The sequence below is a fragment of the Coptis chinensis genome, chromosome 8 (genome assembly GCF_015680905.1).
Source record: "Coptis chinensis isolate HL-2020 chromosome 8, ASM1568090v1, whole genome shotgun sequence".
Taxonomy (NCBI): domain Eukaryota; kingdom Viridiplantae; phylum Streptophyta; class Magnoliopsida; order Ranunculales; family Ranunculaceae; genus Coptis; species Coptis chinensis.
In genome coordinates this window covers 20480907-20552995 of record NC_141463.1, presented here as the reverse complement: position 1 = coordinate 20552995, position 72089 = coordinate 20480907, and the positions used below count along the sequence as shown (strand labels likewise).

The 72089-nt window shown below is 36.3% G+C and overlaps 3 protein-coding genes and 3 long non-coding RNA genes across 9 annotated transcripts; 1 reads left to right on the top strand and 5 right to left on the bottom strand.

The window, feature by feature from the left end:
- Positions 1-30460: 30460 nt before the first annotated feature.
- Positions 30461-34130, bottom strand: LOC147480455 (uncharacterized). Its single transcript, XR_015203487.1, has 3 exons — positions 33275-34130; positions 31102-33036; positions 30461-30808 (listed from the first exon to the last, which is right to left on the bottom strand). It is a non-coding gene; the product is annotated as an uncharacterized LOC147480455 (long non-coding RNA).
- An 8875-nt stretch (positions 34131-43005) lies between these two features.
- On the bottom strand, positions 43006-43778 carry LOC147480454 (uncharacterized). The gene is made up of 3 exons (XR_015204021.1): positions 43596-43778; positions 43354-43419; positions 43006-43143 (listed from the first exon to the last, which is right to left on the bottom strand). It is a non-coding gene; the product is annotated as an uncharacterized LOC147480454 (long non-coding RNA).
- Positions 43779-47089: 3311 nt separating this feature from the next.
- On the bottom strand, positions 47090-50497 carry LOC147480453 (small ribosomal subunit protein uS4y-like). Its single transcript, XM_086578070.1, has 3 exons — positions 50286-50497; positions 49230-49611; positions 47090-47523 (listed from the first exon to the last, which is right to left on the bottom strand). The coding sequence occupies exons 1-3, from the start codon at positions 50311-50313 to the stop codon at positions 47340-47342; spliced, it is 594 nt and encodes a 197-aa protein (XP_086434196.1). The 5' UTR covers positions 50314-50497; the 3' UTR covers positions 47090-47339.
- Positions 50498-51418: 921 nt separating this feature from the next.
- LOC147480452 (mucin-like protein) lies at positions 51419-57277 on the top strand. 3 transcript variants are annotated; one of them, XR_015203972.1, is made up of 5 exons: positions 51419-51966; positions 52055-52244; positions 55250-55547; positions 56662-56775; positions 56894-57277. XR_015203972.1 is itself a non-coding variant. In XM_086576387.1 (3 exons), the coding sequence occupies exons 1-3, from the start codon at positions 51446-51448 to the stop codon at positions 55457-55459; spliced, it is 921 nt and encodes a 306-aa protein (XP_086432513.1). In that variant the 5' UTR covers positions 51419-51445; the 3' UTR covers positions 55460-55651. The 3 variants fall into 3 exon arrangements, 1 of the variants encoding a protein (XP_086432513.1); XR_015203973.1 differs by lacking the exons at positions 56662-56775; positions 56894-57277 and adding an exon at positions 56107-56203; XM_086576387.1 differs by lacking the exons at positions 56662-56775; positions 56894-57277 and having other exon boundaries at positions 55250-55651.
- Positions 57278-57412: 135 nt separating this feature from the next.
- On the bottom strand, positions 57413-68701 carry LOC147480451 (proline-, glutamic acid/leucine-rich protein). 2 transcript variants are annotated; one of them, XR_015203971.1, is made up of 14 exons: positions 68266-68686; positions 68055-68171; positions 66157-66221; positions 65686-65791; positions 64983-65054; positions 63390-63449; positions 63143-63272; positions 62817-63040; positions 62519-62703; positions 61682-61809; positions 60235-60521; positions 58869-59115; positions 57820-58753; positions 57413-57545 (listed from the first exon to the last, which is right to left on the bottom strand). XR_015203971.1 is itself a non-coding variant. In XM_086576386.1 (13 exons), exons 1-13 carry the CDS (start codon positions 68566-68568, stop codon positions 57897-57899), a joined length of 2781 nt encoding a protein of 926 aa, XP_086432512.1. In that variant the 5' UTR covers positions 68569-68701; the 3' UTR covers positions 57777-57896. The 2 variants fall into 2 exon arrangements, 1 of the variants encoding a protein (XP_086432512.1); XM_086576386.1 differs by lacking the exon at positions 57413-57545 and having other exon boundaries at positions 57777-58753; positions 68266-68701.
- A 1480-nt stretch (positions 68702-70181) lies between these two features.
- LOC147480450 (uncharacterized) lies at positions 70182-70751 on the bottom strand. Its single transcript, XR_015206753.1, has 3 exons — positions 70646-70751; positions 70365-70562; positions 70182-70283 (listed from the first exon to the last, which is right to left on the bottom strand). It is a non-coding gene; the product is annotated as an uncharacterized LOC147480450 (long non-coding RNA).
- Positions 70752-72089: the final 1338 nt, after the last annotated feature.

Below are 72089 nucleotides of genomic sequence, written 5' to 3'. Positions count from 1 at the left end.
AATAGGATTGAGAGTAGAATCTTTGATAAAGCTTAATAGCAAACAGTTTTATTCTAGTTTTACTAGCGGTTAGAGTTCTCGCGCAAGCTTTATTCATTGGTAAAACTAGTGTTTTAGAGCATTATCAGTAATCATGTACTCTCATTTGCGACAATTAACACTTTATTTTTATTTTTTTGTAAAAATTCTTCATATTTCAATTATTCTATTTGTTTTCCCATCAGTTTTTTCGGTTTCAATTTCAGGGGTTTTGGTGGAATGCATTTTGCTAGATCATCCAATTAGCAGGTACTACATATTTTGATCTTAATTCTTTGATTAATATCTGTTATTAGTCGAAAAATTAAATCTGTTGTTGTTATATTAAGCCAATTGCAAAAAAAAAATTAAAAAGTTGAATTTTTCCTCAAAGATTACAAATTTAATGTTTAATTCACTATAAAAAATCAGTTGGGTTGCTCAAACAAAATTTTCAGCGATAGTAATGCATACAACTAGGATACCTTTCAACGCCCTCTTAGTTAATCCTTGGGTATACGTGGTATCATAAGCATAGCAATCCATCTTAACGAGATGTTTTAGGACTAGCTGAAACTAGTAGTGGCAAAACTGCCGCATTCGCGCTACCTATATTACAAAAGTTAGTTGAGAATCGTTACGGTGTTTACGCGTTAGTTATAACGCCTACACGTGAATTGGCATTTCAGTTAGCTTACCAGTTTAAAGCACTTGGGTCTAGTTTGAGTTTGAGGTGTAGTGTTAAGCAGGGGAAAGTGTTGATGAGTAGGCCTCATGTTATTATTACTATGACAGGGAGGATTAAGGTTTTGATTTAGCTGAATCGGATATTGAGGCTGTGTTTAAGAGGACTAAGGTATAAAATTGTTTTTGTTGATGATATGTAATTAAATTTATTAGTTATAAGTATATGAAGAAAAATGTTAAAGCAATTTGAATGGTTAAAGTATATGTGAGAAATTGAGAAATGCAATATGTTTCATATAACCATGTTGGGATAGAATTTCTTGCGATTGGCACCTTGACGTGGTGTTTTTGAGGATGTGTAGTGGATGGTTGAGTTTTGTATTTGTTTTAATTGAATGGAATAAACACTTATAATTTATGAACGTGTAGTTGTGTATGGCTAAACCATACAAATCTTAGGATACTTGGATGTAGAGACTTTAGGTGTTTAGAGTGAGACTTGAGCTGTTCATACACGTTTCACTGGAAAAAAGTCAATAGATAGCACTCAAAAAACGCTATGAAATCAGTTCGATAGCATTTATGCAAACGCTATGAATCAGCATGCTATCCTTTGTACAATAGCATTTGTGAATAAAACATTAAAACACTATAAAATCAATAGCGTTTCTAAATAGATGCTATGAAATTCAATAGCTATTTTCGTAAACACTATTGTAATTTTTATAGCATTTTTCTCTCAAATGCTATGGGGCCTCAATAGCAATTTTTTCAGCACTATTAAATTTTTATAGAATTTTAAGCTTAAAATTGGATTCGGATGGATTCAAACCACCAACCTCTCAATTAAGAGCGCTCTTACCATTTAGAGCTTATGAATCCATTAGATAATACGCATCAACAACTATAGTTTTTGCCATTAAACAAAGCTATGAGAAGAGAAAACACTTGCATGACTAAGCAAATTACTTAGACTATAAATTAAGTAAATTAAGGGACATGCAAACAAATTGGACTTGAGCAACATACACATTTAAGTTGCACCCTCATCATCATTAATAGAAAAAATGTTCCCAAGTATTCACTAATTTTACAACAAGTCAAGAGTAAAACCATAAGAAGTAACTCCCTTCAACAAAAACTACTTCCTTCTTGACAACTATAATACTAACCTGAGAATGGTAAAGTCACCAACCACAACGAATAGCTAACTACTAACCACAATGACTTTCAAACAAACTTGACCTAGCTGAGGTTAACTATGTAAAAAAATATATCAAAACATTGTATGCCTGTTGAGCGACGACCAATCCTTTGTTAGTGAACCTTTTCAAAACTTACGCACAAATCTCGTACTAAAAACGATATCTAGCAATACATTCCTCCCTAAAAATAAACCCGCATAAGAACATACAACTGTTGATATTGTTTGCTTAAAAAAATCAGTTTCAAAGCGAAGACAACTTAAGAAAAATATAGAGAAGAAGTACAGTTCAAGTACTTTTGCAAAGTCAAGTAGGCACATCATTCCCATAGAGACAATGTAGATTCACTACCATAAGAATATATATACTACAAGAAAGAGTCATGAAATTGCAAACTATTAAGTGTATTGTGCACTGTGAAGGTTAACACCAGTGGAAGAGTCACTAAGATAACAAAAAGCTTTGGGGTCATTCTCAGAAACTAGAAGACAAGCTAGGCACTACAAAAGGAAATGTCCATTTTCCTTTGATAATTCCAACATTGCTTTGATCTATCATGGGAACTTCCAATTCTAAAATGGATTTTCCTTTTGATCTTACATGGGCTAACAAACCATTTCCACCCAAAGATCAAATTCGTTGTCTGTTTCTCGGAATAAAGACGTCCAAAGTAACCTACTAACTTGCTAGCTCTATCTTCACATACTAGTTTTGAGGCCAGCCTAACTTAAAGGAGCTTTGGTGAACCCTATCCCAGTATCCATACAACTAAAATAATTAAGTTTATACTACCACCAAAATAAGAATAGTTTACACCAAAAATAAAAATCAATACCAAAAACTATGTTCTTTTAGTTATTGATTGGGAGAAAACCATACCTAAAGAGCACTAATAGACGCCACTATCAATTTCCACACCCAACAGTATATCTAACAACGTTGTGTTCCTTCCTTTTTCACGAGATCTAAGAAGGAGAAGAAATAAAACTGAGAAGCCCAGAAGTTAGAAATAGAAAAAATATTTATGACGATTATTCTAGAAGATATGACTTACAAAGAACTGATCAAATAAGCCCTTCAATATAGTCCAAAGCTTGCTAGACATTATCTTCCACCAAGGCAAACCTAAATCATAAAAAAACACATTTAGTGATCCAAACAGTACCTTTCTTCTTACATTTAGTGATCCAAACATGCACTTATAACTATTAACTAATGCATAGGTAGATGTCACCTGATTTGAGCTCCGTTAATAGAAGAGTAAGTACTTGATATCCTTGTAAGCTTTTATTATCGCCACTTTTGGCTATGTGAAACAACTATAAAAAACTGGTGCAATAAAGAGGCTCACTACTTCCCTGATTTCACTCTAGCAAGTCTGACTATAACAAGACTTAGTCGAATGAGCAAGTTTGACTAAGCAGTGTGGAAGTCAACACAAAAAATAACTACTAAATATAAGAGCACAAAAATAAGCTTAACTAAAAAGTGGTGCTTCAGATATAACATTGAATAAAGCATTCTAAAGTTTCCATTTAGCATCTATTGTATCTAAGAAAGGCAATACATAACAAAAAAAAAATTAGCTAAAGAAATGATCCTTGACTTATAACTAGCAAACCCATTGCACCTCTCTATATTCTATTACGAGAAAAACCAAGTCAACACATGCCCACAAAAGCATCTTAAGCTAGGAAACCAAGTTCATAACATACATGTTGTGCCAAAGAAAAAATCTAGTATATAGAAAAAAAAAAAAAAAAAAAAAAAAAAAAAAAAAAAAAGCAAGGTAGAGAATAACCATATGTAAGTTAGAAAGTGAATGTGCTTAGTAGGTCTAATTTACCATGTGCAATTCGTAGTATAGACCATGTGTGTAGCCCTTGCATTTGTAATGTAGTGTTATAAAATTCAGTAACTTTTGAGCTATTCTCAGTTTAAAGTTTAAATAGCAGTAGTGGTACTCTAGATAAATATGCCCCCAATAAATAAATTTAAGAAAATAACTATCACATCCTAAGAACTTAATTTCATAAAGTGGACTGTAAATGCATTGAAACTTTAGCAAATTTTGAAGCAAAAAAAGTATAATATTCAAGGTGAAACTGTTGGTATTTACAAGGGAAAGCCACTGAATCCAAATTGAAGAATTCTACTCCAGGTTCAAACAATGTAAATTGTCATGGCCATTAAAGACTTGAACAGAGAACTACCATGAACCTTGCACTCCTTCAAAGGTCATTTCTACAGAAATAGTAGCACATAAAATTTGACAAATAAACTTCGAAAATTCCATAGTTTGTGAATGGATTTCTCATCAACAAAATTTGAGACGAAAGAACTAAATCTATAAGGTATATTTACAAGGAAATTATAAACTTTTAAGATTGGGGCGTACTTCAATTTTATGGCAAATCAGAACCTCAAAATACATGAACAAATGAAGAGGAAGAGAACTTAATTATCACATGCAAGTAAATCAATCTGAAATCGAGAAGAGTTGGAAAGAGATGTTTACCTTTCTTGTAGCAGTAACCTCGATTCGCAAGTGTTTCTACTTCAAATCCCATCAAACATTAGATTCCATTCTCAAATTTTGTTTCTAGGGTTTTCTTTTTCTTTTTTCATCCAAGTTAAAGAGTTGCGGTCTCTAATGAGTCTTGTTATCCCCATATAATGAGCTCTTTTGATCATATATCGTTTTAGTGATTGATAGTATTTTGAATTATGATTGATATACCATTAAATTTTGTCTTGGTATTTAGCAGTTGCTAGCTTGAACTTGTGCTTATTGCTAATATTATATTTAGTTTTCATTCTTTTGTATAGTAGGAATGTCTTCAGTACCCCCAAACAGGGCATGGATGAAAGCACCTCAAGCTTCTACAGAATATCTTGATGGTGTCATATCGTTCCTCACATTTGCTCAAAACAAACCGGGAAACGATGGATGGTACTGCTGTCCATGTGTAGCATGTCGTAATGTTAATGGGAAAAAGACTATATATATGAAGTCAGTGACCATCTAATCCTTTTTGGTATTGATCAGACATACACAATGTGGACTTTTCATGGTGAACCATTGCCCACTAGTGGTATTAAAAAGGGGATTCCTAGTACTTCTTCAAGTGCAGCCCCTAGGATGGTTGATTTGGTTAACGATGCCTATATAGATCCCGAGTCATTAGATGATTGTATGGATGAACTTTGAGGTAGACGTGACATACAAAATGAAGAAGATATACATGGTAATGATTACTACAAAAAATTGAAGGAAGATGCAGTACAACTTTTATACCCTTCGTGTGAAGATGGATTAACGAAACTTTCCGTGATAGTTAATTTGATGAGTATGAAAGCTAGAAATAGATGGTCGGACAATAGTTTCATGGAGTTGCTCCAAATGTTAAAAGCTATTTTGCCAAAGGAGAGCACTATACCTATTGACACCTATAATGCGAAAACACTAATCAAATCTTTGGGAATGGACTATGAGGTGATCCACGCGTGTCGTAATGATTGCATTATATAGTGGAAAGAGCATGCAACTAGGGAGTTTTGTCCAGTGTGTAAGGCAAGCAGATGGAAATCAATTGTTCTTAGGAATAAAGGGAACAAACTTCCGTGGAAGGTGCTAAGGTACTTCCCATTAACACCAAGGCTGAAGAGATTATACACAATACCGTGGATTGCAGAGAAAATGAGGTGGCATGCAAATTCAGTTGGAGATGAGGATTACATGTGCCATCCTATTGATTCTTTTGCTTGGAAATGAGTTAATCGTAAGTGGCTTGAATTTTCAAGTGAGCCACGCAATGTCCGGCTAGGACTAGCTACAAACGGATTTAATCCTTTTGGAATGAATAGCAATTCTTATAGTTGCTGGCCTATCATGATGGTTCCCTATAATCTTCCTCCCTCCTATTGCATGACCCGAGAATTTACAATGTTAACATTGTTAATCCCAGGAAAAACTATCCCAGGAAATGACATTGATGTGTATTTGCAACCATTGATTGAAGAGTTGACTGAATTGTGGAGAGTTGGAAGTCTAGCATACGATGCCTATGCCAAGAAAACATTTACTATGAAAACTATTTTGCTATGGGCGATACATGATTTTTTGGTGTTGGGTCATCTCTTAGGTAGTAGAATATGTGGAAAGTATGCTTGTCCAGTTTGTAGTGTACATACCAACTCAATCAGACTATTACATGGGAAAAAGGAAGCTTACATGGCAACCAGAAGATTCTTACCAGATGATCATGTGTTTAGGAGCCAAAAAATGCAATTTAATGAAAAAGAAGAGCATAGAAAAAAGCACAATCGCTTTACTGGTTCTGAGGTATTGCAAAGGGTGGAAACATTTCCCATAGTACACGGAAAATTAAGCAAGAAAAGGAAAAGACCCGTACACGACGATGAAAATGGTTCATATGCATGGTCCAAGAAATCAAAATTATTTGACTTGCCGTATTGGGAGGTAAGTTTAAAATGTTTCACATCACAAGTGTTATATATTATAATATATATGTTAGGTATTTTAACATTTTCAGTTTTGTGTAAATGTAGGAGTTATTTATTCCACACAATGTGGACGTGATTCATATAGAAAAAAATATTGCTGAACATCTCCTTGGGACAATCATGGGAACAAAAGAGAAGAATAAGGATAGTCTTGCAACTCGCCTAAACCTTAAAGAAATGAAGATAAGGAAGAACTTGTGGCCTATTGACACTACTTCTTTTGTGTGTGAGATGAGATGGTATATGGAATATAGATAGATGATGGTCGTTGTACAAATAGAAGCGTATCAAAACCTAATTATCCCTCAATAAGTAAAGGATGAGTAGGGTATCGTTCCAGTTTTAAGTGTATGTTTATATGAAGGACAGGACTGGAATGGGGGTTTGAGGGATTAAAAACTATTATTATAGATTTTAGATTCTAATGCTAAACTAAACTAAACTAACTAAACTATTGAGAATTTATAAAAGAGGGAATTCAAAGATTAGAATCCACCAATACTTTTGATTCAATGACCTTTTGCTTCATGGTTGTTCTCACAAGTAGATTACAATTAGGCAATCGAGCGAGTTTCAATGCCCTCTTGGACGAAACATCATTAAAGAATTAACTCTACTTAAGGTTGTTCCTATGTTTATGTTACTAGTATCTTCTTTCCTTTTATGTGAGCTTGGGCAGCTATGTAATGAATTACCATCTAAGGCAAACACAAGGAATACTTCCCTTACTCTAAAACACTACACAACTAGAAGCAAAGTAGAGAATAATAGTATAATATTCAATTACAATAAATAAAACCCTAAACTAGCATGATATTCGATTGCAATAAATAAAAACCTTAATCTATACTTCCATCCCCTGGTCTGGGCAATGGAACTAATAACTAAAAACATAAAGAACTAACCTGATTAGAGAACACCATGAACCAAAATAATCAACAAACCTTAAGCACCAGCTTCATCTTCTATCTTGAAGGAGAAGATTAGTCTTTCATAAAGAAGGAAGAACACGAAGAACGAGAAGAAGAAGAGTCGAAGAACATAAGACTAGAAAGACTAATTTATTAAGACTCGGCTAGTTAAAACCGAATCTTTTATTATTAATCTCTCTCTGCCTCAAGTTCTGGAGACAAGAGTATAAGTGAATTGGCAAATTACATGAGGCACTTAGGTCCTATATTTATAGGGGTTACAATGAGCTCTAGAAGCATTCCAAACCACCATTTGTTTCTTAATACAAATCAACTTCTTTCAGAGTTTAACTTCATCTCCAAAACTGAGAAGGAATTGGCTACAATATCGTTTCATGGGTCTGGACGCACGATCCATGTGTCTCAGACATGAGCAATGTGTCTGGAAGTGCAATCCATGTGTCCTAGACGCGGAAGTCTATTTTCCCTCTTTTGCGGGCTTTGGTCCAAGCAACTAATCCTTTGGACTTGGGCTTTTAAATAGGCTTTAAAATAGGTCCAGGTCGCATCTTTAATAGCTTCAATTCTTTGGCCTTCTCCATGATTGTCCACGGGCTTCCCATGTGATCCTTAATGCTCTGAATTGCTCTGTTTTACACCTTTTTCTCTAATATTCCACAAAACTCTCTCTTTCACCTATAGAATCATAAAACATAACTTACAAACACTATTAGTCCACTAAGATGGCTAAACAAGAGGCATAATCGAGGGTTAAATTACACTTTTTGAGCACTTATCACAACTCCCAACTAGCCTTTTGCTAGTCTCTTAGCAAATAAGATAAAAAAAATAGATAAGTGATCAAAATCACATCCTAATAACAAAAATAAAATCCTAAATCACTTTCGCAGGCATTGCGATTGCATTTACCATATGCAACAAGGCTTTAAACCTTTAAGTTTCCCAAAAAGGACGAGTTATAGTCTTGTGAGGGTTTTCAGTTGATATACCCACAAAATCAATCAATAGCATGTTCAAGAATTATAGTATTTTTCAGAGAGAGAAATTCCTTACCCACTTAGTGCTTACTCTAATAGATAGTCTCCATTGCTAACTACATTGCTGCAAAGACTCATAGATTATGATGGGAGATAGTAAAAATTGACAAAATTCTCAATCAAGGCTTATGTGTGTACTTAGTTAATCTCTTATACTCTCCTATCCAAGAAACGGAATCCCTAGTTTACCTTTAGACAGATAATCTCGACTTTCAATCCTCACCGGTCATACTCTCAGAAAAGAATCTCTCAGAAAATAGTATACTATTTTACCTCATGTATGTGGGGAAAAGAATAATGAATACGAACATCCCATATACTACCTTGAAAAATGGAAATCTGAATGAAAGTAGTCTCATGGAAAGAATGTCAATCACATATGAAGTGTCGGGCCCTTCACTTTAGCATCCTCTCACCTATTCTAGACTTCGTACCATACAGTAGTGATAAGTCATGGGTTGTAACTTGGCTTAGGTATTGGTTTATGAAGGAAAGGTAAAAAGGATTCAAAGGTTGTGTCTGAAAAACACTAAGGGTTTTGCTTCATTCTTTGGAAGACTTCTTCAAATTTTGTATTGCAAAGAAAATTCTTCCTTTGTCTTAGCTTTTCCATCCATTCTGTTCAACTTTTTTTTAAAGCTCATTGGTATATCCTTGATTAGTACTGGATATGCTTGTTTTCTACTAGCTTCTTTCACTTTGAACAGAATAATGGTCATCATTGTATCTCTCTGATATTTTCTTGTAATCTTCCTTTTGTGCTCTTTCTTCCTCCTTGTTCCCTTCATATTCTCAAAAACATATGGGTATGGCTGATAAAGGTTTTTGGCTATACTCCTTGTCTAGAGTTGGGTAAAGGGTTTTATGAAAGAAAATGGCTTATTGTAAGGCTCAAAAGGGTTTAACATGATGGTCCTATCAGGTGGGATAAAGGCTGAATGGGTTTACTACTTGACTTATCAATATGATACTATGTTTCGAATAAACTACAAGACCTAATGGCTATCTCTCCCAGTTGATGTCACTTCGTGATTAACCAAATCAACAAATAATGAGACTATATTACAACGACATAAAGAACTGAAAGATGTTGAGTCACTAAGACTCGGATTTTTCGTAAGAACTCTCCAAAGAATGGGTATAAAGCTCAAGTCTCACGGGCTAAGTCTAAAAAAATCTGCTTCCAGTTTACTAGGGATTAAATCTCTCTTCTAACAAACGTACACAAAACTGACCAAGTACTATGGTGGTACCTTGATAAAGAATTTTATTAACAAGAACTATGTCTGAGCATAATAAATAGTCTAAGCGGTAATGAAATCAATAATATCAACTATCTATCAAACTCAACACTAAGCAGTATAGAATATATATCCTAGACTCATCATTAAAATTCATTTTTCTCATGCTACTGATATAGAAACAAAAATATTTTTGTTTTTGAAAACTAATTTTCGAAATTCATTTCTCAAGTACACCCTCCCCCAACTTGACATATGCATTGTCCTCAATGTATAGAAATTAAGTAAATGAAATGAATAAGAAAAAGGGAAGATGTTACCATTGATGCTGAATATCAAAATTAATCCCAAAAATAAGAACATTTCCTTTTACCAAGATTTTTTTTTTTTATTAGGTCTTTTTAAGTCAGATCCCTAAGACTATATATCATGCATTATCAATTTGGAGTGAGGAGATCAGATTTTCTTACCCAAATCTGATGAATGTTTGGAGGACGGGAGGTCTCACCTTGTGGGTTATCAAAAATACTCCTTGATATGCTAGAAAGATTGCTGGTGAAGTTGCTTCTCTACCTTGAACTATTTCAGGTCTGATGATTGTGTGATAGGCCTTGTGGTTCCTCTGTGTAGAAGATTGACAAAAATCTTTCTTTCTAACAGGACAATAGTATCTGATGTGTCCTTTACCACCATAGTAATGATAATGGATATTTAGGTGACTGCGCTCAAGGTGGGTGGTAGAATGGTTCACATACTTCTCTCGTTCAGACAATGATGGTGCAGAAGAAGCTTTAACAGTGCAATGCTTCTTATCAATATGGCCTACTTTCTGTTTCAGAAGACTCATTTCAGTTTCTAGATTTTGTTGTTTTTCCAAAACTTCTTTAAGCTGATTCTCTAGCAACTGATTTTTCTGGGCAGAAGTCTGTTGTTGATCCTGAAATGTAGAGTTTATCTTCTCAAGATATGATACTCTCTCTGTCAATTTTCCATTCTGCTCACTTAAATCCTGAATTTTCTGCAGAGATTTCAGGAACATGGCTAGCAACGCCTCTGTGGTGGGGTTCTCAGGTTCATCACAGTTTTCTGTAGATTGAACACTCTCAATTGTATCTTCGAATGGGACGAATTCTTGTATCATGCTATCAAGGAAGTACACCTCTCCATCTTCAGTGTCATCACAATCCTTATGCAACAGGTGAAAGATATTTATGTCCATGGACATCTTACCAAAGTTTGATCTTCATTTTACCGTTGTGACAATTTATCAAAGCTTTTGCAAGATGCGAGGAAAGGTCGACCTAAAATAATTGGAATTTTATCAAAGGCCTCCGGGTGTCTATCACAATGAAATCCATTGGATAGTGGAAATCGGCTACTTGAACAAGAACATCCTTAACTATGCCTCGGGAATCTTGGTAGAAGCGGTCGACTAACTTCAATTTGACTTTTGTAGGCTTTTTAGGTTCCCTGTGCCCAACGCTTGGTACACATGATATGGCAAGAGATTAACACTAGCACCAAGGTCTAAAAGAGCATTACCCGTGAATTTTTCTCCTATCTTGCATGATATTGTAGGACTTCCTAGATCTTTGAGCTTGACCGAGCTTTGCGATGGATAACAGATGTTGTTTGTCCAGCTAGAAACGCTCATTTTGGAACATGAGTACTTCTCTTTATGTTGCGTGCATTCTTCAAGAATTTGGCATATGATGGCAACTGCTTGATCGCTTTGAGAAATGGGATATTGATATTATCTTTCTTAAATGCCTCCTTCATCTCTAAAAATTGCTTGTCCATTTTGCTTTGAGCAAAAAACATAGGAAAAGGTGCCTTTAGTTAAAACACATCAGCATGTGTCTGCTCTTCTTTCTCTTTGGCATTCTTGCATATCTTGTCTTGGTTATCTTGACAAATGGGAGTTGAAAGGATTTCTCCCACTTCCTTTCTAACTTCATTTGAAATCTTAACCGATTGCTCTGTAGCAATGTCATCATGAGAAGGTAAGTCAACCTTGTTGTCTATCTTCAATCCTGATCTAAGAGTAGTAACTGAGCTAACATGATCATGGAGGTGATCAGTACTAGAAGTTGTCCCAATGTGGAATACATCTTCACTTCTCAATATTGTTCCAATAAGCTAGGTTGAGTGGCTTGTGTCTTTACAGACAAAGCAGTAGTGAGTTGGTCGACCTTGGCCTCTAGAGACTCCATTCTAGAACATTGGCTTGCCTGAGATTGTTGGAGATTGAGCTGAGACTGTGCAATAAGCTCTAAAACACTTTCAAACTTCTGATTTTTCTGTGATAGCAAAGTAATAGCATTCTTTAGGTTGGCATGTGCGGCATAATTTCTCCTAGGATCAGTCACTAACTCTCCACTTGTATTGGAATTCTATTGAGAGTATAATTGTTGTTGAAGAACCAACTGTGAAGCTTGACTTGTCTGTGGAATATAACTTTGATCTTGAGAACCTAGGGGTCCAGCGTTCTGTCTCCAATAATTTCCTTGAAAGTTATTACCACCTTGGTTGGGCCTCTGAAATGAGTTTATATTGTACTCTCCAATTGATGCATGTTGATAGTAACCAGGACATTCTAGAGTTGCATGAGAAGTGTCCGAACAGACTTCGCAGTATTAGCTAGCTTGCATGACTGGGAGAGATTTAGCTTGAGACATGTTGATCTTAGAGGGATTTCATGGAGAACTGATTGAATTTCTTACTCAAAGTTTCAATGTTGGTGGCCAGCCTGGTCAATGTAGACTTCAGTTCTTGATCTGATTGTTTATGTGCTTGGTAACCAAATTGCCTTGGCTCCCCCTCCATGCTAGCGACATCCTTGTTGCTAGTAGTCCACTGTTGTGTTTCTTCAGCTAAATTCTTGAGAAAGTTGTAAGCTTCCTCTCCATCCATCGATGTAAACTTGCCTTTGTGCATTGACTGCATCATCTGCTTGTTCATCATTGAGAGTCCTCGATAGAAAAAATGAGTAGTGTGCTCTTGTCGTATCCATGATGTGGACATGAGACTAGCAGATTGTTGAATTTCTCCCAGCTTTGATGATATTATTCAGTCACCTTCCCTTTAAAATTGCTGATAGCTTGCTGCATGGCATTTGTCTTCTAAGGTGGGTAGACCTTGTTCATAAACTTTCTCAACTTCTCCCAGTTGTCTATTGAATTGATCGGCTGTGCAGTTAACCATTTGAAGGCTTTACCTTCGAGTGAGAGTGGAAAAAGAATCAACCTAATACTCTCATATTTGATATTCTGTTTCTTGAAAGTTCTGAGGACTGATAGAAATTTGTTCATATGAACATATGGTTGAACATTATCTGAACCATTAAACTTTAGAAGCATAGAGATTACTGATGCTCCAAGTTCAAATTGGTTAGATTCTGTCTCTGGAAAAACAATACTGCAGGGTGGGTCTCCAATGATTGGCGAATAGAAATCGCTCAGCTTTTTTCTCTGTTATGCTTGCATGGGTGGGATAACTTCACTATTATTCGGTTTCGTAACACCTCCATCATTGCGTGTGACCATTATATCAATCTCGTCTAGTATTCCTGTAAGTCGGTTGTTGAACCTTGTCCACTGCTATGTTCTTACTGGACGACGATATGGACGACGGGGCATACACTAGAAAATGATATGCAAAGATGACGAAAAACTATCCTACTATGCTTGAATGCAATTAAACTAATATGCAACTATTCTAAGTTATACTAAAATGCAATTATACTAATTTTTTGGATTTTTAAAAATAAAAATAAAACTATTTTCCTTCAACTGGGTTGGGCTTTGCAGCTAGTATCTCGCCTGTTGTCTAAAGCTATCTCTTCTAGGGTTATGGTGAATCACTTGGATTGCTTAAGTACCACGGCCCACAGATGATAGTCCGTTTGTCAAGATTCAAACAAGAAACACTAGAGTTTGATGTTTCACTGTGTTGGCTTACAACTTCAATTGTTGAAAAGGTCCTAAATGCAATTATACTAGAAAGCAATAAAACTAAACTACGATGCAACTATACTAAGAATGAAATAAAAAGAATGAAGATTCGACTAACCTGGATGGTAGATCTTGTCTTCGAGATGTCCTTCAAGCTTCTTTCTTTTGTAAAAGGATGGATGATGCAGCTAAAATTACCTCAAGATCTAAAGTTCTAATCTTGAAAGAAAACGTTAAACATAAACAACTTAAAACGGTAGCGGCGCCATTTGACACTACTTCTTTTGGGTGCGAGATGAAATGGTATATGGAATGTAGATAGATGATGGTCGTTGAACAAATAGAAGCATATCAAAACCTAATTATCCCTCAACAAGTAAAGGATTAGTAGGGTATCGTTCCAGTTTTAAGTGTATGTTTATATGAAAGACAGGACTGGAAAGGGGGTTTGAGGGATTAAAAACTATTATTATAGATTTTAGATTCTAATGCTAAACTAAACTAAACTAACTAAACTATTGAGAATTTATAAGAGAGGGAATTCAAGATATTAGAATCCACCAATACTTTTGATTCAATGACCATTTGCTTCATGGTTGTTCTCACAAGTAGACTACAATTAGGCAATCGAGCGAGTGCCGATGCCCTCTTGGACGAAACATCATTAAAGAATTAACTCTACTTAAGGTTGTTCCTATGTTTATGTTATTAGTATCTTCTTTCCTTTTATGTGAGCTTGGGCAGCTATTAAATGAATCACCATCTAAGGCAAACACAAGGAATACTTCTCTTACTCTAAAACACTACACAACTAGAAGAAAAGTAGAGAATAATAGTATAACAGTCAAAAAAAGGTAATCAATACTTTACGAGCAGAGAAATCATAAAGCTCTCAGCTTGATTGATATATGAATTAGATCCATTAGAAATAGAGATAAACTTGTTAATTAGAAAACTCAGAAATCATTCTTTAGCAAATTTACCATCAAAATCCACTCTTTTACATATTAAAAACAATCTTGTACTGATCCATTGAAAATCAGCATAATAAACAACAATCGACTAATAAAATTAAATATGTTTAGCAGATAATGAAAACCCTAAACATCAACTACTCACCTCGGTTAAAGAGAATCTTTTCTTCAGTAGATCGAAAAAATAAAAATCTCGAAACCCTAGACATACAAAACCAAAACCAAAATCAAAACCTTAAATAATTTGTAGGAGGAAGAAGAGAAGGCGAAAAAGAAGGAAGACGAGGATAGAGCAACTCACCGAGTGAAGAAGAAGTCCACGGCAGCAGTGGCAGCACCACTCGTCGAAGCTTTAGTTTATTTGTTTTCCCTTTTTTTTTCTATTGTTTTTTTTAGATGAGCGCCAGAAGTGAAATACTCCCGCTTCAGTTTATCTATTTTTATTCTTTTTCTTTTTTTTTTTCTTAGTTTCTAACGTATGAGTAAACGTTGCTAAATATCTAAAGAAATGTTACGTAATAATTCAACTATTTAAGTAATGGTTGATTGCATTGCCAATGGATAGTATATGTGACTAATTTTCTAACGACTGTATAAGTGTTATGTAAAGTCCTGAATTATTATTAAGGGTATTTTTGTAAATTTCACATTAAATCTAGGGTCATTTATGTAAATTGGTCGTCGGGTTTATATTTCAACCGTACGTAACTTACTGAAACTTAACTCCGACTCATAAGTCATGTTAGGTAAGCGACCCATATGCGAAAATTTGACAAAATGCCGGATAGCGGTTTTTCAAGCGTCTTGAAAGGCACGAAGAGGGTTAACTACACGCATGAGTAGGTTATTGTTATAGCCTATGGTGAGATAGAATATAGAAGATTAAATTTAGCGGGATGGGCCGAAAAATAATCAAGACGCTAAGTCGAATTAGTGGGGGTTAGAAGTTAATTAGGACCTTAAGCCCAATTGGGTCATATTGGGCTTGGGCCTTGACCGTATCGCAAAAAAAAAAAAAAAAAAAAAAACGAAATCGCGAAAATAGAAAATCGCACCAAACAACCCCAAATCGCACCCATCTTTTCCCCAATTTCTCAATCCTTTAAACCCTAGGAGAGAGAAACTCAAATTCGGTGATTAAAACCAACAATTCTTCGCACCAATCTTAAGAAATAGTGAATTCAAGTGTGGAGATTCACAAAAATTCGGAATTTTGCCGTAACACAGCGAAAGGTGAGTTTCATTTTTGTTTCAAATAATTAGTTAGACTCGATTTAGATAGCTTGGGATTGTCTTGATGGAATTAATTGAGTTAGGGGTGATGTACTTCGGCAGTGGCAGTTTGGAGGAGCTAGAGTGGAGTGAAATAGTGGTGGAGCCGAAAATTCTTGGAGTCGCGGTTTTTTCGAAAGGTTAGTGAATTTTGCCTACAAATCGATAGTGTAAACTCGATTTCGAGTTAATTAGTGGTATTTGATGAAAGATAATTGAATGGGTTGGTTGTTATGTCGACAGCAGCTGTGGGTGGCGATAAAGTGGAGCGATTTTTGGTGGAGCAGCTAGCTAGGAGCGATTTTTGCTGCTGACCTGGTAAGAACTTGGTTATTCATTGCAAATTCGAGAGATTCATGTCGATTTATAACTGTTAATGTGAAGTTCGAGAGATTCATGTCGATTTATAACTGTTAATGTACATTTAGAGAGATTTAATATGAATCGAAAGGCGTGGGATTGGTTGTAGTTGAAATTTGGAATTTGAATTGAGATGTGAGAGGATTGGCGTTGATATGAGGGCCTGCCATGGCCCGAAATAGCCGAGAGACCGGCCGTCGAATAAAGGTCTCGAAATGGCCTGTAGCTCATTGGCTGATGAGTTATAGAAAAAAAAAAAATACCGAAAACCAACTTCTTAACGTCGAGATTTCTTCTCGGCTTACACTAGTTAAGAATTCCTCGTTGTTCGATCAATTCTAACAACCGGATATATATATATATATCTTTGTTATAGGAGTGAATTCGAGTTGATTCGGTTAAAGCGGATCTCGATTTGGTTAAGTGGGCTTGAGGAGAAGGAGCTTGCTAAGGTAGGAACCTACATACCAATATATAGTCTGCTTATTTTCATGCATGATTTGAATTGTTTAAATAGGAAATAGATAGTTGTGTATCAACCATGCATGTATATATGATATTCATGTTTTGCACTGTATTTCCTCGCTATAAACTATATATATAGATAGCTTTCGTGTGAAATGGGTTTTTTTTAGTAAAATCGGGGGTAGTGGAGATTTGTTTTCTTTGTTAAAAGAGAAAACTGGTTTTGGGAAGGGTTCGCATCTCTTGTCTCAGTAAGGAGACAGAGAGATGGATTTTGTATACGGGTGAGGATTACTCGGGTGTTTGTAACTAGGTGGGAGGTTCTGGATTGTTCCTGGGATGGTCGTGTTATTTACGATGATTCGCCGTTTAGGAATCATCGGTTGTTATTTACTATGACTGGCCCGTTTGGGAGTCATAGGTTGTTCTACTCGATTATGGGAAATCCAGGAACTCACACCTACAGAATCAACCGTTTTAAAAGAAAAACTAAATATGTAACTAGAGTATTTGAAAACAATCGATAATACGAGTATATATATATAAATATTACTATGTTTATCACGAGGGGATTTAGAAAAGGAATTGTGAATTCCTATAAAGAATGAACTGTTGTCGCATTCCGGAGATGGCAGTTCGCTCTAGGATTCCAACTGTGGTGTACACCTTTCGAGGTGGTGGGCCACCTTTAAAGGGATGCATCACTGGATGTAGTTCGGGAATTACTTTTCTACTTTTCTAGATAACCATGCTTGTACGTGTCACGTTGTATGGTGATTAGCTTGTGTGGGGTTACATGCTACCTCGATGAGGTTTAGACGCGAGGAGTGAGAGTTTAGTCCACTCTTGGATGTGTCGGGATCTGGCGGTCTGCGGTCGTCAAAAAACGATTGACCACCATAAGTTAGGTGACAACCCCGTATGGGGGGTCGTGGTCACAGGCCCACCCGAGCCCTAAAAGCTTTGGGATTTTGTGTGTACTGAACACAACAACGGCATTTCAACTCCCCCCGGTAAAATCGGGGAAAACAACGGTGCATGGTTCACACCGAAAGTCTTGAACCGAGATTGCCTCGCGGATCGGGCCGAGTCGTACCCTCACCATTCTAATAGGATGCAAATGCCACAATAGTTATATGATGACTGTGAAAACTATATTTTGAATATTAAAAAGCATGCCGATATGATTTATGCTAGCTAGTGATTTATTGTATAGTCAATGATATTTGGATATTATTATAAAACCCCGCATGTTTTAAATGTTTTGTTATAAGTAGTCTAGTATTGGTTATAATGCGTTTCATGGGCATAGTTGTTTGCTCATCCTACTTAACATTTCAAATGAGCGATTCCAGGAGGAGGTTTTCCCTAACCCTAGTGATGACGGTTATGGTGATTTGGGAGGATTTCCTTATATGCTTGACGAGGGACGAGTCAAGTTCATACTTTTGGATGTATAGAGATAGTCTAGTCATTTTGGTTGTATATATATAGAGCTCCACTCATTTTGATGTAATATTTGATGTATTTAAGTAGCAGTTACACTTACATAGTTGGTGGATGGGATGTGATGTTGTTTAGAAGGTTTGTTTGTATATAAATGGTTGTTGGAAGGCTGTAGTTTAGGATTTCCAGGTTATGACAAGTTTATGACAGGTTTTAGGGTTCACGAACGTCGATTAAACAAAGGAAACTCTGCTGAAATTTCGGTAGAATCGGGATGGTGTCGGCCTCGAGATTCATTCCACGTCCTCGGGATGTGTGTTAGGTCTCGGGGCGTGACAGAACGTGGTATCAGAGCGTCCACTATTAAATCCGTTTGGAAGCTATAGTGGGGGACTCGGTCGCGACGCGTTTCGAAAGTTTCGTCGGAACCCGATAAACCCTAGATACACTACCCCTAGTTAGTACGTTAAGCGTTAATAATAGCTTAGCAATGTCGAGATGTCGTACGGTTGGTCGTCTTGTCACAGCGGAGAGCGCGGACACGAGTCAGAAAAATTTGACGAATCGGACACTATAAGGTCGGAGTGAATTTTCATTTCGAGGTGGAGGGCGCAACCTGCCCTCTGTAGGAGCGCACCTGTGCTCATCTCTTGAAATTCTACTCGCGCTCATTCTGTGCATGTGAGCTCCATAGGGCGCGGCCTACGCTTCTTGCATAATTTTGAGAACTCTCTCTCTAATTTATCATACACTGAGTTGGCTATTTGTGTATGTGCATAATAGTCACCATGGATCCGGAAAGTACTAGTGGTGGTGATGCTACGGATCGTGGTCGGGAGGACCGAATGGATATGCTCCTCGCTATGATGAATCAAATGGCTCAAGCACAAAATGAGATGAGAGATGAGATCGAAAGTTTGAGGGCTAGTCGGAGCGAGCCCCAACCTCTTCTAACATCCGCTGTTATTCCACCTGGCGTAACACCAGAGGTAGCATCGCCAACCGTAGTGAGAGTTGAGGAGTTCGACCACCACCGTTGCAAAGTCAATCGGGTTTTTCGCTTGCAAATTTCATCGCTACGCCCACTGAATTTGTGGGGTCTTCGAGGTTAAAGTAACCAAGACCGGTTGTTAGACATGTCTAGTATGCTGGACTCCATGATGTGTACTGATGCGGAACGGGTTACTTTGGCTGCCTTCATGTTTAGAGGTGAAGCCAAACACTGGTGGATCAGTGTTAAGGATGTAGAGACATTTCCTATGAGTTGGGCTAAGTTTGAAGAACTATTCCTTCTGAGGTATGTTACCGAGGCGGCGAGAGCTAAGAAGCGAATGGAATTCCTCAAGTTAGAACAAGGAAACATGACAGTGGGGCAGTATGAAGAGAAATTCACTGTTCTTTCACGATATGGGAAGGAGTTGATTTCCACGGAAAAAGCTAAGGTAAGGAAGTTCATTGACGGGCTGAAACCGTATATGCAGAGCAAGATGTCGGTCCTTCAGATCGATTCTTATGCTGAGGCTGTGAGAAGGGCTCAAGGTATTGAAAGAGTGGACGATCGGGTTATTGCTACAGAGGCAAGAGGTTGGAAGGGTAAGACAAACCGGCATTTCAGTGGTAGGGCGGATCGGAAAGAGGCGGGTTTACCAAGGTAGTGGTTCAGTGGTCGCAACGGATGTATAGTTAGGCCATCCAAAGAAAGGCACCACAGTGGAGGGCACCAGCTGTACACAGGGGTTTGAATGTGGTTAGGCCAGCACAGAGTCTACCAGTTGCGAGACCGATGAGTGGATCACAGAGGCCACCGAGGGTACCTGCTCCTTCTCAGACCAGAGCACCAGTGCAGAATTTGAGGCCTCAGGGTCAGAGAGCTAGATTGCAATCTGTAATACCACAGAGTACACAGTCGGGGAGAGAGAGTGTGGTTTGCTATAGTTGCGGTGAAGCTGGGCATATCAAGCGGTTTTGTCCCAAGTCCACTTCAGGGGTGGAACAGAGACCACAGGGCAAGGTGTATTATCTAGTGCCAGAGGAAGAAGTTGTGGATCCTGCATCAGCCCAAGAGGAAGCCACGGTATATAATGCTATGGGGGCAGATATCAGTGCTACCGATCAAGTGGTGGAAGGTATGATATGTTTGTTTACTCATAAGGTGCATGTCTTGTTTGATACGGGTGCTACTCATTCCTTCATTTCTAAAACTATGGTGGAAATTCTTGGGTTGGAAGTAGTTAATACCGGGAGGAAGCTTATTTTATCTACTCCTCTAGGAAAGAAAACTATGTTCTTTGAAGTTTGTCACCATTGTGTGATAAAGATAGGTGATAGGGAGATGATAGTCGATCTAACGGTGATGGACCTAAAAGATTTCGATATCATCGTAGGGATGGATTTGTTAGGGAAGTATCATGCCCATGTAGATTGTTTTGCCAAAAGCAGTGACGCTTTTAGAGTAGGGACAACCCCGAGGTTGTGTTTGAGGGGATTAGAAATACGGTATCTCGAAAGTGGTGAAGGCCAAGTCGACTTCAAGTATGATAGATAATGGATTGTTAGCTGGTCTTAGTCTCCAAGGGCCGAAGTTCGAATCTTCCGAGCTTGTTCCTGTAGTTAGTGAGTTTGCGGCAGTGTTCCCAGATGCATTGCCGGGATTGCCTCCCTGGCGTGAGATAGATTTTGTCATAGATCTAATGCCGGGAACGTCGCCTATTTCGATGATTTCTTATCGAATGGCTCCTCTCGAAATGAGAGAACTCAAGTCCCAATTAGATGAATTGAAAAGATTGGGGTTTATAAGGGAAAGCCAGTCACCTTGGGGAGCACCGGTGTTATTCGTGAAGAAGAAAGATGGGTCTTTTCGGCTATGTGTGGATTATCGGAAGCTGAATAATGTGACTATCAAGAACAAATATCCGTTGCCTAGGATCAATGACCTATTTGATCAGTTAAGGGGTGCCAAGTATTTCTCGAAGATAGATCTCAGAACAGGCTACCATCATATGAGAATTCGAGAAGAAGATATACAAAAGACAGCTTTCCGAACACGACTGGGGCATTTTGAGTTCTTGGTGTTACCATTTGGATTGACCAATGCTCCGGCTGCATTTATGGATCTCATGCACCGAGTGATGTGGAAATACCTAGATCAATTTGTTATCGTATTCATAGATGACATCTTGATTTATTCCAAGACTAGGGCGGAACACAAGGAACAATTGAGGATTGTTTTCCAAACATTAGTTGATCATCAGCTTTATGCCAAGTTTAGCAAGTGTGAGTTCTGGTTGAATGAAATGAGATTCTTAGGGCATGTTGTATCGGAGAATGGAATCAAAGTTGATCGTTCAAAGATAGAGGCAGTAAATAATTGGCCGAGACCGACATCAGCGATGGAAATCAGAAGCTTCTTGGGATTGGCAGGTTATTATCGTCGTTTTGTAGAAGGATTCTCTAGCATAGCGTCGTCCTTAACTAGATTGACGCAAAAGGATGTGAAGTTTGAATGGATGGAGGCATGCGAAAAATCTTTCCAAGAGCTAAAGACGCGATTGATAACAGCGCCAGTTTTGACTATTCCAGATCCGGAGAAGAGCTATGTGATTTATACTGATGCCTCTAACACCGGGTTAGGATGTGTCTTAATGCAAAAAGGCCAAGTAATAGTGTATGCGTCTAGACAATTGAATGCCCATGAGAAGAATTATCCTACTCATGATTTGGAGTTAGCGGCGATTATTCATGCTCTAAAGATATGGAGGCATTATGTGTATGGTGAGAAGTTTGAAATATTCTCTGATCACAAGAGTCTCAAGTACTTGTTCTCGCAGAAAGATTTGAATATGAGGCAGAGGAGATGGGTTGAGTACATGGAGGACTATACATTCTCATTGCAATACCATCCGGGTAAAACAAATGTAGTTGCCGATGTATTGAGTAGGAAGCGAGAACATGTTTGTGCTCAGATGATGATGAAGGAGTGGCAATTACTGGAGTCTACTGCTTCTTATGGCTTTGAAATCACGGGAAATGGAGGTGGAGATCCTCCGAAGTGCTGTTATTTAGCACAGATGACAGTGACGGCAGAAAACACCTTGGTTCAGGAGATTGTGAATGCTCAGAATACATCGAAGGATGGACCTAGGTACCGAGGATATGTGAATAATGCTGAGGATGTTGATTGGGAAAAATCCGGAGACGGAACCATCAGATTCATAGGAAGAATTTGGGTACCTTTTGATCACTCTTTGCAGAATAGTATCTTGAAGGAGGCACATAGATCGAAGTATACCATTCATCCTGGTGGTACCAAAATGTACAGTGATATGCGTCGTCAGTTTTGGTGGCCGGGCATGAAGCGACACATTGCAGAATATGTTAAGAAGTGTGCCACATGCCAACAGGTGAAAGCTGAACACCATAGATCACCTGGTCTTCTTAAACCTCTGGAGATTCCGGAATGGAAGTGGGAGAATATAACCATGGATTTTGTATCCGGGTTACCGAGGACCAATGAGGGAATGGATTCTATATGGGTCATTGTTGATAGATCGACCAAGTCCGCCCATTTCATACTGTTAAGACTACTTACTCTGCTGAAAAGCTAAGTAGGATCTACGCGGTCGATGTACCGAGGTTGCATGGGGCACCACTCTCGATAATTTCAGATAGAGGTACTCAATTTACGGTTCGTTTTGGAGAAGTCTTCAAAGGAATTGGGGACCAAACTAAAATTCAAAGACCGCGATTTCATCCATAAAACCGATGGGCAATCGGAAAGAGTCATCCAAATCATAGAGGATATGCTTCGGGCTTGGCGTGCTTAATTTGGGGGTAGTTGGAAGACTCATTTGGCATTGGCTGAGTTTGCTTACAATAATGATTACCAATCTAGTTTTGGTATGGCACCGCTTGAAGCGTTGTATGGCAGACCTTGCGTAACACCTCTCACTGGATGAAAACCGAGATAGTATTATGTTGGGGCCAGAGATGGTTAGTGACACCACCGAGAAGATTAGAGTGATACGGAATCGGTTGCTCATAGCCCCAGTCGCCGAAAAGCTATGCGGATAGCGTAGAGCGCCCCTTGGAATTTTATGAAGTGTGACAGGTATTCTTGAAAGTATCTCCGAAGAAGGGCATTCAGCGGTTCGGGATGAAAGGGAAACTTGCACCTAGATATGTGGGACCATTCCTGATTATTCAGAAGATCTCTGAGCTAGCTTATAAGCTCGAGCTACCAGAAAGGCTATCACGTGTCCATAATGTGTTCCATATCTCGATGCTGCGCAAGTATGAGCCGGATCCACTACATATTGTTGATTTGGAATCGTTGGAGTTGGAAGAAGACATTACCTATCCGGAAGGGCCAGTTCAGATTCTAGATGCGAGAGAAAAGAGATTGCGGTCTAAGGTCATTCCGTTGGTAAAGGTCTTGTGGAGAAATCACAATGTAGAGGAAGCAACATGGGAGAAAGAAGCCGATATAAGGCAACAATATCCAGAATTGTTCGAGCAATAAGGTATGATATAATTTCGAGGACGAAATTTTCTTTTAAGGAGGGTAGGATGTAAAGTCCTGAATTATTATTAAGGGTATTTTTGTAAATTTCATATTAAATCTAGGGTCATTTATGTAAATTGGTCGTCGGTTTTATATTTCAACCGTACGTAACTTACTGAAACTTAACTCCGACTCATAAGTCACGTTAGGTAAGCGACCCATATGCGAAAATTTGACAAAATGCCGGTTAGCGGTTTTCTGCGTGCGAAGCTGGCACGAGTTAACAGCCTACACGCATTAGTGGGTTATTGTTATAGCCTGCGGTGAGATAGAATATAGAAGATTAAATTTAGCGGGATAGGCCGAAAAATAATCAAGACGCTAAGTCGAATTAGTGGGGGTTAGAAGTTAATTAGGACCTTAAGCCCAATTGGGTCATATTGGGCTTGGGCCTTGACGCGATCTAAAAAAAAAAAAAAAAAAAAAAAAAAAAAAAAAAAAAAAAAATCAGAAAACAGAAAATCGCGACCAAACAACCCCAAATCGCGACCCATCTTTTCCCCAATTTCTCAATCCTTTAAACCCTAGGAGAGAGAAACTCAAATTCTCTCAAATTCGGTGATTAAAACCAACAATTCTTCGCACCAATCTTAAGAAATAGTGAATTCAAGTGTGGAGATTCACAAAATTCGAATTTTGCCGAAACAATGTGAAAGGTGAGTTTCATTTTTGTTTCAAATAATTATTTAGACTCGATTTAGATAGCTTGGGATTGTCTTGATGGAATTAATTGAGTTGGGGGTGATGTACTTCAGCAGTGGCAGTTTGGAGGAGCTAGAGTGGAGTGAAATAGTGGTGGAGCCAAAAATTCTTGGAGTGCGTCGGGTTTTCGCGAAAGGTTAGTGAATTTTGCCTACAAATCGATAGTGTAAACTCGATTTCGAGTTAATTAGTGGTATTTGATGAAAGATAATTGAATGGGGTGGTTGTTATGTCGACAGCAGCTGTGGGTGGCGATAGAGTGGAGCGATTTCTGGTGGAGCAGCGAGCTAGGAGCAATTTTTGCTGCTGACCTGGTAAGAACTTGGTTATTCATTGCAAATTCGAGAGATTCATGTCGATTTATAACTGTTAATGTGAAGTGCGAGAGATTCATGTCGATTTATAACTGTTAATGTACATTTAGAGAGATTTAATATGAATCGAAGGGCGTGGGATTGGTTGTAGTTGAAATTTGAAATTTGAATTGAGATGTGATAGGATTGGCATTGATATGAGGGCCTGCCATGGCCCGAAATAGCCGAAAAGACCGTCAGAGTAACAGTGCCCGAAATGGCCTGTAGCTCTGTTGACAGTAGTTATAGAAAAAAAAATACCCGAAACCAACTTCTTAACGTCGAGATTTCTTCTCGAGTTACACTAGTTAAGAATTCCTCGTTGTTCGATCAATTCTAACAACCGACATATATGTATATACTGTTATAGGAGTGAATTCGAGTTGATTCGGTTAAGCGGGCTCAATTTGGTTAAGTGGGCTTGAGGAGAAGGAGCTTGCTAAGGTAGGAACCTACATACCAATATATAGTCTGCTTATTTTCATGCATGATTTGAATTGTTTAAATAGGAAATAGATAGTTGCGTATCAACCATGCATGTATATATGATATTCATGTTTTGCAGTGTATTTCCTCGCTATAAACTATATATATAGATAGCTTTCGTGTGAAATGGGTTTTTTTTTGTAAAATCGGGGGTAGTGGAGGTTTGTTTTCTTTGTTAAAAGAGAAAACTGGTTTTGGGAAGGGTTCGCGTCTCTTGTCTCAGTAAAGAGACAGAGAGATGAATTTTGTATGCGGGTGAGGATTACCCGGGTGTTTGTAACTAGGTGGGAGGTTCTGGATTGTTCCTGGGATGGTCGTGTTATTTACGATGATTCGCCATTTGGGAATCATCGGTTGTTATTTACTATGACTGGCCCGTTTGGGAGTCATAGGTTGTTCTACTCGATTATGGGAAATCCAGGAACTCACACCTACAGAATCAACCGTTTTAAAAGAAAAACTAAATATGTAACTAGAGTATTTGAAAACAATCGGTAATACGAGTATATATATATAGATATTACTATGTTTATCACGAGGGGATTTAGAAAAGGAATTGTGAATTCCTATAAAGAAGGAACTGTTGTCGCATTTCCGGAGACGGTAGTTCGCTCTAGGATTCCAACTGTGGTGTACACCTTTCGAGGTGGTGGGCCACCTTTAAAGGGATGCATCACTGGATGTAGTCCGGGAATTACTTTTCTACTTTTCTAGATAACCATGCTTGTACGTGTCACGCTGTATGGTGATTAGCTTGTGTGGGGTTACATGCTACCTCGATGAGGTTTAGACGCGAGGAGTGAGAGTTTAGTCCACTCGGATGTGTATCGGGATCCCGAAAGTCCAGAATCGTCGAACGGTTGACCACCGTAAGTTAGGTGACAGCCCGTATGGGGGTCGTGGGTCCCAGGGCCCACCCGAGCCCTAAAAGCTTTGGGGATTTTGTGTTTACTGAACATAACAACGGCATTTCAGCTCCCCTCCTGCGGTAAAATCGAAAACAACGGTGCATGGTTCACACTTGAAAGAAATCTTGAACCGAGATTGCCTCGCGGATCGGGCCGAAGTACCGTACCGCACCCTCACCATTCTAATAGGATGCAACGGCCACAATAGTTGTATGATGACTGTGAAAACTATATTTTGAATATTAAATAAGCATGCCGATATGATTTATGCTAGCTAGTGATTTATTATATAGTCACGATATTTGGATATTATTATAAAAACCTGCATGTTTTAAATGTTTTGTTATAAGTAGTCTAATATTGGTTATGTGCGTTTCTACTGGGCATAGTTGTTTGCTCATCCTACTTAACATTTCAGACGAGCCAGTTGCGGAGGAGGTTTTCCCTAACCCTAGTGATGACGATTATGGTGATTTGGGAGGATTTCCTTATGCTTGACGAGGACAGAGTCAAGTTCATACTTTTGGATGTATAGAGATAGTCTAGTCATTTTGGATATATATATATATAGAGCTCCGCTCATTTTGATGTAATATTTGATGTATTTAAGTAGCAGTTACACTTACATAGTTGGTGGATGGGATGTGATGTTGTTTAGAAGGTTGGTTTGTATATATATGGTTGTTGGAAGGCTGTAGTTTAGGATTTCCAGGTTATGACAGGTTTATGACAGGTTTTAGGGTTTACGAACGTCGATTAAACAAAGGAAACTCTGCCGAAATTTCGGTAGAATCGGGATGGTGTCGGCCTCGAGATTCATTCCACGCCCGGGATGTGTGTTGGGTCTCGGGGCGTGACATGTTACAAATGAAAAATCCCAATTGTTGCAAATTCACCAAAATGGTGTAGTGGAAATGGCCAAGCAAACAATACTAACTCAGCAAATAGCAACTACCTTATGTTTTCACCAATCCGATTCAAATAATGCTACATCTGAGACTAATATTCTTCCCACCAGTCCAGAACCCAACCGACAAGAGAAACAATGTGTTACTATAACAAAGCCCATTGCTAAAGCCCATCCTGATACTTCTAACTAATTAAATCCCCATAAACATCCACCTGACTATCATGTGAATTCCAGATCTCATGATGATGACTATATGCCTGCAGTCACAACTTCTCTCACATGCCTGAATTCATCATCATCCATAAATGAGAAAACTCTGGCAGAAGAAATGATAAAAGGTAAAAACGGTAGTTTTACCTACGAATAAACAACGAGACTCAAACGTAAGTAAAACTAGAACTAATTTCAACTTAATATTATCAAAGTTCTACACTCTCAATGCTATTGCAATAAGTGGAGTAGAGAATTCGTTCTACTCCTAGTTCTTTAGAATTCAATGTTAACTACAATAATCAGTCTATCAAAGTCAATGAGACCAACGATGGAAATGCACTACGATGGTAATTCAACTAATCAAGATACGATAATTCAACTACGGAAATACTAAATTGACAATATGATAAAGAATTAGGGGAATTTTATTCCACCTTGATTCGACTTAATAAACTAACGAAGAAATGTCGTAATCCAAATTGAAATGGTTTTGCATAACAATTGGGTGTTTCTAATCCCTAATTGTTTATGGTAATCTCTACCAACTAACAATTAGCATGTGAAGCAGTCAAACCCATTCTCATGGTGAACTACTTACTTTCTAGAATATAATAGATTTTTACAACCAATTTCTACGCTAACGACAGTCAAGTTTCATCAAGGCTTCCCCAAATCCCTATAATGGAGGTTTTAGCCTTGAATCATCATACTATCATTTCTAAAACAAGAACAATAAAAAAAAGTCATTATTGAATAACTAATTAGCCTTTTTAATCTAATTTATCAATAGTCTAAGATTCAAAATGGATTACAACTAAAATTCAAACTAATCTAGAACTAAAATTATGAATACTAATTATTAATTTAAAACAACTAAATCTATGAATGCAATATTGAATTCGAAATTAAAGATTGAAATATAAACTAAATATTTTATTCTAAGATTCAAAACTTGTTCTAACAACTAATAGAATTGACAACTAATTAGATTAAAAATATATAATCTAATTTAATGAATTAAAACTACGTATTTTGATCATTCACTAATTTAAAACTAACTAAAAAACTAATTGACTAAGTAAAAACTAAGTTTAAAACCTCCTTTTCTGATCTAGATCTAACTATCCTTAAGAGCTAAGTCATTGTTTGTTAAATGGAGGATACCATATCCACAAAATCGTACATGGGCTGAGGAGATTGTTTTAGGCCGGAAAATTGAGCCCAAAACCTCAGTACTTCAGTCCACAAAGGGTTTTTCAGCTGGATTTGACTTCATCGGCCTTTTTGTTCACTTCTGCTCCTCTGATTGGGTCAAGGTTGAGACCATTGGAAAGCTATTTCCAAGCCAGTCGTTTTGACATAAGGTAGGCCCAATTCCGAGATTTGAGTCTGCTGACTTTTGTGTGCTGTTTCTGCCCGCATTGACTTTGACTTTTCAACTTTGACCGGGCTTTAAAAAAGTTTTTTCTCCTTGAATCTTGGCCTTTTATCATAAAACTTTTTAGCAACCAACCCTTGCTCCTTTATCTCGCAAAAGGGGCACATTTCTACACATATTCGACTCCAATGCCCGAAATGCATAAGAACATAATAACAGTACTAACTTTTACTTATTAATCACATAATTGGTCAAAAGCGATATTGTTAAAGGGGTTAAAACTACAGTTTTGAGCTCTTATCAAACCACCCCCAAACAACATTTTGTTTGTCCTCAAGCAAATATGAGAAATTAGAATAAGTTACCAAAAATGGAGTTCTAACTAATCTCGTTTCGCCGAGTGCGATTGCATTGGCCATATGCAACAAGGCCTTAAACCACTAGGAATTCCCTAGTGGACAAGTTATAGCCTTGTGAGAGTTTTCCAGTGAAGATACTCACAAACTTCATCTATACTACAACGACTAAGAAATAAAACTAGTGTTTCCTTATTTATGTCTCAATTATCTATACATCTCACTATCCCAACGACATCCAACAGTCTTCATTCCAACAGGCATATCAACTACCTCCCATGTTACATTCTTTTGAAGGGCTTCCAATTCTTCATTCATTGCTTCTTCCATTTTGGATCTTTCAAAGCATCTCTTGCGTTACTAGGAATAGATCTGATGAGATAATTGATTTATGACAAGTACATGTGACTCGGAAAGGCTATGGTTAGACATAGAGTTAGCTATAGGGGTATTTGGCAGTGGCTTTGATGTCTGGTTTATATTGTTTCTTAGGAACTCCCTTACTAGTTCTTTGTGATTGTCTAGGTTCAAGACTTTCTAACCAACAGATTCATTAACGGTTATAGGAGGTACCTGAGGCGGATCATTCTGATCGAGATCTTCAGTTATTGATGTAGAAGGGGAAATGTCTTGTACTACAGTTTCAGATACATCCGGTTCATGTGCTTCTATCTCTACCGCTACGGGATCAATTTCTCGCCGGGAACTTCAAATTGTTCCTCCAAGTGTTCCAATTCCCCAAAGACATCGTGATTCCTTTCACCGCACTCTCCCCCGAAGGGAAAGATCGAGAAACTCCCCCGAAAGTATCTGGGTCGGATTCATGGAATGAGACATCAAAAGATATATGCATCTTGTCAGTAATTGGATCAAAACACATATACCTTTTCTGAAACTCGGCATAACCCACAAAAATACACTTCTTCACACGAGGATCAAGTTTACTTCGTTCTGGTTGTGGGATATGGACATAAGTTGTACATCCAAACACCCGAGGCTCCAAGTTAGGGATGGATGGGATGGACAAAAGTGTATGGAGTTTCTGATAAGGATTCTGGAACTCAATTACCCGTGAGGGAGTACGGTTTATAACATAGGTGGCTAATTTCACTACTTCACCCCCAGTAGGATCGAGGTACATCCATGCCAAACAAGGAAGCACGAACAACTTCCAACAACTACCTGTTCTTCCGTTCTGCTAAACCATTTTGTTGGGGGGTACCAGAATTGGAGGTTTGATAACGAATTCCAATTGACCGACAAAATTCAGACATGAGGCCATTCACAAATTAAGCCACCATTATCGGTGAAAACCCTAATAGATTTTGTTGATCTTGGTCACCACCATTTTGTAAAACCCAGTAAACATCTCATATACATCACTTTTGTTTTTCAATAATGACACCCAAGTCATGCGAGTGCAATCATCAATAAAAGTCACATAATAGCGAACTCTAGAAAAAGAAGAAACTTTGGCAGGACCCCAAACATCAGAGTGAATTTTCATAAAAGGAACAGGACATCTATTAAAACTTAGTGAATATGAAATACGATGGCTCTTGGCCAGTTCACAAATGTCACAATGAAACTCAGAATCACTAATAACTGAAAATAACTAAGGTTGCAACCTCTTAAGATAACTAAACGAAAGATGACCTAACCTACGATGCCATAACCACACAACTTCTTTTGCATTCTCGACCCTATTGGCCTAATTAGCTTGCCCCAGAGAATTCTTCTGTTTCTCTCCAGTTTCTGTCAAATCCAGATAGTACAGTTTCCCCCTTCTAACACCATAACCAAGGACTTGTCAAGTCAGAATGTCCTGAAAAACACAGAAGAATGGATAAAACGTCACAGTACATGTAAGTGCTAGAATGATTTGACAAACAGACAATAGGTTATAAGCAAGGGAAGGAACAACTAAGATAGATTCAAGAGTGATGGTTTTAGATAACACAATAGAACCTTCTCCACTAACCAGAGTTGGAGTGCCATCTGCAATAGATACAATGGTTTGAGATGAAGCTCTAAGACTTTCCACAAGGTTAGGGTCATTTGTCATATGGTCAGATGCACCCAAATCAATTATCCATGTACTATTCAAAATAACCTTACCATTCATACTTGATTGAGTTACATTAGCTGAAGCATGGTCTGGATGTCCATGCACATCATTAGCAATAGCAGCCTTGCTTATATTCTTTCGTGGTCTCTTTGTGAAGTCTCACCAATCAGGATAGTCAATCACTTCATAACATCTCTCCTTGCTATGACCCAATTCTCCACAAACACTGCACTTTTTATCTGCATAAGGATTGGATTTACCTTTAGGGTTGCGTGAAGAACCAAAGAAACCGGGTGGAGTAATTGTCTTGCTATGAACAGCCAAGACAGATGATTCAGTTGATACAGAACGCCCCATAGCCTATTTCTCTGATTGCACCTTGTGAATGTAAGTATAGCTTTGCTCTAAGGAAAATTTAGGGTCCTTGCGAAGAATCTCTCTACGCGCCTGATCATACTCCGAATCGAGTCCACGCAAAAATATATGAACCCGCAATCTAGACATTGTTGACGTGTCTAAACTACGGTACCGCAACATTGTTATTCTGGGAGGTCACCCTTTGATCAATCTCCTGGAACATGGCCATCAATTCATTGTAATAGGAAGGAATAGGTCTCCCATTCTGCTTCGCTTCAAAGCACTTCGTATTCAATTCAAAAATTCAAGTTTCATCAGAGTCATCATAGAAGGTCTTCTCCACAGCCTCCCAAATGTCTTTTGCAGTAGGAAGATGAATATATTGATTCATAAGAGAAATCTCCATATAATCAATAAGCCAACTTTTCACCTTTTTCATTATCTATTTCCCAACCTTCATATTCGGTCGAATTCATATCCGGTTCAACATTTGCGCCAGTCAAAAAACCAATCTTTCCCCTTGCTCCAATATGCATCCGCATGAGAGGAGCTCATATAGTATAGTTGGACTCATCTAATAAAATAGATTTTGGGAATACAGAGTTGTCTTGTGGGGTGTAGTAGTGATGAATGACGTTGGAAGAATTGTTATCAGATCCAGCCATTGCAGAAAAAAACGAAAAATTTGGGTTTTAGGTTTAGGTTTTGGAAAAAATTTGGGTGTGAGATTCAAAGATTCAAGGATGGTTTGATTAATGGTTGTAATACGCAACGGATTTCAATGGTTTAGCTCTGATACCATGTAGAACAAGAGAATTCAATTCAATTCAGTATATATTTACTTAATTGAATTCTAAATAGATTACAATTGTTTATATAGAGTTTACAAAATAGGAAACAAAACAATTCGGTGGCTTGAGAAACACGGGGCGCGGGTTGCTCTCTGTTTGTGCTAGAGAAGAATGAGGATCGCGCTCTAGCTACTAGCTACTCGGACATCACGAAAGTCTGAGACGCAAGTCGCGCTCTATACACACTATATCTGAGCGCAAGTCGCGCTCTATACATGGAAAGTAAAATACAGCTTTCTACAATGGCCCTTGCAAATGATAGGAGAGGAATTTACTGCTATATATGAATATTGACGAGATTATTTTATTTCTTCTCCAGTTGCAAATATATGCACAATATAAACCGACAACAACTCGTGTTCATAAACGCTTGTGTTTCAATTGTGATGAAATTTATAAGCCACTTCAGCAGTGCAAACATTCTAATACTTTATGCCCTTTATTTTTAGAGGCTGAGCCCAGGGCGGATTACTACTAACACACTACTCATATGGTGAATCATACACTATTATAACTACTATTTTTTTTTCAAGACATCACAGGTGTTAGGTTCCACTAGGGTTGGCGATACTTTGTAGTTATAAAATTAGAAAGAAGTAAAAACGGAAAAATTGCCAAAGGCAGCTACAATTTTTTTCCCCAAGCTCTATATGTACAGAAGGATGTCGATCCCAAGATGTAATTAAACACTAAAAATAAAAACAAAAGAAGCAAAGCACTTCTTCTAACTCCAACATCTGTTGACATGCCTTCCTGCTCTCGTTTTCACAATAATTCCTATACAATAAAAAACAATTTAATATCAGAACATAGTAAAAATAAACAAATTAGTTAAACTATTTTTTTACAATGTTTGTGAAAGAAGAGTTACATAGTTTTTGTCTTCTAGTGGGGTTGTTTTAAAGCATTAAACCGTAAAGAAGATTCCAAATAAAAAGATCATGGGAGAAGAAAATAAAATTTTCAAAAGCTAAAATTCTAAAAATGAAATCAAATCAAGGTGAATTAATAAAACCTTTCGACATCGATTCAGTGAAACGCCTTGATCGCAGTCTTGCCTTTTAGAGGAGAAGAAGGCAAGCTAGACTTCAATACCAACAACTCAGAATTATTATTATTCTCTTTCAAGAACGCGTCAAAATTCGATTTCATATGAAGAAAAGCAAGCGTACTTAATCCTTCACCAATATCTTCACCAAGATGTGAGTCTTCTTCTCTAATCCTCAAAACTTGATGATGAACAACCCGAAGTCCCCGACTCTCTTTCGACTCATCAGTCTTCCATACCGACTTCGGTGACTCGGTAAATTCTTCTGATGATCCCCCACTTTCATGCTCACTGTCATATTCCGTCATTTTCCTAGAAAAACTCGTTTCTTTTGTTTCAGAAAACTTCTTTGGCATGGTGTGTTTTCTTTGGTTTCCAACAGTCATGTTGAAAGAAGAAAACTTTTTTTTTTTTTTTTTGGGAGAAAATTTGCAAGAGCTATAATATTTATAGAGGAAGAGAAGAGTAAGGTGGTTGAGTCATATGTTTTGTGATGCGGGGACTTCACATAAGCTTCCTTATAAGCTACGATAAACTCGTGGCAGTCGTGAAAGTTAAGGAAAAAGGGGCACGTGTCCATTAGAAAGTTAGGAAAAAGTTGTTGACGTGTGGTTAACAACCGTGGCCTTTTCGGTCGTTGGGGGAATGGCTATGTTAATGGAAAGGTTTCAGGATCTGTGTTTTTTAAGGTCACAAATCAGCTCTTTTTTTTCGCTAATGATACAAATCAGCTTTTGATGACATAATAAATGACAAATCAGATTGATATATATATATGGAATTAAGATATGCATCATGTTTTTGGTGTTTCATTGATTAATTCTCATTACTATTGTAATGAGTGGAAAATCAGCTAATTAATATGTTGATATAATTCGTACACTGTTTGAATGCCGCGTGTGAAGAATGAAGATAGAACTCCAGTCGTAGTCTTTGAAATTTCTTTGACTGTATGAGATATATATCAGACCATTGTTTTACACAAATATGCCGACCATACAAATATGCTGTGTATATTTGACGATATATATTGGGTCACCATCGCTTCACTGAGTTATAGTTTTGTGATTTTCCTACTTGTTCAACTTTCATTAGTTTCCATGAAAATTTTAATGATTTTACATAATTAAGATTGTAGTTGGTGAATCAATGCCGACCATATAAAAATGTTCCATATTTGTGTGAAGGTTATGATGAAGATATATCTACCAAACTTAGGATAATGGTAATTATGAAGCGTGAATTACAAGTTCAAAGATGTAAGGTAAATAAAGTTTCTGACCTTTGAAATGTTAAACTTTTATTATCTTTCCTAATTCTAAGTAGATAACCCTTCTAGATATATAGTTCTCATATTTTCATTTTCAACAGATTGCGAAATTTCTTGACATGGCCTTATGCATGAATACACCAATCACACAAAACACCTTAGTCAACTAAATTGGAAAAAATACCCTTAAATATTACACATACGTGCAGTTTGTTGTTTCCACCGTTTTGTTAATTTTGAAATCATCCCTGTTATGCTCAAAATCAACCAGCAGAGTCACTTTCCAGGACAGATCTAGGAAAAGTAATTCTCATAACTATTTTTTTGGTATTTGTTATTGCCAGAACCCATATTGTGTTGGGCAGACTCCAACAAAAAAAAATTATTACAAGTGTGTTATTGGTCCCAAAAAATCTAAAAAAAATATAATTATTACAAATATGTCATTGGTTCTAAAAAAGTTGAATTCAAAAATCCCAAACTTAAACTACTTTGGACTAAGTCCCAAACGATTTAGCTCAAACCGATTTGGACTTAAGTTCCGGGGGCTTGGTCGTTTTAAGTAAGTCAAACAACAAGCCAACACACCATTTGAGACTTAGTCAAACGACCCCGCCACACCGTCAAGAGCCCAAAACATAACTTTAAATTTTTCAAAGTTCAAATCCCAAAGCGACATGGCCACACCGTCTGGACTGAGTCTAAAATGATGTGGCCATGTCGTTTGGGATTTGGACTTAGAAAAAAATAGCCACACCGTTTGGACTTAGAAAAATTCCCAACGATATGGCCACACCGTTTGGACTAAGTCTCGATGATATGGCCACAATCGTTTGGACTTAGTCAAAAAATGAAGTAAATATGTCGTTTGGGATTTGAACTTTGAAAAAAATTTAAAATTCTGTTTTTTAGGCTCTTGACCGGTGTGGCCGGGTCGTTTGGACTAAGTCCCAAACGGTGTGGCCAAGTCGTTTGGGACTTAGTCCAAATGATCTAACCGGGTCGTTTAAGTTTGGAGTTTCGAATTCAATTTTTTGGAGACTAATGGCATATTTGTAATAATTGGTATTTTTTTAGATTTTTTGAAATCAATGGCACACTTGTAATAATTGGTTTTTTTTTGGAGTCTGCCCAACACAAATTGGGGTCCGGCAGTAATAGGACCCTTTTTTTTTTAATCACTCACAAAGACGGATTAGATGAAAAGTCAAGTATACTTTTAGTGCGAAATTAAAAACGGTTTGAATATATAAAAAGTCAAATATACCCCTAGTACGAAATAAGAAATGGTCCGGCCCAACCGAAACGACCCGGTGTATATAGTATGAACAATCAATATTCATACTTCAACATAAGCTATGAACAATCACTGTTCACCTCAACATAATGTATATGATTAGTAAGAACACCTATTGAAGTATGAACAATCATTGTTTATATCTCAATATGAACTATGAACAATCATTGTTTATATATTAATATATTGTATGAGGTACGTTTATCTATTTGGATATGAACAATCATTGTTCATATATCAACATAAAGTATGAACATTCATTGTTTATAACAAAACGACGGAAATGGTAAAATTGGAAAATATTTATTTCAATTTCGGACTATTGTTTATATCTCAACATGAACTATGAACAATCATTGTTTATACATTAATATATTTAGGTATTATGATGTCGTAAGATTTGGGATGATAATACCAACTTTCTACACTATATATACCTCATCCGTTATATTAGAATCATAAATGGTAAGCTAAAATACTTTCTATAATTTTTTTTTAGATATTGTTTTATAATTTGTTTGGGGGCTAAAGTCTGAAAAAAGAAGAACCGGTGTAGACAAATTTGTTTCTATAATAAGAACTGTGAAATATAATATTAATACCACCAATTCCAATCATTTGTACACATTTACACACACAATTAGAAAGTGCTATTATCAATTATATTAAACTAAAATCATTAAAAGAACATATGTTATTCTTGATCAATGTAACAAATCTATTCCAAAGATGTAAGAATGAGGCTACATCCAAGATTCCACTCCCTTAAAACAATTAGGCGAGTACATAGTCATTATGAGTATATAACTTTTATACAAATTTAGCCTAAGGTTGTAACAATAAGTTGTCATTCCGAAAAGCAGAAGGCAACAAAAGATGTTTCATGGTATCTATGTAAAAGTGTAATATTCCTACTTGCAATGTCTTTCTATCTCTCTCCCCCTCAATTGTAGCACCCATGAAGCTATGTATTTCATGGGTGCTACAATTGTAAAAGTGTGACTAAGTTTGAACACACTTTTTCATACCACCTATTCTTCAACACGGTAGAGTTTCAAATTGAGAACTTTGGTTTACATATTCTTACGCTAAAGAAAAGATATTTCATTCCATTCAATCAATTTACACCTTTGGAAAAGGAATGAAGAAAGACCTTTAACACTTGATGTTTGCCATACAATCAATACTTTTTTCTTTTTTTTTTTTTTACTTTTTGGCAAAACTCAAGCCGTGGTGAAATGAAAATCCCTACTATAAGGGCATCTCAATGGGGGGTGTAAACCGTTATAAAAGTGGAAATTTTACACCCCAAATATAAAAAACTCTCTCCAATGGGGGTGTTATACCGTAGGTAATAGTGTATTAGCTAATAGAGAGGGTGGGGAATTCCCCCCTCTCGCTATTAGTTAATAAAAGCCCCGGCATTAATCGAACCGACGTCCGAAAGTGAAATAATTTTCGGACGCCACTTGGAGTAACGCCCTTTCTAATTCTAAAGTAATTTTTTTAACTTTCGGACGTCATTAAACTGGGACGCCACTTAAAGTGACGTCCGAAGTTTAAAATCTATTTTTACACTTCTCCATTGGAAAGTATAGAGTCCGGATATTTATAAGCTATACAATAGTATACAATTAGAGGTGTAAAATCCTAATGGCACCTACATGGAGCCTAGGTGGAGGTGTAATTTTATACCCCCCATTGGAGATGCCTTAAGAAAACACAATGAATAAGTTTGTTTTATCAAATATCATGTCTTGAGTATCATTTCTAAATTGAGTTGCAATTTTATCCGAGAAAAGGATATGCAAACACCATCGGTTTGTCCCAACTCAGTGAAGTAGATGCTAATTGCTAAGGTATCAACCACCTTGTTAGCTTCTCTGGAAAAACGCGTGGCTAGAAAACCCGCCCGTGTATTGTTCACATGTTTATTTGTTAAATTATACCTTTAAGCGACCTATCAAAGAATTTACATCTAAAGTTGCGTAAATTTTTGAATACTTGTCTATGCTTAGTACCACTAATAAGGAAAACAAAGTACTACCATTTGTACATTCCCATGATCCACCATTGAAACCCTCTATGTCCCCCTGTTTCAAGTAAGAGCTTGACCACGCCGATTTAACTCCCCTTTTGAACCTGCAAAAGTAAACCAAAAAATAAATAATTAAGTTAATATCAATCAGCAAGGACTTTGCTTCATTTTCTTACTCGGAGACATAAAAATGTTTGGGATATTTTCTCATGGATTGTAAGATAACACAACAATATCTTAGATGCTTGAAAAAAAATAGTCTCAATTGGTTGTTCGCCATTAGTTTAAAGGACTGAGGATACCTTACAAATGTTAGTAATGATAGATTAAACAAACAATACCAATTGACCGTTTAAATAAGGGATTGACCCTATGAGAAATTACATCCGACTATCGCGAATAAAAAATTCAATTAAAAGTATAATCTGGCTTTTCAAATTATGAAAGGAAAAATAAAATTAAGATTTCTTTGAACCAAGTAAAATAAGTTGTTCGAACAAATTTTTGAATTGAGTATGTAATTAAAATGGGTAAGCAAATTTAAAAAGAAATTGAAGTTGATGGTAAACTATGTTAGTGTCTATTTGAAAGGAGATTTTCCATTTGATAAGTGCTTCTGCACAATGAAAGACAAAGTAAATGATTTAGAATACGTATTACAGAGAAAATCATACCCTTGCTTGTGTTAAAATGAGCTAACCCTTTCCTGAGAACAAAAAATATAAAGATTTCAAAAAAGTCATTTGTACCTAAACTACCAGTCCATTTAGAAGCAACCTTTTAAGTGATAAGACACCAATAACCACAAATTGATTAGTACAAAGTACAAACTACAAAATTATGAAAGATCTGCAAAGCAATCTTATAACCAAAACTGAAATTAAATCCTATATTATAAAACAAACCGCATTCCACGTAATGAGAAACATGAGCAAGCATAAGTTGCTGACAGGCAACCTTTCAGGTTGTTGTCGTTTCCACGACAACAAGTTCTAATAAAAATATCACCTTAAACGAACTTTAAAGTATAGATTGAGTAATCCACAAAATTATTAGTGTAATAGTACATGAAACCAAACAAGAGACATCTACCTTCACCGCAAATTGGAGATAAGAAGTCGAGGCATAAAGTGCCACAAATTTCCCAAACAAGTTAAATCGAGAAAAATAAGTAGCATAAAAATTTGAGGGAATAAGGATACTCGATCTTTGTTGTGGTGGTGGATGAAGTGAATTCCTCGTGTCAATTAGTGAGGGGTTTGAGGGAGGAAAGGGGTGTAATCCAGGAAATCATCTGAATCCATCACCGGTTGACAATTTCTCGATCATTACATGTGTATCCCAAGTTTACTGGAAATCATCCTCTGCTCCGAATCCCCTTCCAAAAATAAAGCCCTGGAAAATTGTCGAAAGAAACATACAGAAAATTAGAGAGCATGATAGAAGAGAGAGAGAGATTACATGATAACAAATATGAAGAGAGTAAAGATTAGAGTTGGAGTTAAGGAGATGAGGAGCTGAGACTTTAGAGGGGCAAGCAAGAGTGCGACATTTATTTGAAAGTTATATTAAAAAGTGTTTAGAAGCCCATGCCCATGCAAGGTTAAGTTGCCTCACATCTCTGCCTTCGGTTACTGTATGAGTATGAGTATATGGAAACATATACTTAATGGAAACATTTCCTGATTAAATTCGTATAAATTCGATGTAAAGCTCAAAAGAGCTAAATAGGAAAAATAAACAGTTTAGCAAAATATTTAGATGAGTAGTTGCGGTTTCCTTCTCTCTTATGATAAAGAAGAGTTATGGTATTAAAAACGTCTATGGTAGGGATCTGTATTTTGATTTCCATTATAGCAAGTTCATTCCCTTTAAACACTCTTGGATGGCCTTCTGCCGACAAAACCATGAAGTTGATTTGCTTTGCCTACTCAGCCCACCCAGAAATGTTTAGAAACCAACTGAATTAGGTAACATACTTTGCCCACCAGGAAAGCTCGCTCACTCACAGAAATATTAGGCAAGTAACCAATATGCTTATTGGGAGTCCTCTTCACATCCCCAAAGTTCAAGGAGGAAATCATTAAATAAAGCCATCAATTACCACGTGCAAGAGCCAATGAGCATTTGGAAACATGACCAGTTTACTAATATACTTACATAGAGGACGTGGCGAAAACAGTAAGCTACCTCCCTTTCTTTGTTAAACACATAGTTGCACCATTATAGTACAAAGCTTTATACTCAAGTTAATTAATAATGGCAAAACAAAGCAGAAAATACAGCTCCTAGTTTAAAATACCTACTCTCACGAAATACATACACCATAAACGTACATTACAAAGAAATTTATTAAACATGGGTTGCACTTATAAGAGTCACAAAATAAAATTATAACATGAAGCCTTGGGAGTAATAAGTTGTTTATTAGCCCAAGAGTCAGAAAGTCAAAAATGGAACACCACCATTACTGTGGTTTTAATACGCTCAACTCGTCAATTAAAGGTGTTTCATACTCACTAAACACTTGTCTCCTCTCTAATAAAATCTCAACCTAATCCGGGTTTTCTTTATCAGTCCAAATTCTCAACAAATTCCAATTTACAACCCAATATCATTTGAAAGCTAACATAGGAAATGTATATGAAGTTTACATTGGTTTTTTCCCTAACTTTTTCTTAACAATGACATCCTTAGTACACATGTATATACCATTATTTCCACTTCAATTGATTTCTAAATTCTTGGGAAATGAATACAGGACCTTCAGTACACTAAGCATATGCCTATCAGCTTTCTAAAACCAAGTACTCCTCGGTATTTAGCTAACAATACCTCCTTTTAATGACTACTACCCTACCACCCTACATAACACACATACAAAACCCCAAATAATCATTTTTTTTTTTTTTTAAAAAAAAACCACTCACAGTCTACAAAGACAAAACCCCATGAAAAAGTAAACATGCCTTGTTTATCTCAGCAAGGCATGGAAACACCTATTCTTGCAATACTCTCCTTCCAATATTCGGTTCCTTTTGTTGTCCCTATTCAACTCAAAAGTTCATATATTATCAAGTTTTGAATCTCAAACACAGTTTACAAAAACATAATTTTGAAAATGAAAAAGAAAATAGGGAAGCATGCCATTTCCATGGAAATCACCATAAGAGCAATTCCATGGAAATCACCATAAGAGCAATAATGCAGTTGCTTTGCTTAGTAAAATCACATAAGCGAAGATAACTACTAACACTATTACTACCATGCAAATCTCTTGAAAGAAAAAACATACTATAAACACACGAAATTCAATGTCTCTTCACCTCTGTTTCAATCATTATTTGGTTTCTACATTTCAACCAACACCCCCATGTGCCTTCGAAATTCACTTATTGTCGTCTTTCACTTCAACTCTGCAGTCGGGACACATTTTTTTAAAAACAACTTTCCTCTTACATTTTCCCTTGTTTTATGATAGTAAGGTCAACCAATTGATAAATTATTTAAAATGTCCAAATAAAGTTTTACCATGTAAAGGCCCGTCTCTTCCCATTTCTTTCAATTTTTCTATTTTGACCCTTCCATTTTATGCGTAGTTCTTCTTGAGAAAGGCTCACAGCGAGAGCTGGATTTTCCATTCCTAGATGTTGGATCACACCTTCGAATCGAAGGTAACAATGCAAAGTGTTGGTAATATGGTTCTCAATATTAATAGGATGCGTAACCAATAACAAACTCTTGCCAAAACCAAAAACCAAACTATTAGCCTAAAATGATTTATTTGTAACCAGACATTCATGGCAGAGAATGGACCTTTGAATCAATACATTGACTAAGTTGTCTAAAAAAACTCAAAATTAGTAACGTCAATATTTTCTAAATTGATGTAAAGCAAAATATACATTGTATGGATTATTTGTAACCACACATTCATGGCAGAGGTAATTCACATTGGATGAATATGAAGAGAGCTTAAGTAATTATCTAGTTTAGGTGAAATGACAACTTAGGTGTATGGTTACTATGAAGAGCTTTTCTTGAAAAAATAAAAGAAAGGAAGAATTATAAATAAAATAATGAATCTAACATGTCAAAGCTCTAGGAAAACAGATAACAAGATTAGAGTTGTGCTTCTTGATTAGAGTTTATACCCTTTTCCAATTATGGTCAAGTCGAGTTTTGATCGGGTCGCAAGTTTGTCATTGGACTGAGTTAAAAAAAAAAAGTTGCCGTTGAGGCACTCTAACAAACAATAGTTCTTTCTGTATTACTGATTAGAATATAACAAACACTTCGGGAAGTATAATTCGAATTCCATATTCAGTCAACAAAACAACAAATTAGAAAAGAAAAACTAAACCAAAATATATATAAAAAAAAATTGCTTAGCCAAGAACATAGAAAATTTACAAATTGTAACATATGTGATTCAAGCTAGTGAATAATCAACACTCAGAAGGAACATTTAGTGAAGTCGAGAGTTAAACCAGGGCGTACTTAGACATGCACGAAACAATTGTACCTGAAAGGCCATCTTCATGTGATAAGTGTTCCTGCACAATGCAAACAAAGAACCTAGGCGATAAAACATAATCATATCAGTCTACAGGATGAAGAGGAGGAAGCCACTCAGAGAAGAAGGAATATGAGTGATCATCGTTCTAAAATAGAGTAATTTATTTTTAGGATAGAAGAGTCGGTATTCCGGGGGTTTTTGGAATAGTTTCTGATTTTTTTTTTAGGATTCCGCGTTACTCAAAAGAATCCTTTAATGTCATTTTAATTGGGAAACGCTAGTTTTAAACTTCCTAGATTCATTAAATAAGATTCCAATGTGTCATACCTTGGGAAAGACTGCATTTCAAGCTACACCGTTTATCTCACTTTCTCTTATCATGATTATCGACTCAAATCCTTTGTCATTCTGAGAGAGATTGGCCAGTAAATATGATACAAAAAGAAATTAAAGATTACTGTTAGAAAGTAAAAATTACACAGAAATGTTCTTAAATGTTTGTTGAATTTTTTATTTGGAACTATAATATTGATGATGCTAAAATAAATAAAGAAGAACAGTTATACATAGAATTATACAAATGGATGCACCTAATTCAATGGAGCCATGAACCATTATCAAAGAAAAGGAGAAGTTCGAAAATGTTTGTGTACCTTCAATGTTGCACAAAAGACATGCTTCACAGAGTCTTGCCCATGCCTTCATTTATTATCTAGCAAACCAAATGAGATGGTTTTGAAGAAGAGTGAGATAACAACACCATTCCATACAATGTGAACGCCTAGGACAAGAATAAACTTGAAACGAAATTGTTTCACTTTTTGAATGAGGGAGATAGAAGGTTTAGAAGATGGCGGCTCTCATAATGTACCTTTCTTATTACAATTGTTAACATTCATCGAGAATTAATTAGGGGATTTACCTTGTGAATCCATTTAACCATGAACCATTAACGTCCGAAGCCCATCGCTTTTTTTCTCGTTTGTTTCTGTGTGCACAAACCAACCATTCAGTCAACAACATTTGAGCTTGTGTGGAACAGTCAAGTGGCACTATTAGTTCAAAATTGAGTAACAAAAAAATGTAAATCAATAAAATTAGTAATAGAATTCATTTTGCAAAAGAAAAAAGGGGGAGAAAAAAAAAGATTGCTAGCAACCTAACCTTAAAAATGAAGAGAATGGAGTCGTGGAGACAAATGGTTGTTATTTCACTGTGTATTGAAAAGAAGAGCCTGTATTCAATTCAATAAATGAGAAAAGCATTCAATCATTCAGTTTGTGCGTTTTAGTATTTATTATTTAAACCATGTAGAAAGAGCTTTTTGGATTCCACAGAATGTCATCTTATGCTTGAAACTGACAATCCAAGGGCAATGAAAATGCCCATATTTGAATTCGTTCAAAGTTTCAAAAAAAAATGTTCAATGAATGAAAGGAGAAGTTTGTGGGGGGAAAAAATCGAACAATCGAAAGAGAACCTACTTGAGAAAATAGGAGTGGTGCATCATGGCAGTCGTAATCCATCTCAAGGATCAGAAATTGTTGGGAGAGGATGAGAGACACTGGAGTCAGAGATGTTGAGTTTAGTTGTTGAGCAGCCGACTTTGTTTTAAGCAGTACTTGATGGTGGAGTTAATTCGCGGGTACGTTTTGGTTTCTTCCTTTACGTTTTGTTTAGTCTAATAGAAACAAAGCCCAATCCAAAAGCCCACAACTAATTGGGAAGAGAAGCCGTTATAAATTTTGTTAATTGTTATAAAAGGAACAAACTTAAAGTTAGCCCATTAAATTTTTATTAATTAAAATTTTAATTAAATTAAAGTAGGCATCCGATGTGTAACCAGTGTATGAATTGAACACAAATTATGTGGTTCCAATGCTTAGGTTTAGCTCATTAAATTATTATTAATTGAAATATTGATTACATATCAATGCATGCATTGAATTTGTATTACAAAACATTTAGTTCATCAAGTAATACTTTTAAATGGCATTGAAAAGGAGTTTCAAAATGCTCTAGATCGTACATCTGCTCCAATCTAACTCAGATCCCCAGACGATCCCGACCACTCTTTGTCCTGCCATTGTGTTTTATTATAATATATTTCAACATGAACTATGATGTACGTTTACCTATTTGGATATGAACAATCACTGTTCATATATCAATATAAGGTATGAACATTCATTGTTCATAGCAAAATGACATAAATGGTAAAATCAGAAAATATTTATTTCAAATCCGGATTATTTGTCTTTATATGTTATTTTCACTCGAAAATTGGTTTTTACGATTATTTTCACTCAAAAAATGTCTTTGAGAGTGATTAAAAAAAATGTTGGTTGTGAGAGTTATTTTTACTCGAAAATGAGCCTTGGGACCAATTTCTTGAATCAACTAGCCCCCGGGCCAGAATCACAATATTAAGAAGATCACAATATTTTGAAAGTGGAGTGGCACAATGACTCTGGGGATAAGTAGATAACAATTGATGAAAATTCTATTAATATCTAATTTTGTGAAATTAGGGGACCATAGTTCTCATCACAATAGAATTTATTTTTGGGAGGGGTTCTAAGGATATATATTAGAAAAAAACGTAAACAAACTCATGAATTTTAAAGCCTTTCTAATTTTTAGATTTGGCTAATTGTTTGTACATATGGTCTTCCAACTACTTTAAACATTATCACAAAAAATTATTCAAATCCGAAATTTGTAATCCAATGTAGTCAACAAATTAAAAAATTTGGCTAATTGTGGACCGTTTATTTTCACCATTTTTTTATACTATATTTGGCAAGTTTATAAACTTTTAATTTTTTAAAATTATTTGTGACAATGTTTAGAGTAGTTAGGAGATCATATATATCTACAAAAGATTAGCCTAATCTAAAACTTATAAATGTATTTTGAGTTTATTTACTTATTTTTCTAATATATTTCTATAACCCCTTCCTTTATTTAATTTTTTTTTTCTCTGATCCAAATCCAGTACAGTTGATTATAGTAGAAGAAACTTAACGAGATATGCTCAAGGTTTTCTCCTCCACTAATCCATTTTATAGTGGAGAATCACCTGATTAATCAATATTTTATTATCATTTTGACACTTAACCTGTTTCTTGTGTGGACTAGTTTAGTTTAATCTCCACCACAATACCAGATCAGCAGTATCAACTCAGCACCAATGCCACGCTCAAGTAGGACCAAATCTCAAACATACATGTGTTGCTATTTTATTGTGTTCAAGGCTAGCCGCGTTGAATCTGAGCCAAGTTTAATTTGTTCAGACGAACACAAGCTAATTTAAACCAATAAGATAATTAAGTTGAGAATTAACTCGTGGGCAAATGTACGTGTCACCAAGTCTAATTAGTCTCTGGAAATTAGGATGAAGTGGCTTAGTAGTAGTAAAGTAGATTTGAAGGTTGAATCGTCATTAGTCAATTTTGAACTAGAAGGTTTGATTTGAGCTTATCAACCAACCAACCAACATTTCGGGGCCTATGAAATATAGGGCTGCTGCTCTTAGCCAAGTGTGTAATTAGGCAACGTGCATGGAAAGGCAAACGAATGAAAGTGTTGGTGGGAGACTGGCAGAAAACAGACAGACATGATGCTCATGATTGGGACAAAATCAGATTACGTAACCACAGTATCACTTGAGGGCCAAGGTTTCATAATTGAGTTTTGAGTGTGTCAATCAAGCATGATATCTCGAATTTCGACAAAATAGGAAAACAATAGTTATTTCCCATTTTTTTTATTTTCGATGTGTGAAAACACAACTGATTTCTAAAAAGCCATTTTTTTTTTATTATTTGATACATTTTAAAACTAATATATTTATTTCACATTAAACTAAACATCTCATTTCAAAATTCACAAATAGAATTAAATTACAAACTTTTTAAAATGTAAAGTGTACAACTCTTCAAAATTTAATTACATTTAAAATATAACATTTATGTTCATTTAAGTGAGGTCTACTATAATTATACTATGTATAATTTCTGTTATAATCAAGTGCATAGTTTCTGTTATTTTTAACATAGTTATAATCAAGTGAGGTCTACTCCCACTCCCAAGTGCGTAGTTCCGTTATGCTCATTTAAGTATGTATACAAATAGTCACTCTATAAAGAGAGAATGCACATGGGAGTATTCTAAGTAAGGATAATTCTCTTTGTATTCATTAACTTATCAAAGAACACATTCATGTGATAATACATTCACTGGGGTGAAATGTTCTTTGAGGATATGGTGACAATTATATAAAGGGCAGATCATCCTCAGAGATTAGAGTAGGTAGGAAGCTGGAACTGAAGAAGATCTTGCACTGCTTGGTTCCAGGCAGTGCTACTAGAGAGGATCTTTCCATTCAGATAATTTTGTGCAAGAGGAATAAAACATCTTTTAAGAGTATTTGGATGATAAATTTCCAACCAAATATCACATTACATCTTCCAACCAACATTAGATACTTAACTGTACAAATTATAGAGTAAAAATAGAGCCTACGGAAAAATGACAGTGAAAAAGGGCACCCAATGACTAAAGAATGTTATTAAACAAGGACTGATAGCACCCAGAAGGTTATGCTATACAAATAACAGTAACATGACCAAAAGCAGAATAGTTGATAAGGCACAGGCAAAGAATTATTGATGACATTAATTACTATTACTTCACCCAAATCTTCAAAACACAACAGAATCAAAATCTTCGAAAGGTCGAGAAAGATAATAACATAAAACTCTAGTTAAAGTTTACTGAGATCAAACAAGCATAAATACTGTCAACTACAAGACAAAAGAGAACAAAAAGTAGCAAGATAATTAAGAAATAGTTCAACTTCAACTTTCTCTCCCCATCGCCACCAGCTTTCTTAGTAGCTGATTCTCAATCTTCATCCTCATCATCTCCATCACCACCCGCAGCCTTCTTAGCAGCAGCCTTCTGATTCCTACGCTTCACTCTTCCAGGACGTCCACCACCAAGTACACTAGTGAGTGAGAAGTCAATATGTTTTTGGGAGTCAACCCTCACCATGAATGAAGGAATGTTAACCACCTGCCTTCCAACCCTGCAAGGAGAGATAGCTTTTGTATTAAATACTTGCAACCCGAAAAACTAAAGGCACACCCATTCATTCATGGAATGTAAGTATTATTCAAGCCTTCCTTCATAAAAAATATCTATTTTAGCATAAATTTAAAAAGAGGATGCACCGATTAAACAAGTCATTGTGATAGTGACCAAAAGCTAAACACAACATAACACAAAAGAGCCGTGTAAATTTGCTACCTCTGACAATTCTATCCACTACACTAAATCCCAGGGAACAAACAGCAATAATTCACAAACATGAACATTTAACAAAAAAATAAAGATTGCATACACAGCATAAAATAGAGAACACAACAGAATTGTCGGCCAATTCACCACACTTCTAATATAATCATGCCATAGATAAGTTCCGCCAACCAACTATGAACATTAGAATACTACCAAAGTTATTACCCCCTTTCTGATGTAACCTCACAGTAAGTCGCATATACTACAAAGCAAACAATCAACCACTTGTTGCATTTCCTCCAAACATAGACCAAACCTATTTATCTACTGTTGAGTACTGTACAAATGTGTTGACATCTACACTGTAACAGACAAATCACAGGCAAGAACTTGATGGAGTAACCAAGCTACAGAAATGAAAATTCCAACTACTCTAAAAGTCTCATCTGAGGGAACTCTAGAGCAGTAACCTTACCAGGTTACTATGAACTTGTGTTTAATAATGACTTTCATTATACAAAAAATAACTTCCTTAAAATCAAATTTGAAGTTTGTTAGAGGCTGTTGTTGACATTACTACCTAAAACTGGATTGACACGTGCAATTGATTCAACAAATGACAAGTTTAGTGTCTTAGATGGACTGGATGTGGCAATTCTATACCCAAATAATGCTTAAAGATTACTAATGAATTATGAAAGAAAGCCTTCAATGTATCATTTGTAGAATTCTCACATATAACAGGCCAGACAGGTCAAATGATGACCAGTGATATAATATATTCATGACAGCAACCACAAATCACATACTCAAACTCTCCTTCCAATTGAAGCTTATAGATTATTTACATTCAAACATGGAATACACAGAATCTATATACTCCAACTTAAGAGTGTTAAATTGCTTGATGTCACGAATGATGTCATACATAAAATTGAATGTATCCTATGAAGCCATCAAAAACTTTCTTGAGCCCATTAATCATGCTAACGCGAGAATTCCAAATGCAAAACATAAAGACATCTTATATGAACCACTAAATAAACCTTTTACTACCACAAGCAACTTGGGGGAATCCACTTGTCCATACATGTAGACCTCACTATAAGACAAATACCTAACCATTGGAATAAGGTGTACTAGTCTTTTTTACTAAAAAAATCATCTCTATTATAATGCCAAGAAAAAAAAAGGACATAGTCCAAAGGCTGGTTGTTGTCTCAATGAAACATATCCACAACTCCTTTTCTTGTAGTTTAAAAAGGTGTAGACAGATAAACAATTCAACAATTGCACACATAAACTCATGCATTATTTAATTCATGCATTTTCCAAATGGATAACTTGTAGTAGACCTCAAGGAGAAAAGGAAACTTGGATAAAACTATTCATTGAGAGAACGACTGGTGAGATTTTTTAAAAAAAAATACACAACACAGCCAAACAAACCAGGCAACAAATTATTGTAAAAAACAGTTTTTTGTTGAATGATACCTGATATGTCTATGCCTAATAAGCACACGAGCATGGTGAATAGATTTGGCCATGCCAGACTTGAACACCAGCGTCTGGAGACGACGCTCCAGGAAGTTCTCCACTGTCAAAGCAAGAACATAATCGAGCTTGTTCTGGCTCTCATCCAATAGACCATACCTGTTCATTCTTCTCAGAAGAGCCTCGCCCTCAAATATACGGCGGGGATTCTTCTCGTCCAGGGTGAGAAGATTTCTGGCATTGTTGCGAATGCGACTGAGGACATACTGAACCCTCCAGAGTTCTCTCTTACATCGGAGCCCATACTCTCCAACAAGCTTCAGTTCTGCATCCAAGCGCTCCTTCTCATATGGACGACGGGGCTTCTTAAAGGTCTTCCCATCTGAAACAATTCCATACAAACTAAATTCACAAGAACTAATAACCACACTAACAATGTACAGTACAAGAAAAAATTATACGGTATCTCAGACTTGCTACTTCTATTAACCACAATTTGTTTTTCAACATGACAATTCATATATATTTTTATTTCTAATATGCATACAAACAGGAATGGTCTACAAACCACTAACATTTTCAGCAGTACCTTAACAAACCCATATTCAGATTAATTTAATAATTATATCACAAGAACATGTTATTTAACAAATCTAACTAATTCAATACCACATTAGACCTCCCATACAATAATTCAAATCAGTAAACTAATTTTGAAACAAAAATAAATTTTACAATAATTCTCTAACCATTTTAACTCCAGTTTGTAAACTAAACATACAAAAAAAAAAAAAAAAAAACAAATTTTCAATCCCAGTTAAACTCAAAACCACATTCATACTGCTAGACTTTTAACGAACAACTTTACTACAAAACCTCAAATTATTCCTTAGTAATACAGTATTCCATCTCCCATTTTTCCTACAAACGAATAAACCAAATCTAAACAACCCATAAACTACTAAGATTAGATCAGATCAAAGCATGATTATCATAAAAAACAATAATAATAATAATAAGAAATCTCATGAAAGTAAAGGAGTGAAAGATATTTACAGTTGCGGTAAACGTTAACATGCACCATGATTGCAGCTGTGTAATATTATACTCCTTAACTCGCCGCCGGTTCTCTCTCTCTCTCACTCACTCACTTAGAATAAGAGAAGACGCAAATTTTAGAGGAATGAAAAATGAGGCCTTTAACCACTTTATATATACTCTCAAAACCCTAACTTTTTACTAGGGTTTTAATTGGGCCGGACTGGGCCTTTTCTCTTTTAATATTTGGCATTTATGACCCAGTTGAGTTTTGCTGATTATTTATTATTATGAATTATGATGTGTCAATCCGAACCGGAACGGATAAGATATATTACAAACCAAAACCAAACCGATTTGAACCGAAAACTATCAAATCAATTAAATCCTAAATTAACTCAATTAAGTTTAGCACACACAATTGCATCTGTCAAAATTAATCATAAATATTACTAAAATGACATCTTATCGGTTCGGGTTCATATTGGTTCGATTTCGGATTGGTGGAAGACAAATCAAATTACCAAAACCCAAACCATTTTTTGTAGGTTTGATTCGGATCGGTTATTGGATTATCAAAACCCATTAGCCTCTGTTTAATATTGTAGAAAAAATTATGGTTACGGTTTCTATTTTTATGAACCATTTTAAAATAGGTATTAAAAAAACCGAATCATATAGAACCAGAACCAAATGATCTTTTTAACCAAAAAAACTGGACCAGAATTAGAATTGTATTGAAATTAAACATTATCCTACTTTTAACATAAAAAATATAAAAACTCAAAATGTTTATTTATATATTACTAAATTTTATTTATTAGTGTAATATGCAGTTTTCAAAGTATTTAACATTATAAATAATATAAAAATATAACTTACAACTTTAAATATATAGTTTTATATTTTCATTTAACTTATTGTTAAATGATATAATTATTTATATCAATAGTAACTCATGTGGTATTTTTGTGTTTTTAGTATTTTTTTTTTAATAAGACTATAAATAGTGAATCTCTTAATAACCAAAGTAAAAAAGACGGATGGTTATGGATATGGTTCTACAATTTAAAAAACCAAAACCAGAACCGGAACTGTAAAAATAAATGGGTCTTGGTTCTTACAAGACTACTAATAACCGGACCGTGGACTACGAGACATAGTTGAACATTAAGAAAATGCAGAGCTTAAAACGCTTGACAAGAACGAACCTCAAAACCTTGATAAACCCTAGCAACAACTACTACTACTACAGAACACATTCAACAAAGCCCACAAACCCGAACAACGGAGAAGAAGAATGGAACGATGCTTGGGAATCAGCATGGCTTCCAGAAGACCTTACACCTAAAAACAGAGCACCATGGGAACTCGATGTCAACTTCCCGACAACAACTGATGATTCAACTGTTATACTTCCATCAGATGTAGATACAGAGACGAAAGCATTTGTTGAAGATATGAATGAGAATTGGAATGAAAGAAGAAGAAGAGCTCCAAAGAAACAAGAAGAAGAGAAGAAGGGAAGTGGGGAGAGTTGTTCGCTTTATAGTGTGGAGAATATGAAGAAAGATTATAGATTGAAGAAACAGAGGATTCATGCTGGGTTATGGATGAAAGAGATTGAGAAACAAGAGGAAGTTAAGCTGGGTGGTAGTGGTGGTGATGATATTGAAAGATTGCTTGATAGTTGTTCCGAGTAAGTGTTTGATTTGTAATTTGATACAGGAATGAGATTTATTATTTATACTTTGGAATTAGGATGTTAATCTCTGTGCTACATGCAGGATTTTTGAAACTACTAACAATGAAATAAACGAGTCTAAAGTTCCAACCACCTCAGAGTTCAAAACAAAGCCAGATGGTTGGGAAACAACATCCAAATCTCAAGAGGGCAATGTCTGGGAAATTTCGCAAAGAGAAGAAGACATCCTTCTCCAAGAGTTTGAGCGCCGGATTGCATACAGTAAATTCCAGGTATCCTAACACATTTCAATTTTATAAATCTAAGGAACAATATGTTCTATTGCTGTCTTTAGGAAGGACTATAATAGTTTGTGAGTCCCCTAATTTGCAGAAATGTCCCCCTTTTGTCCTCCGTTAACACAAGCCATATCCTACAAATCCTATTTACATGATAGTTATGTTCTGTCGTTGAACTTTCGTCAATTACTTTCAGTATGGAAACGTAGCACCGCAACCTTGGGATAGGAAACTTTTATGACAACAATGAACTTAAAAAATTAAATAAAATGACGTGAAATAAACCAACCAACTTGGTAAAAAGTCCATAATGGAAGGGATTGAACACCTTTTTGTTTGAGCAGTTACAGGCCTTAAACAAGTCTCTGTATTGGATATTGCACTAAACTTAAATGAACTTAGTGACGGAATTGAAGAGTAATGATGTGGTTGGAATGTTGATACCAAGACTACAAGATGTGCCTGGAGCCTTACATTTTCGGAGAGTCTTGGAAGTTAAGTTCCAGTAGGTACAAAACTTTAATGTGGAAATGAGTTCTTGATCACTCTGAACAATGTTATGGTAGGTGATAGGATTTTTAGTAGGATTGGTCCATTATGGAGATTTTGAGATAATGGAATCCTTCAAAAAGGTAGAGAATTCAAATTAACGGCTTCTTGGAGCACTGTTTCAATCTGAGGATACCATTTCCTTTATCCAAATCTTAAAGTTCGTGGAGTTGAGGAACTTTCATGCGGTGGAGTCGTCCTTTAGGGAAGGGAAGTCAAGGACAAGGAATACAGACGATGAAAGATGCGAAGAGCAGGAAACAAGGTCAGGCTGTCAGTTGGCTCCATCATGTCTTAGACAATGGTCATTAGACTGCGTCTCTACTTTAATTTCACTTTACTTGGGTGTGATTACTTTTGGTTGGCAAAATACTACTAGATGGCATGTTAATCATTAAAAACCAAGAGGAAGATTTGAGACTAGAATGGTTGCATACTGGACATTGAAAAATAGTAATCTCAGATGGGTTTTCTCAAATTATACTGGCTATATGGGCTTTGCTCTGGATATCTACGGATATATCCGACCCCTGATTTTACATATATATGGCTAATAAGGGACCAATATATTTATGTCAACCGGTGAATATTGGAGATTGAGTTTTTTGGATGGATTGAGATTGAGATTGAGATTGAAATTAAGATTGAGATTGAGATTGAGATTGAGATTGAGTGGATTATAGTAGGAGTTGCAATTTATTTGGCTGAACTGCTGAAGCAGGTTGTCCTTGTCATTGATGTTATTTTAACAACTCCTAATAGCTAGAGCAATATAGAGGGTGATGCACACATTTTGTATAGAAACTGTGTTGAGATTTGTTAGGGGCTTTTGGGAAAAATCTATGTTACATGGACACGCCATATTTTAAAAATAGTCTGTGTCGGATACGTATCCACGTGTCCATGTCGGACACATATTGTATGTGATACCTCAAGTTTATATATTTTTCCATGTCAGACACTCCGTATTCGTGTCGGATACGGACACACATATCAGTGTCAATGATACTTGGGGAAAAATATTTGTTGTCAGTTCAGACAATTTTGTGCTTTCAGATCTCCGTTCATGTTTGTATTCTTTCAATTGGGATTAGGCAAGATAATTATGGCTGGTTACAATGCTATGGTGGTCTCTGCTCAACTGTTGGAAAACAACACTAGAGAACGAATAGATAAACTTTTAGTTGAAAAGAAGGCTTATCTGTGAGTGGTACAAGTGTGAAGGCTCTATCAATGCTTGGTCGTCCCTTTGTAACAACCCAGCACATACCACAAGCCATATCTTCCCCACTTAGCCACCCAAGGCCCAAATCCCTTTATGGTTGTGAGATTATCCTCAAGAAGCATAGACATTTGTATCCAATAGACCACTGCAATATATCCAGGATATTTGACAGCTTTCTTACAGATCTGGGACTCGACTCCCATATGGCATCAGAATGAAGCCGCCTCAAAAGCGAGCCACCTTCGACACTGATACAAAGTCTGGTGAGCCACCACCTACTACATATCGATATTGTCACCACGTGGCCAAGGCCAAGCCCATCTGCTGGCAGGGTTTTCCTCAAAAGGCCTCCACATTTGTATGTGGTCATTAAAATATTATTAAGGTCTTGGACATACTTGCGTTGTACCAGTAACATATGATATGGGGTATCAATTTGAAAGTTCAATTTTTGGTTTGATTGGAGTTAGTTAGAGATGAGCATAGTCTAAAAATTAATCTCCTTTGCTCTATACATTGGTGAAAATGTGTTGGACATACTAGAAGCATTTCCTGTTTGTATCTTTCTCCGTGTTCTTCTTCCTGAAAAGGCATATCCGTTCTATACTTATGTAGGTACGTTTTCCTCTAGTTAATAGGATCAGACCAGATACTAGGGCAGGGATCGGGTCGGATATGGCTATATCCGAATCCGAATCCGAATAATTTCATAATATCCGAACCCGAACCCGATTATATCCGAAATTTAATATCCGAACCCGATTATATCCGACTAACCCTATCGGATAACACTAAAAATTCAAAAAAAGCCCAAAAAATATATCCGAAGCCAAACCCGAATCCGACAGACCCAAACCCAAATAAGTAAACGGATATAAAAATCGACCCGAACCCGAACTATTCAGGTTCGGGTTGGATCGGGTCGGATTCAGGTCAAACCCGACCCGATTCCCTGCCCTACCAGATACACTTGATAACCCAACACACGTAAACAAGATATGTTTCTTCTTTGTTTCTTTTTATGTTTTTCTTACATTGGTTTATTCTTGCTAATATTAAGAATTTATTTGTTGTTGTGATAATAATAGTTATATTTGTTATTGTTATTTAACACCAAATAGATGTCTGAGTTGGGAGCACACCATGTAGAGTATTCTTCTCATTCTTATTTTATATTACCCTCGACTTCTCTAATTAGAAGATATTATTTTGATCATTTTTGCAGATTGCAAGTTTTATCAAATCTCACATATTTAGTCGTAGAAGACCTATTGATGGCTGGAAGTACATGATCGAAATATTGGGACCAAATGCCAAGAAAGGAAAAGGTAATGTTTCAAGGGTGCCCAGTCTCGCTGATGCATCAACCCAGCCCTTTAAGGAGGAAAAACCACAAACCAACAGGGGATTTACGTCGTCTTTCAAAGGGAGGTAACAGGGTCCTGAAAGTACAGTCTTCTATTAAAAGAATGTAGTAGTTGTTGTGCTGGAAGGAATCACACTTTGTACAACAGAAACATCTGGTAAGTTATCTTACTCTCTACATTGGCTCTGTACTAATATCCATCTGAACATCAAGAAGTCCCTTCTTTTTCGATTAATAAAAAAGTTTATCCTACATTATCTATATTCACGTTCAAATCTTCTCAACCTTTTGGAAATGATAGTATGTAGCCATGTAGGTTGAATTAATTTTTGTCAGCAATTAGTAGGGGTGGATAAGGATGGATACCTGCCATGCTCTTAGTTTGTTATTTAAACCATGTGAAGTTGTTAAGGCCGGCCCTTCAAATTGTAGTTTAATTGAATGGCTGTCATTTATTCATTTATAGGGATCGGGATTTACTTATACCCGTAGACATAGCAGGCTGCAGGAAGTACAAATCAAAATAAGTATTACTATGGGTTTGTTTTCTGTCCACGTAAATATCATAGCCTTCTCTTCTCGTTGTTGAGTCTATCATCGTATCAATCTATACCAGGATGTATTCTCTTTTGTTTTGATCTGTGCTGTAAGCTATGCTGTAAAAGGCGGCGCCAAGGCAGCAGTTTCTAGTGAAAATAGTTGCTGACTTGTTGCAGGTCATTGTTGGCACAAGTTGGGTGGAGGCATTATTTGAGAAACTTAACGCCTTGTGCCTTGCCATGCCCCTGACAACATAGGTTGTAAGGGAAATCCTTTCCTAAAATGTTTGGGTCTGTCGTCAAAAGTGTTTTTGGTATAGCAGCAGCAGTAGAAATCAGTGTGTAGTTATGACTTATGAGTATGAAAACAGTATCGGCTCCACACCCATATCCTTCATATCCTTATTTAGTTGAATACCTGTTCTATTTTTTCTTTTATGCGTTAAGTCTGGCTTCTCGGAGGAAGTACATGTGCATCTATGCATGCGGTCGTCAATATGTGTCATACTACCACTTACTGGTTATCTGGTGGAATATGTTACCATACCCATTGGAACACCTTGCTCTTACAGTTTCTGCACCTGGAAGTATCTTCATGTCAGTATGAATATTGAAAGGCCTTGATCGCAGATTGACAGCAGTATCTTCTGCACATAAACTGCAGTATGAATATAAAATCTTTAGCCATGCAATTGCTTACAGTATACGTGAACGTGTGGAACTGTGGTGCAGTTGGTTGCAACTTGTAGCGCAGATCACAATGAAATTAGATTCGGTAGTTCTGCACAGGAGGTATAAATTGGCGCATGTAACTCACTTATGCTGGTGTTGTGGCCGCCGGAAAAGGTTTGATTTGGATAACATTATAAGCTTTTTGTCTGAAAACCTGTTCTGGTGATTTGTTAGAAACTGTCAATTGCTGTTTCATAAAAAGTAATCATATTGGTAATCTTGGTAATTGTAGATTGCCAATAGCGAAAGTTAGTGCAGCATGTAGAATTTCAAATTCATGGATAAGCTGCGCTCGGGGAAGAACAGAAGATTTTTTTGTGGCTGAACCAGTTGTGCTATGTTTGCTAACACTTAAATTGGACCAGCAGCCAAGATCCGAAGTCCTACAAACACTAATGTAGACGGTGTATTTATACCCCAAACACCGTGACATCATGCCAAAAGAAAACACAGGTGCTTTGAGGCACTGAAAAATTGCAGTTGAATAAGCCTAGATTTGAGAGTTACAACCAGAAATATCATGTCCGGTCTTCTTGTACATATACTTTGGTCCAAACTCCTAACTCCTAATCTTCCTCAGGTACTTTTATAAAAATGACAATAGAAGCTTCACCCATATCTCTTGGTATCAAAGTTTTGAGAAATACCGACCAAAAATAACATTACAATGAACAAATCACCAATTTGATATTTGCTTCTTGTTAGGCAAGGCAAGAGCTTCACTTTGCTTTATTCCGACAGAATAAAGTGATAATTAAGTGAATGAAAGTAAAATAAGACACGTTCTGCCAGGCGATACCTCCCGTTTGAAAAAGCACTCCAATGTTGATAATCTGACATCTTCTGCTAAATTCTATTTATCTTTGTTGAAGAACAACCAAAATCTGTGGATGATGAGCGCTTAAGTTTGTAAAATTTTCAACACTGTAAAGTTCATTACAAAAGGTAACATGAACATGAGAATACATTTGAATGATATTAATTATCAGATTCGGTGTACACTCAAGCATCCGAGACCAGATCTTTTTGCACCATGGAATCTTAGATTGCTCTGTATACATAGATTTGAACTAAAGGCAGACAGTCACAGACTGACTGTAACGAAAAAGAATTCATTAACTAGAGGTAACCAATTAAATAAAAAAGAAATGATTATACCTGCACTCAGCATTCTTTGAAGATCAGTCAAGTAACATGTTACAAACCCTTTAACCAATAAAAGCCTACAGAAATAATCAAAAATTGTCGGACTCTGAATTTGAATCGGGATCAGCATCGATAATATCTGGAAAAGAATCTGTGTCAGAAACATCCTCGGATATAAGTTCTTTTCCTTTACCAAACGTTGAAGAAGTATTTATAGAAGCAAGTTCATCCAGAGGAGATTCATCATCAATAGCAGACGTGGCACCTTTGTTGGATGCTGCCTCAGTGGCGGTCACAACACTATCTGGAATAATGACGCTGTTGTTAGTATCCAATGCATCACCATCTGAGACACCCTCTGCAGACTCCATTTCTTTCTCACCAGTACCAGTATGACTTGTGGGTACCATAACTTCTGAATTTCCAACACCACCGAAAACATTTGGTACTATGGATCTTTCTGCATTAACCATGAGCTCATCTGTACATACTCCACGCTCCACATCCATACTGCCAGTGTGTTCATTGTTTCTTCCTTCATCCCCAACCACAGTACTAATGGAACCGTCAGCAGCAAGCTGTTCGCCCAAAGGATCAACATTGGTCTGCCGACCATGTTTTTCAGAAGGCTCTTCAGAACATTCCATATTCTTGTCTGTATTGCTTATTGGGACCACAATCTCATCACCATTCCCCAACCAACTTTCATATAGATCATCATCTGGATCAGGTTCTAGACTGAGGACACCTCTTGAAAAGGGGGTGCTGTGTTTCTGAGCACTAGAAAATGGATTTTCAGGGAATTTATGATTTAGCGCTTCATCGAATGCCCCACAGTTATTTAAAGAATCCGCCAGTGGAAGCGCTCGAGGATGTATGAGCACCTCCAAGGCCAGTAGAGCATGAGCACAAAATTCAGCTAGCTTTGTTCCTGTTTCTTGCTTTCCTGCACCAGACAAAATCATCTCAGCGGTAAAATCCAGAGTAGGGACAACACTATATAGCAGTAGCTGACCATGTGTGTGTGCGAGAGACTTCAACGACACCATAAAAGGGCTTACCTCTTCGAAAAAGCTCAAGACCCTGAGATAGGTAACGTGGACGAGAGCGGGTTGGTGAGAGAAGAGATGCTAAAATCCCATGTAATGCTGCAAGCTGAAGATCTGCCCAAATTGGAGTTGGTTCACCAGAAACAAGAGAAGCAGTTCTTTCCTCACTGGCCCATCCTCCTTCACAAGCGGAAGTTGCTACTGTTATCAGAAGAAAATCAACATTCGACCTCCAGCCCTCTGATCTCAATGCACCACCCTGAAAACGAAACCTACAGTTACTTGCTATCTCCACTGCTATAGTGAAACAACTAAATGAAGCAAACATTTTCCTTAGTGGTTGGGCATCAATACAAAATCAATAAGAGGTGTTATAACAAGAAATCGAAACTATAAGTTTTAAGAACATGCTCAACCCTGACTTGCATTGCATTCAAGTCTGTCAATTGTAGAGAAGCAAATTTAACGGCAGTACAGAAATGATCGAAGGATCAGATAGCATATTCTGTTTGTGAAGACGGGCAAATGCAAAGTAGGTTGCAGTACAGATAAAAAATAAAAAAATAAAAAATAAAAACGATTATTAAGAACCCTACGCTATCCCAATTCCCAAGCAAATATTAAAAGCTTTGGTCCATAAAAAGAGAAGGCTTTATAAAGCTAGTATGACCACCTCACTTGTGTTGCTACACCATCAAAATGTCGCCTTTTATCAAACCATATAGCCCACATCACCAAAGAAGGAAACAAAGGCACTTACCTACAGAGGCTGGGCCTGTGGGCAAGGAAGTAAGTTGATCCATTATCGAATTCCGAATGAATAATAGATAATTATCAAAGAGAATAGACATCCTGGACGGACATGGTTTTTTCACTCATCATCTGTAGGACATGTGGAAGTAACTTTGACCAATATATTTCTCCCTTCTAAAAGCCTATCCATAGTACGAATTAATTTTTCCCATATCAAATACAGAGGTCACAAAAAGTGTACTGGATGTCTAGATTGCTCTTTCGTACAACAAACAGGAGATTCCAATGGTCTACTAACTCCTAGCATATGTTTTTGGTTGTAAAACATTGCACAGAAAATTTCCCAGTGCGAATTGAGTAACCTTAATACCATGACAGAAGTTTTTCATAACAGTTGTTATATCTTCTGGGAACCCAAATTTCTTGATTTACTTGCTATTTAAGATCATGCAATCAGATAGAGTTTCAGAAGAGACAACTTCATTCCACATAAATTTGTAGACATCCAAACAAGTGATTATAAGCAAGTCAACGCTCAAGAGAACCTCCTTAAGGTATACCATGATGATAGCTTTTTCCAGTACAAACACACTGAAAAATCTTAATGTGATGCAAAGTATCATACCACTGTAAGAAGAGCTTCCAATGCTTGCAGTGCAGCGATCTGAACAGAAATAGGTGTTGGTGGTTTGCTTGTAGGTAACTCTTTCTCCAAAGCAGCTCCATTCTGGTGATCAGCAGCAGAGCCAGTTAGGGTAGCATGCTTTCTTTTCTTGTTTCTTGGCTGCTGAAGTGCATATGTTCCAGGTTTGGAGAATGTGGTAGAAGATGCAATACCACTTCCATGGCTGAGTGTCTCCAGATCGACAAATGCATTGTTTATTACTTCCTGAGCAAGGTACAAAGCCATTCCTATTCAAGATCATATACAGCCAATTAATCACGACCTAAACTGATATCTGCGCAAGAAGACTGATTTTAACAATCAAAACTAAACAGAATATATATCTCTTTGTTTTTTCAAAAGTGAAAGATCGTCAACAATATAGAGAAACCACTAGTTGCACGGAAATTGGCTTAATAGTCAAGAACTTGATATTAAGAATTCCACTCAACTTGATATTAAGAATTCCTAAAATCATTATGTCAATTTGACTTTTTGCTTCTGAAAATTTTAGCTCCACCATTATGTGGCCGGCCTCTTGGTGGACCCTTAGATAAAATTGATGAATACATGATTCATATCATATTAAGAACAAGAAAATGGGATAAGTTTAATTATTCAAATGATTCAAACCTATAATGAATACTGATTGATACAAAACTACAAATCACCAATTAGCCTATTTTTGGTCTGTGTGTCCACCAAAGGGCGGGCTACACTTGGTATAGTCCGAAATAGAAAAGAAAAAGAAAAAGGAGCAACCAGTATGATAAGGTTGGGCATCATCAATACACTAAAACAATGTCGCTGAGGCGGCTGAGCTATTTATTCATGGATAGATTGATGAAGATTGTCCAACCCTTGGATGCCCAATTTACAAGAAAGTGTCAATGTGTGAGCAGCGCGAGTTTAGAAGAAGCACGAAATATTAGTGAGGGAAGTTACAAGAAGGGTGTATTTGGTTAACTTAAGTCAAAGATTCCTCCAAAAATGAGTCCTCTAAAAAATTACTCCACCTCCTCCAATTGTTTTGTGAGAAATTCCCTACATGGCTAGATCTATCAATACTGTTGTTTCCCTTGGATTTCATACCCTTGAAAGAATGTGATTACCAATTTGGGTTCCTCCCTTTAAAATCTACCTATGAAATTGTTTACTATCTACGCATTATTTCACTCGTGTGTTCTATCTTTACAAAATTAAGCTTGATTTTCCAGGAAACTCAATTCTTAGAATCAAACACAGCCTAAGAATTTCTCTGGCACAAAGAATGGTATCAACTGCCAAATTCTACAATACCTTTTAAGAAACAATAAACTACTAGTGAGGAAGTTTCGGTAAACTGTTCTATGCGACTGAATATTTAGCAGAAGATACGAAGGAATATATATAGGAAATTATTGCATACCAACACCCATGGATATCAGCAAAATCTGCAATATTGAGTACAACTTTATCCTCAATGCTGGCAACTTGCATCTCCTGAAATATTCTGTTACAAGTCTGATTACATCGGCAGCATTTGGCAACAGCTGACTGGCAGGGATTCATGAACATGATCAGTACATGGAGATGACAATCCCAAATAGATAAAAAAAATAAAAAGGACTCAACCATGATGTCATGTGGCAACCTAAGAATGATTCACCATGCTTGAGATCACAGGATGGGGAAGTTATAATTGTGATTTAGCTTTTTCAGATATTTATATTTTACGTGTAAAACCATTTGCCATAAGATCAATCAAAACTCCAAAGCCGATGTATGTACCATAAAAAAAGGATAAGATTAAACAATATGTAACCACTAACCACCATCAAAACTTAGAGTTCTGATACTTTTTATTATTATTATTATCGGAGAAGTAGCCAATAGCGAAGGTGGAGAAATACGAAGGAGCGTGTGTAGCTAATCAACACTACTTCGTCCCATTTGCATTTGATACATTTGGTTTTTTGGCGTCGGAAGCAGTTGAGCTGCTTAGCAGGTTGCATAAAGTATTCAAAAGGGGCTTGCGGCACAATTTGTAGCACGCTTGACCTCCAAATCCTTTGTATGATTTATTTTGGATATCAAATAAAATATATTCTTTCGGTAAAAAAAAAGCACAAGAAGATGCATGTTATCTATTAAGAAAATTCATTAATTAATTTTGATGTAGCTGCACAAACGAACATCATAAAACAGAATCTCTACGTAGTCATACAGAAATTTTTCATACTAGATTTTGTTCGTTATGGCTCACCTGCGTAGGCCCTTAATTATAGAAGTCAGAAGATCCAAGCTATTCAAGTGCAAAAGTGGAAGCTCTGAGCAGATCTTCTCTTGTTGTAAGACTGTCATAAAGGCAAGCAAGGCTTGCGATGAAGAACCATCCACCGACAAAACTCTTCTAACAGTAGCTAGTAAAGGGCGAACAGGAACAGAGACCTATCAGACAAAAAGGATTAAAGTTTACGTATGACTCCATCCAAGGCCTCGGACAATGATAACTTAAGAGGAAAGAAAAATGATAGAAAGTTCCAACAGATAACATGGTTGACCTGAACAGGATAAGGATTAGTGAGCATCATAGAACAGCATTGCATAAGCGTAGACACTTTGTAGAATAGCAATTGCTCAGATCTTTCTGCTGCATGATTTGAGGCCTCGCCTGAGCTAGGCGCCTTTCCAGCATTTCCTCTCGCAGTATCACAACCTCCCAAGGGAGGAGGGGGGTCTTTTCCTGGTTGAACCAAGAGTGTCATAGCCTCCCTACTTTTCGTTTCTGCAGTATGAGCATACATACATGTTAAATACAATTAGATATATTTATTTGTTATTATAAAGAAAGCATAAGTCTACACCCAAGTATTACAGATGTTCATACCTTCTTCAAGACCTTCGAAAGCATCAATCAGCTGAACGTTTATAAATATTAAAATCTTTTGCATCATCAAGGACCAGCTATCCTCATCTCCTCTGGTCTTTGGGAGCATTGCTAAGCTGTAGGCAAATTTCTAAACATTGCGAACAAGCAATACTTTAACAACAAACAAAATATAAATTATATGAAGTCCTGCTATGGATGTCAAACACAAAGTTTCAGGACGATAACAACTAGAAAAGTCAATCACCTTGGACAAATTTGTGTTGCATTTTCCTGACTTGATTTTTGAAACGATAACAGCTTCAGCCTGCAAAAAAATCATAATATCAGCTGGTCATTTATGCCTTGCATACTTATTCTCAATATATGTACAACTACTTAAAATGCTTAATTTATTAATAAGGTAACTTTCTAAATATAAATTAATTAACTTAAAGGTGTCTCTGCGGACAGGAGAATGCTTGTGATTTCTTACTGCTTGCCAAATATTCCAAGAGTTCTTGTACTCGAGGTATCACACCCACAGTCCACTTCGGAACCCCGATTCCGCACTCCTGTTAGAGTTCTAAGGGAGACATTAGATAGGTGGACGTTTTATGTTTCTATATTGTAATCCGACAATTTTTCTATATAAGAAGTGTGACAGAAGGCCGAAACCAATTAAGTCGTACTCTTTTTCCTCTCCTTTCTTCTTCACTAGCAAGACTCGACTTACTACTTCTCGGATTCCCAATATCAGGAATGAGATAATGAATGGAATAGTTCCTAATAGTATAAACCTCACTCCTAGCAAAATTGGATCCATTTCCATATGATATAGCTCTTTACGTTATTAATATTAGATCATCAAAAAGTTATAATTTTCATTTACATGATAAAACAACGAATATCAATATGTAACCCTCCATATTAGTGGGTTTTTTATTCTGACTCTAGAAAATTATGGAAGTATTTCTAGTTTTAATTTTAGTATTTCGACTAAGATAAGCAATTGGGTGATTGACATGAAAAATCAAATGCATCACTTCTCTGTTAACCACATGGATGATAAAATTACAGCTCTAAATCTTCCTTAAAAGGACAGATTTCATATCCACAGTGAACTCAGTTTCATACTTATCAAGCTTCCAACAATATATTAAACGCAAACAAGTTTTTACATAGATTTTTTTGTAGTACACATTTTAGATGTTTCTTAGACGAACTGGAGCCTAGGTTGTTTTGAAAGCACCCGCTTCCCCGTTCCCGCTCCACTTCAGGAAACTAAGGTTCAATTCCTTTCATCATTCATCTAGCATTTGGGAAGTCATCCTCAAATTGCTTCAACAAGCCATGAAGCACTTGGTAATATCTTATTGTCCACCCTCTCTCTTCGATGGCAAAATGGTTCGTGGTGCCCATTCTCTCTATGTCGGTCAAGGGAAACCACCTAGATAGAAGTATATATAAGAGCAGTTCTTGACTTCTGATTATTAAAAAAAGTTTTGATCTATATATAGGTTTTTGATACAAAGTTTGCTATTGTAAACACGTATTGCAGATATGTAGTAGAGGGCAATGCTGTACTTTTAAATTCCTAAAACTCTCAAATTTAATAACTAATAACTCTTAATTTGCATGTCAGTTTTGTCAAACAATACACAAATTAACTATGTAAGAGCAAAAAATGTATTGAAGAGCCACTTCTTCGACTAACTACTGTGGTGAAGTCTAAATTTGATAATCTTGCTTTAACTATCACAAAAATTGTAGGAAACAAGTGCATGTCAATTGCAAAACATCAAACATTTAGCTTTGTAGTCAACACTGTAACCATAAAAGTACATAAATGTGAACTCACACTATCATAATGGCGATTCACAGAAGTTGGAAAGAAGTTTGAAATGGTGGAGAACAAATCAACTGCTCCTTCCTGCAAAATATATTAAAGAAGAATTTTAAGGTAAATCTAAGGACGGATATATTAGTCTTCTAGCTAATATGTATAGGTATTGATGCAATTTTCCGTAATGTCAATATATTACCTTTTACTGATAAAAATAAGTAAAAACCTATGGTGCAACAAATGTAATTTGATAGTTTCCCCAATTTTCATCAACACTTTCCCTTTGAAGTAATAACCCTCATTTTTCAAAGGTAACTTGTACTGTTAAATGATCATATACTAACAAAATGTTGAATCATGAATCAAACAAAAAACAGACTATGTAAAGTGGTCGTAAGGAAGAAAGCATACTTCTAACCTTGTCGTATAAAAATCTTTCCTTAGGATCACACTCTTCAAGTGCTCTAATTAAAATGGTTAGAAGATAAGATGTTCAAGAGCGATGAAAAAATGGCATGCGCCTATGCTACCACACCATGCTAGGATACATACAGAAGCTACACAGCACCACACTAGTTTAAAGCAATTTGTATTAAAGATGCATTTTCAACAAAAGGAAATACCAAGATTATCATGCCAACAACATCAGTTAAGGCATTAAGAAGTCTGGACCGTTAGATAGGACAGCTTCTTGGGGAACTTAACATATACTACTCACCCATACAGATACCGAGCTATCCTCGGTTAGTAGATTCAGAACTGGTTGAACAAGTTTCCCAGCAAGAGATGCCCCATCCTTTTTTACACTTAGAGTTCCACTCAACCTGAGGTAAATTGTGCAGAAAAGTAAGAGATCTTAGAATTTGAATAATTTATGAATTACAAAGAATAAGTAATCATCAAGACCACATTTAACCCATTAAGATCATATAGTATATTGGCTTGAATGAGAATCTACAAGTCGAGAATTTGCTCGAATGGCAAATAGCTAGCTTCACTGATGTTTGATGATTTTACACCTCAGTAACATACAAAGACTATGTTACACCTCCAAAGGTCTTCATACATACTTCACAAGCAGTGATACATTGACATCAATAAAGACTATAGAACTGGTAGCTATAAATACAAGGATGGTAAATCTGATTTAAAAAAAGTATATCTATTATATGAGAAATGACTACCAGACCTAGTGAACATATCCGATAAGGAAGCACAAGAAGCGACCTTCACAAATTGAGAATCTGATGGTTGCTGCTCAAAACAGAAAACAAAAGAATGAAATATATACATGATTAGAGTGGCAACTTTTTCTAATTGTTAAGATATATAACAAAATGAACCAACAACTTTGACTGCAAAATACTATTAAACATATTATCTAATTCAAAAGAAGGTAATAGGATGGTATAAGACTTCACAGCTGACATCTTAGTAATTACAAAAAGAAGTTCATGCACATTAAACGTGAGCATGTTGAGACATATCACTTAACCTGATCGAATAAGAGACCACGAAAAGCACTAAAAGATAATTAATGCACAACGATGCAATTTTATGACTATCTATTGTTCAGGTACTTCTGAGATCATGTAATTAAACTCATTAGGACAGGTATCAATACACATTACTTATAAACTTAAGTGTGTGACTTCAGCAGGTGACTAGTTTAAAATTCAACTTGTTGCAAACTTGCAATCCACATTAAGGGAAGGTACTTCGATTGTCTGAATGATGCAAGCAGAGAATGGTGTTATGATCACGTCATCATGATTGTGAATCCAGCTAATAATCTCCACATTTTCCAATCATTTTATCATGTTCTGATTCCTATTAGAGAACATATTTGGATGGCAAACAACGTTCTCCAAAGACGGTTTTAATTTTTATAAATAAAGGTTTGTTAAGAGTGCTTCTCTTTTAAGTGTGGAAAATTACAGATTTATTAAGTTGATCTAGGGTTCATAGTGAAACATTAAGAAGTAAAGTTTATTAGTGATCAAAATTGTTTTATCTCTGCGGGGCGGAGCGCTACGAAAGAAAAAGGGAGGATCTTCTATCTGAACATCTACTCTCTTAGAGGATGAACCACGCCTTATTGGGTTTAGACGTTACTTCGGTTATCCTTAATCTTGGTAGGCCAGGAACGCCCGATTTATCATTTGTCTTCTGCGCATGATTCACATCACTCAAATGTCTTATCTACCGATACCCTTTGTAAACTTTACATCAAACTTTGACACAGATACTCTTATGGTTTTTTTGACATAACCAAAGAGGTAATCTTTTACAACACAAATGTTCAAAACCCTTAGTTTTGATGTCTTAGTTTCCATGCAAAAGCAGAATGGACCCCCAATCATCCACATGATGTCGATTGCTTAGTCATTGATGAAATCTTATCATTACCGACCAAAAAATGAATTTCCGTCCAAAGAGAAAGAGGCAACCATTCCAGTAACATGCAGATCACTAAAAAAGTAGTGACGCAGTGGTTGCAAAGGAGACTATGCAGCAAAGATATAGCGTGTGACACATTTAAATGCAGCACACATAAAACAAGGAGAGAGACAAGGGAGAAAGAGAACTTTTGCAAGAAAAGTGGAGCAGTGAAGCACCGCAATGAGCACCTAAACAAATTAACTTTTCAAGGATCGTGCACATTGCCACATCTCAGCTCCAATGCATATTGGCTCAAAGACTTTCAAAAGTTTGCACACCCAATAAAACTTGGGCACGAATCGATGTCAGAGTTGGAGCATAAGTCGCAACTATTTTAACATTCACATCTCACAGGAACTGCATAGAATACTTAAAAATATGCCTTGCCTATGCTAGCAATAGTCTTACTTAACAATAACCTTCAATTCCACTAAGTTTTCAATGCCACTGGACCAGGAAAAACCCTCTAGAATATAAACCTCCCTCACTCCACATTGAGCATGTAATTATGTCAAAACAAAACAAACCTTAGTAAAACCTATTTAAGCTTAGTACAACATTGATTCAAGTTGTACAGTGCATTGAATGTGTTCATATATTAGCTAAAAAGAACTCGATTACAAAATGGAGATTTACAAAACAAACCTGAATTAACGGAAGAAGCTTCTGAAACCAAACAGAATACGAATCCAAAAACCGACCCATACTACATTCTTGACATGTCACACCTAATAAACATATCCCAGCCCAACATTTATCTGGCTGAAAATCACAAACAAATAACCCAATTAACTATACACACACTCAAAATCAACACTAAGCAAAAATGTAAAAAAATATATATAAATATATATACCATTTTATTTGAAATGAGTAAAAGCAATTTTTCAACCCAAGAATCAACAGCAGATTTCCATTTATCAAAAAACTTGTCATCAACTGAATCATTATTATTATTATCACTTCCAATAGTTTCAGATAAAAGAGCATGTGTTTTAATAGTTTCCACAATGTTGGAAAGTGTTGAAGGATTAGGAAAGGGTTGGTTTTCATCTGGAAGATTGTCTTTTGTTAGTGAACGAAGTAGTCTTGGTTTTAATCTTATGTCATACATGTTATTGTAGAATTCATATAAACCCATTTTTTGAGGTTGGGTCATTTTTTTTGGTGGAAAGATTGAAGCTTTTTTGAGTTTTGAGATAAACCCTAAAAAAAAATTTTAAAAAATTGTGTCTGACGAAGAGAGAGAAGATTTTGGCAAGTGGTGAAGGGTTTATGAGTTTTGATGTTATATGACCGGGTGTGGGATTAGAGTTTGATGTTATATGACCCGTGGTGTTTTACAAGGAGCGACTCTAGAGAACAAATCGGCCGAAAGAGAAACTCTAGAAGACACGTTATTTTTGTAATCACTCATAAGTTGATGCGAAATAAGAACGGCTCGGGTAGATGAAATGTCAAGTATATCCCTGAAGAAAAAAAATAAACGGCCGACCCAACTAAAACAACTCAATTATGAACATTAATTGTTCATACCCACAATGTATAAACAATAGCTATGTTCACACTCAAAACAGATTAGAACATTAATTGTTCATACCTTCTTTGGGTATGAACAATCCGTGTTCATACCTATAAAAATATAAACCAAAAACAGATATAAACATTGATTGTTCATACCCAAACCAGACATGAACATTGATTGTTCATACCTAATGAAACTATGAACACTCATTGTTTAAAGGTATGAACAATAAATGTTCATAGCCCCAATTATGAACATCAGTTATAAACAATGATTGTTCATATCTATCCATGTATGAACAATAGCTATGAACATTGATTATTCATAGCCCCAAATTATGAACAATATGTATGAACAAAACAGATATGAACAATAAATGTTCACACCCAAAACAAATATGAACACTGATTCCGTGTTCATACCCAAAAAAATATGAACCCAAAACAAATATGAACATTGATTGTTCATACCCAAAACATATATGAACAATAAATGTTCATACCCAAAACAGACATGAACATTGATTGTTCATATAATTGGAGCTATGAACATTGATTGTTCATACCTGTGTTAAAGGTATGAACAATCAATGTTCATAGCCCCAATTATGATCATCAGTTATGAAAAAGGATATAAATAATATGAACATTAGTTATAAATAAACATAATATAAATAATAATAAGAGAACACATTAAGAACACCAATATTTAACTTTTATAAACAAAATATCATTGTGCACAAAAAACACCACAAAATATCTAGAGTCGTTCCCTGTTCATAAACAAAATATAATTGTGCACAAAACACACCATAAAATATATTGTTTTTTGCCTTCCTCACATTAATTCAGTAAAACATTTCCTTTCTAAAATCTCACATTCATTCAGCAAACATTCCCTTCCTATAATTTTCCTGAAAATCATGATTTTCTTTACTCCAACTTCTCGGCAAGTTTGAAAGCATTCTGCATGCAATGTGAGGACGCAACTTTTATATTTCCTCTTCATTTATAAATTGAAAGAAATCCATATGACCTTGTTCATACAAAATTTCCATCATTTTACAGACATGGAACCCACAATCAACGCTGCAATTTAGAGAATATATAATCAGTGTTAAAATATGATGAATGATTGTATTCATAGCTATCTGATGTATAAACACTCATTGTTTATACCCAATAGGTATGAACAATCACAGTTCACACATGTAACACATAAATAAATAATTACCTATTATTTTGTTACGGACATTTTGGTGAAAGTATTCTTCCTTTATTACTGACAAGCTGGATTTTCAAATCCCTCTTTCTGATAAGATTGTTTATTGACTCAACTAGTACCTTCTTCTGCAAAATTACAATAAGTTATTTATTTATATTTCAACATATAAAATTTTATATGATTTAAGTGTTTATTGTCGAACTCACAAATTCTTTTGCAACTTCCAACCCCTTTTTTGTCTGGCTTAGGGAGTTAAAGTAATACCATCTTGCTTGCTGTCCCTCCACCAACTCCAAGACAAGAAGAGTCCAATGATTGTCCGAATGAATTGGAATGGCAATGAATTTCATATTGAAGTCGATGTTCTTCAATATGGTTTCCAATCCTACTTCTTCCAACAATCTCTGTGTCAACAATTGTGTGAAATAATAAGAATGTGACAATAATAATAGATGACACAATATTTTTTTTTTAATAAAAAATTAACCTTAGAGTTTGCAGATACTAGACAAGTCTCTACTTTTCCAGTCTTGCTCTGTTGAAGTTCTATCGCCCACCAGTCAATGACCTGTTGAATGGATAATTTTTTTTTTTTTTAAAATTAGCATCACATAAATAGCTTATGACTATGACAATGAATGTTCATGCCCATTGCTGGAGTATGAACAAATAATGTTCATAGTCCAATTGTGGTATGAACAATGAGTGTTCATAGCTACCAGATTCTTGGCAAGTTGCTCGAGTATGAACAATCATTGTTCATACCCATTGATGGAGTATGAACAATGATTGTTCATAGTCCAATTGTGGGTATGAACAATGAGTGTTCATAGCTAAAGACTATGAACAATGAGTGTTCATAGTCCAATTGTGGTATGAATAAAATTTGCCTGGTGATCAATTTCTCTATCAAAGAGAATATCTTCAACTAGAACACCTTGAATTTGTAATGTTCCATTTGACCAAGCAATAGCTCTTCAAAAACCATAAGAAATAACCATTAGTCAAACAACATATTTACTCAAAATATTAATTTTTGGTATCTTAAACTTACCCACTGTCCGCAATTTTGAAGAACGTGTCAATGACTTCTCGATGGGTTTCTTCCAAACCCACATAGTATCGACACGTCTTCAGGTCAAACAGAGAACGAACGGTACTGTCATCAACAAGAGTTTGCTTGCCAGTGTCACCTTTCTTCTTCTTTTTTTGCCCATCTCCAGTGAAATCCTCGCCAATCACTTTACTTTTCCTTTCTTTATTTTGCTTCACTCGCTTTACAAGTGAGCAAGGTTTCTTGGCTCCCTCGACGTCCTTCTCCTCATCTTTATCTGAGGGTGACAAGGTTAGGAGTAGATCAAATGATGGATCATCAAAGGGTTCTGCGACATTCTTACTCTGCTGAACTTCATCCGCAACTTCAATTGTGACTTCATCAAAATGCCCCTGCTGCACTTCAACCACTGCGTCCGTGACTTCATCAGGATGCACCTACTGCAATTCTTTAGATGGGGGGACTTCATCAATTACTTCAGTTGTGACTTTGTCAGAGTGCCCCTGCTACACTTCAGCCACTGCATCCGTGACTTCATCAGGATGCACCTGCTGTAATTCTATAGGTGGGTGGACTTCATCCATTACTTCAGTTGTGACTTCGTCAGAATGCACCTGCTGCACTTCAGCCTGGTGGACTGCATCCGTGACTTCATTAGGATGCCCCTGCTGCACTTCTTTAGGTGGGTGGACTTCATCCGTTACTTCATTAGGTTGCAATTCAACCTCATCAGACATATCCCTCTCTTGCTGTTTCTTTAACTTTTCAATTTTATCTCTGGAAGACATAATTTGCTTTTCAAGCTCAATGGCCCTCTCCTTCAGTTCTTTGTTCTCCAGTTTCAATGCATCAATATTTTTCTGCAGTAGCACCGGAT

What these genes read in the sequence shown, in the direction of transcription:
- LOC147480453 (XM_086578070.1), bottom strand. Translation starts at nt 50,313, where the DNA reads ATGGTGCATGTTAACGTTTACCGCAACT. An exon ending in TGTTAACGTTTACCGCAACT is followed by an intron (nt 49,612 to 50,285) that starts GTAAATATCTTT and finishes GAATTGTTTCAG; the next exon opens with ATGGGAAGACCTTTAAGAAG. An exon ending in ATTAGGCATAGACATATCAG is followed by an intron (nt 47,524 to 49,229) that starts GTATCATTCAAC and finishes CTCTCCTTGCAG; the next exon opens with GGTTGGAAGGCAGGTGGTTA.
- LOC147480452 (XM_086576387.1), top strand. Translation starts at nt 51,446, where the DNA reads ATGCAGAGCTTAAAACGCTTGACAAGAACGAACCTCAAAACCTTGATA. An exon ending in TTGCTTGATAGTTGTTCCGA is followed by an intron (nt 51,967 to 52,054) that starts GTAAGTGTTTGA and finishes TGCTACATGCAG; the next exon opens with GATTTTTGAAACTACTAACA. An exon ending in TTGCATACAGTAAATTCCAG is followed by an intron (nt 52,245 to 55,249) that starts GTATCCTAACAC and finishes TCATTTTTGCAG; the next exon opens with ATTGCAAGTTTTATCAAATC.
- LOC147480451 (XM_086576386.1), bottom strand. Translation starts at nt 68,568, where the DNA reads ATGACCCAACCTCAAAAAATGGGTTTATATGAATTCTACAATAACATG. An exon ending in TTATCGGATATGTTCACTAG is followed by an intron (nt 65,792 to 66,156) that starts GTCTGGTAGTCA and finishes AATTTACCTCAG; the next exon opens with GTTGAGTGGAACTCTAAGTG. An exon ending in TCTTGAGCTTTTTCGAAGAG is followed by an intron (nt 58,754 to 58,868) that starts GTAAGCCCTTTT and finishes TGTCTGGTGCAG; the next exon opens with GAAAGCAAGAAACAGGAACA.